The following is a 71,928-nucleotide window of genomic DNA, read 5'->3' on the forward strand; positions in this document are numbered from 1 at the left end:
CAGTTGCTGACACTCGGGATTGTTCCATTGATCACAGATAAAACCCAGGACTGTACCGGAAGCTAACTGGGGAGCTATAGCTAGGGCCAGTAGGAGATGTCCTTGGCCTTGGGCAACCTCAGTCTGATTGGCCCCCTTGTCTAAATTTCGACTCTGGTCATCAGTGAGGCTGATGCAAGAGACAGGGAGAGACCGAGCGAGAACGGAGGTAAGGGTGTATGAACACTACGTAACACAGGAGTCAGGAAACGTGGTCCTGCACCCAGTTTGCCCCCTGTTCTAAATGTTAACTTACCCGTCCCTTTCTGTTTGCTTCTTGGTGGGTTTTTAAATATATGGATCTTGTGTTTTTTAAGTGACAATAAGCCGCATCACTGGAGCATTTTTATTTTGGTCTGTGAGCCTTCCTATTCTGAGACCTCTGGGACGACTTGGCTGGGAGTGTATTAGAGGCCATCATTCTATCGAGGGAATTTCTCATAGTAACCATTCCCAGAGGAGGAGGTGAGAAGGGGTCATAGTTCAGTTTGGAGATCCTTCCTAAAGAAATAAGACACTAGAAAGTAACTGGTTAAAATACTGGGGTCCCAGTGCTGATCTGGGTGGTCACAGGGCCAATCAAGGGTCACAGGGCTGAGCTTAGGGATCTGAGGGTAGTCTCGAGGGTCCTGGGAAACAGGTTGAAGAGCCATCATTACTTATACCATTTTAGAGGTTTTAGGTAAAACAAGATGACAGGACTAGGGCTGGCCTATGGCCACAGCAGAGCTGACTTAGGGGTGGCATCGGGGTTATCCTTGCGGTGCGGGGGGTCTCCCTCTCCCAGGATATACAAATCGGAACAAGAATGTGGGACATGGGAGGCACATTTGTTGAACACTGTGTCCCGAGCATGGGCTCTTCCCATCCCGTGTACCTGAAGTCACCTTGCGGTCCTCGGGGCAGCTCCTCTTCATACAGAAACCCGTGCAGACCACCTCCTGCCTCCTCCACTCAGTCCTCACCAAACGCTCATCACCAATACCGTGAAACCCTGCATCCCTGAAAGCCCAAGACCCAACAGCCCAACTCACAGAGCACCCTTCACTCCCCAGATCCAGCGGTCCGTCCCACAACCACCCGTACTCTTCCTCTTCACACTCGCCAGTGCTCTGCCACACTTTGCCACGTGTCTGACCCTTCTCTACTCCGCCCCACTCACCGCTAGCGTTCTCGCCAAGCTCCACGTCCCAACTTGCACCGCTCTGCCCACACTGCCAACATCCGCCCTCGGCCCATTCACTCTGACTACTCGCTCACTCTCCGAGCCGTTACTCACGTTCCCGTCTACTCCGCTCTTTCTCCAGCACCTTCCCCACTGGCTATTTACCACATTTTTGCCTACTCTTCCCTGCTCGCCCTCTTTCTGCCCTCTCATTCCCCCACGCCCCCACCCCCCCAACTTGGCCCTTCATCACCTTCATCTATGTTCCTGATTCTGGTCCATCCGTCCGTATCCTGCTGTTCCCCTCCCCCTTTCACCCCATGGTCCATGCCTCACTGACTTCCGCTCACACCCAGGGCCCATCAGCCAGCCATCTGTGTCCCAGGAAGCTGGTATCCACGATCAACATGAATCGGCAAGACCTGACCCCTGTCCACACCGCCCTTCAGACCTTGGACAGGCCTGAAACCCCAGGGATATTCCCTAGCAGCGGGAAGAGGAAATGCTTCCTTTCTGGTGCCCCTGGGCATCCTCTCAGCAGACGGCCCCAGAAGTAAGGCTGTCAGCCCCACGTTTCTTCCCCAAGCTTCCTCCTCCCTGGGAAGACACCAAATGGGACACGTCTGACTTACGTAGCTCCAAAAAAGCAAACCCACAGCTCGTTTTCCTGCAGGATACTTTAGGGAAAAAACAAGGCCCGGCAGGAGACAGGCAGGGTCTCAGAGGTCTGACTCACTCACCTGTCTGGTTAAATCAAAACCCTTCCCCTGCCCTGGATTTACACAGCTTGGGTTCCCCCGTCCCACCAGAGATCGAGCCCCAGTTAAAAACCACAGCATCCTGAGGCCACGAACACAGTCACAGAGTGGAACCTCTCTCTCTGGTGCAGACATGCTGCAGCCTGGTCTTTGGCTATGTCCGTTCAGACCACGGCTCTCAATAGGTCACCAGCAGTCGTGTGACCCAGGGCGTAAGCTGCCCAACTTGCCTGGATACTCACACATTTCTCTCTCTCACGATAAAAATACACACGCACAAACACAAAATGAAGCAATGTATATCATTTTGTTAAAATATGTAAGGACAGTGATGGGCTTTAATACAGGGTATTTTCAGAGGTCATGGAGCACACTAAATTAGGAAATGTTTTCCAGTCTCCATGATTTCAGGTTTAGGTGCTGTGGTCCCAGCCGACCTAAGAACCACCGCACTTGGCACACTCAGGAAAAGTGAGGCCCGTGTGCCTTTCAAACCAGCTGGCTATCTGTTGTTCTGACAGATTATTCTGTTTACTATTCACTCAAAACATTAAACTCCATATTGAACATCCATGTCTCAAAGGTTAGGAAATCCTGTATCTAAAATCTAACTTCATTATCACAGCAATGGAACAAAACATTCGTTTTAAAAAGTTTTATTTATTGAAAAGGTAGTACAGCCACAGAGCACAATTTTCAAAAGCTATGAAAGGACACAGAGGTGTCTCCCTCCCAATTCCATTCCCCCACCACCCACTTCCCCTGCCCTTTCCCAGAGGTAATCAGGGTTCGCAGCTTCTCATGTATCTTCCCAGAGAGAGTTGATGCATATATGCTCAATTACGTACTTACAATTTGTTTTTATATGCAAATGGTAGCATATTATATTCATGATCCTGCACCTTGCTTTTTGCACCTAATCGTGTTGGAGATCATCCCACATCACTACACAGATGATGTCCAAGTTCTCTTTATATATATGTATATATATAAATTTTTATATATTTCTACATATATATAATGCACACACACACACGCACACACACAAATTTTTTTTTTTCATTTTGCCTACCTAGGAGGTTTGCTGTATGAACATACCATGATTTCGGGATCTAGACCCCTGTCATCTAGACAGCTTCCAACCTTTTGTTTTCACAGTGCGCCTGTGAAGATCTCTGCATGGTCATCATTTCGTACATACGTAAGTATATACATTCCTAGAAGTGGAACTGTAGGCTCGAAAGCCATTGCCTCTGTGGTTTTCATTACTTTGGAATCATTATTTGAGTAAGAGTTTTGCCTGGACTTGCTGTTCCCCAGAGGTTCATGTGGGGTAAGAAACGGGGACCACATTCTAGGCAGGTTAAGAGTTTTTCTTAAAATTGTCCCCCCCACATTTGGTATTTCTTTTAGGTTTGACTTCTCCAGAGTCTGTAAACCGGGGCAGCTGTAGGGCTCTTCACAAGGAACACCCCCTTCTCCTGCTCCAGCCCCTGTCAAGTGCTCCTCTCATGACTGCAGACTACTTTCTACAAATATGGCTTGTCTGAGTGATCTCTTGTCAAGGCCTCTGCCAGCCTCTCCTCGGACCCCAAATGGGTCTAGGAGACATCCTAACTCCCACCTGTCAATGCCCTCTGTTACGGTGGTGGATGGAGTTGGCCTTGCACTTGGGGGATGTCCTGAACCTCAACTGGTGAGTCCTCACCAGTGCGGCCCCACGTGTGCAGCCTTGAGTGTTTGCTTCGAGATCTCCTGCACTGGCGTGAGGTCCCCTCTGCCTCTGGCTGCGCTGGCAGGGTTTCGGCTATCTCCTCCTTGTGGCAGATACAGAGATTACACTTCCTCTTCTGCTCCTTGTAGTGTCTGGGTGAAGACTGAGATGAAAAGAGCCTTTTAATCCCCATATTTAAACCAGAAATCAGAACGTACTTTTAAAACGTTAATTAGACAAAACTTTCCCTCAGTGAACCTTAACAGGCGCCTTGGATCTACTCGTTAATGTGTGATGAGCTTTGACTTCCGGCTATGGCCCTTCGCGTGGGCTTTCTTTCCCGTGTGTGTTCTCTGATGTACAATCAGGTTTGATTTTTGGGTAAAAGCCTTCCCACATTCTGCACACTTATAGGGTTTCTCTCCCGTATGAGTTCTCTGGTGTACAGTGAATGTGGATTTTTCTCTGAAGGCTTTGCCACACTCAGAACACGCATAGGGTTTCTCTCCTGTGTGTGTTCGCTGATGTATTATGAGCTGGGACTTCTGGCTGAAAGCTTTCCAACATACGGGACATTCATAGGGTTTCTCTCCTGTGTGAATTCTCTGATGTATAATGAGCTTGGACTTTTCTCTGAAGGCTTTGCCACATTCATTACATTTATAGGGTTTTTCTTCCGTATGGGTTCTTTGATGTATAATGAGGTAGGATTTCTGGGAAAATGCCTTTTCACATTCACTGCATTCATAGGGCTTCTCTCCTGTGTGACCCCTCTGGTGGAGCATGAGATAGGATTTCTGCGAGAATGCTTTCTCACATTCATTACATTCAAAAGGCTTCTCTCCTGAATGAGTTCGCTGATGTACACCAAGGTTGGACTTTTGGGTGAAGGTTTTCCCGCACACATCACATTCATAGGGTTTCTCCCCTGTATGAGTTCGCTGATGCACGATGAGGGTTGACTTCTCATTGAAAGACTTCCCGCATTCGGCACATTTATGAGGTTTCTCGCCTGTATGAGTTCTTTGATGTATAACAAGAGTTGACTTATCACTGAAAGTTTTCTTACACTCGTTACATTCATGGGGTTTCTTTCCTGTATGAGTACTGTGATGTATAATTAGATCAAGCTTCTGTATGAACGATTCCCCACATTTAGTGCATTCGTAAGTTTTCTCGCCCGTGTGCGTTTTCTGATGGACAATGAGGTTCGACTTCTGAGTGAAGGCTTTTCCACATTCATTACACTCATAAGGTTTCTCTCCTGTGTGAGTTCTGTAATGTATGATGACGGTTGACTTTTCTCTGAAGGCTTTTCCACATTCTGGGCACTCAAAAGGTCGCTCTCCTGTATGACTTCTCAAGTGTATAATGAGCTGAGATTTTTGGCTAAAGGCTTTTCCACATTCAGTACATCCAAAGGGTTTCTCTCCGGTATGAGTTCTCCAATGTACAATGAGGTGTGACTTCTTGCTGAAGGTTTTCCTACACGCGGTGCATTCGAAGGGTTTCTCTCCATTTTTAATTCTCTCTTGCAGACTGAGCCCTTTCTTCCGCCGGAGGGCCTTCCCACACTCTTTATATCCATGCGGCTTTACTCCAGGAGTTGTTTTCTCATACTCCGTACGGAAGAATAACTTTGCACATCCACTATCATGTTTCTTTCCTACAGAGCTTCTGGTAAATAAGTCTAAACTATCTACCATATTATCTCCAAATGGCTCATATTTATGGGACCTTTGGATTGAAGCAACAAGGTTTGTATCCAGATGAAAGGCGTTTCCAAATTCATTATAGTCATGGCCAGTCTTGGTGATAATTGTTTTCGTGTCAGGGAATCCAACTTGCATCAACAGATACCTATCTTGGTCATCCTGGTGCTGTCTCTCAATCTGTTCACCAATTTGACAGACTGCTTCTAGAAGGAAGTACAATAAACCATTTTTGTAACTTAATATTATATAATGACCCTTCTTTAAAAGTGCCCTACCATATAAAAGCTGATACTATTATCTCATTTTATCTGAGTTCTAGAGAAGATCCTGACCATCAAATCCCGTTCTTTTACTAAACTCCCACCTGCTAGGCTTTTTGTTACCAAGAACAATCTTTCCCTGACATCTCAGTCTGTCTTACTTCTACTTTTACATCATCTCTGATTCCTGTCAACTCTGGGGACCTTATCAACCTTTATCTTCACTTATCATATGAACTCTTAAGTGTCCAGGACTTATACAATTTCTTTTTTTTTTTTAAAGATTTTATTTGACAGACAGAGATCACAAGTAGGCAGAGAGGCAGGCAGAGAGAGAGGAGGAAGCAGGCCTCCTGCTGAGCAGAGAGCCCGATGCGGGGCCCGATCCCAGGACCCTGAGATCATGACCTGAGCTGAAGGCAGAGGCTTAACCCACTGAGCCACCCAGGCGCCCCAAGGACTTATACAATTTCTAAGCAGAAATGTAACAGTGTGGCTAATGGACTCAAATCTTAGACAATCCTGAATCCACATTCTTAGTCAATCAGAGAAAGATGCAGAATAATTAACCTTACAAAAACGAAGAAAAACTCAAAGATCTTCCCCCAATCTGGATTCATCCAAGCTTGCATTCACAGTTCAACCCCATCTTCTCCTGTCCACACTATTTTCACTAAAAACTATGACTCTATCAATGCCAAACCCTTCCTCATTTTCTATCACCCACATAGCCTAGTCTCCCATATTTTGCTATATTCAAAATCTAGATAACTTTCAGGTTGCCTGGGTGGCTCAGTGGGTTAAAGCCTCTGCCTTTGGTTGAGGTCATGATCCCAGGGTCTTGGGATCGAGCCCCGCATCAGGCTCTCTGCTCCACAGGGAGCCTGCTTCCTCCTCTCTCTCTCTGCCTGCCTCTCTGCCTACTTGTGATCTCTGTCAAATAAATAAGTAAAATCTTAAAAAAAAACCACAAAATCTAGATAACTTTCAAGAAGCAATTCTGTCTTTTCAAAGAAGCTTATTCTGATCTTCCTGTATAACTAATTTTTGTTTTTTTCTAAAGTAGCTATCTGTCCCACTCATTTAGAAGTTAAAGTTGCAAAGCTTCGGCTTAAATATACCATATTTCATCACCTGCAAGATGCACATTATTTCACATTTTAACACATTTCTGAACCCAGATGTACTTATTACCAATGGCATGTCACCAATTAAGTGGTGGAAACTTTTCTTAGTGGCTATGTATTAAAATCAACTGGATCTTGAAGTCAATAAAATATAGTAAATACTTTCTGCATCTACCAAATCTTAATCATTTCTGTAGTTGACTTTTCACCTTTTCCTGAAATTTTGTATGAAAAATTGACAGAAAAGATGAAAGAGTATAAAAAACTATTCAGACTACCACTCAGACTTAACAGTGATAACATTTACAATAGTAATACTGAATTTGAAAATGGACCATGTTCCTATGACATCCTTAATATCATTAGCAAAAAACTCATTCTTAGGCATGAATATCAGACTCAAAGAAGTTGTTTTTGCAAAATACATCTGATGGGGCCACCCAAGCTCCACCAAGTGTCACAACCAATGCTGCTACCCCAACAGCGGCTATGCTGACTCAGCGCCACAGCACTACTCTGAAAAGAAATAACTCAACACATTTCACAGGCTCTTGACCATTAAGTGAAAAAAGGTGAAGAAAACTGTATAGTAGGCTGCTGTATTTCTAAGGAAAGAAATCTATAAATACATACTTATATAGACTCAACAGGTAAACAAGGGAAGAACACAGCTGTACACTTTAATAAATGCTTACCTACAGAAGGAAGGGAGAGAATGAAATGCAAGGAAAGAAGCTGAACTTCTTTAAATATACCTTCTTCTCTAGATTTGACTTTGGAACCAAGTCAGTATTTTATACATTCCTAAAGCAAAACTGGATTTTAAAGGATCCCGTAATAATAATATACCCTCATCTGTATTTTCAAACCACTATCGCTGGAAAGTCTTGTTTCTCAATGGCACCAACGTGATTACCTCAGTTGATTCACACCACTATCGACAGCAGTCTCAGAAGAATGCTAACTACATTACCATCAGATGTAAGATTAACAGAAACGTTTAAGCCCAGAATTTGATTTGGAAATACCAACCTTTTTAAATGAAGGAGAAGTATCAGTTTGAATACATGATGTATTTTCTCTTACAAAAACTTTTTTTACCCGGCGCCTAGATGGCTTGGTCAGTTGGGCGTCTGCCTGGGGCTCAGGTCATGGGTAAAGCCCTGCACTGGGCTTCCCTGCTCGGCGGGGAGTCTACTTGCCCCCAGGCCCAGCTCCTGCTCTCTCTCTCACTCACGCTCTCTCTCAAATAAAATCTTTTAAAGAATCGTTTTTACATGGTTCCTAGCTCTGTCAATTTTTATTTTTACTTTTTTTAGAGACTTTATTTAATTGAGATAGATTGAGAGTGAGAGAGCACAGGCAGAGGGAGAAGCAGGCTCCCCACTGAGCAGGGAGCCCAATGTGTGGCTCCATCCCAGGACTCCAGGCCCATGACCTGAGTCGAAGGCAGACACTTAATGACTGAGCTACCGAGCATCCCTGTCAATTTTTAAAAGGCCTAGAAGCAATTCACTAGCATCCAAATTGTGGTCTCAAAACACTATTTACAGGGCGCCTGGGTGGCTCAGTGGGTTAAGCCTCTGCCTTCGGCTCGGGTCATGATCTCAGGGTCCTGGGATCAAGTCCCATATCGGGCTCTCTGCTTGGCAGGGAGCCTGCTTCCTCCTCTCTGTCTCTGCCTGCCTCTCTGCCTATTTGTGATCTCTCCCTGTCAAATCAATAAATAAAATCTTTAAAAAAATATTATTTACCACCAAAAAAATCCAACCAACCAACCAAAAAAAACCCAAAACAAACAAATAAACAAACAAACAAACAAAAAACAGGGTTCCTTGGAGAAATGGCTCATTCCAGGCCAGAGATGAGAACTATATAATAAAATGAGCCTGGAACATCCTGTGATACCAGAAAGTTTCTGCTGGCCAGAGATACGGCAGTCTGATTCATGATGAGGATAAAGCAATGGATTAAAACACAAAATTTTTTTTTTTTTAAAGACCTATTTGGGGGGGGGAGCGCCTGGGTGGCTCAGTGGGTTAAAGCCTCTGCCTTCGGCTCAGGTCATGATTCCAGGGTCCTGGGATCGGGCCCCACATGGGGCTCTCTGCTCAACAGGGAGCCTGCTTCCCTTCCTCTCTCTCTCTGCCTGCCTCTCTGCCTACCTGTGATCTCTGTCAAATAAATAAATAAAATCTTTAAAAATAATAAATAAAAATAAAAAGACCTATTGGGGCACCTGGGTGGCTCAGTGGGTTAAGCCTCTGCCTTCGGCTCAGGTCATGATCTCAGGGTCCTGGGATTGAGCCCCGCATCGGGCTCCCTGCTCAGTGAGGAGCCTGCTTCCCCTGCTCTCACTGCCTAATTGTGATCTCTCTCTCTCTCTGTGTGTGTCAAATAAATAAATCTTTTTTAAAAATCTAAAAAAAAGACCTATTAGTCACCTTTTGAATGATGCTATAAAACCAACTCATTATTTTTAAAACTGGTAAACAAATGGGAAAACGTATATAACTGAAATGGAACTCCTGTAACAGATGAAAGGCAATCAGTGTTCTTTATAGAACTATTCCAGCTAATCAACAAAGAAGGCATGACAGAATATCACCATTTTGCAACATTAATGAACAGATACAAGCAATGACCACCGAGAACTCATAGCTACAACAGACAACCATGCATTACATGCCTCCTGATGAGAGGATGTCATGCCGGCTAGGAAGTGAACTTGCTTAAAGGAAAAAAAAAATAAAACCCTGTATCTGGTCAAACTTCAAAATCCAACCATCAATTTATAAGAAAAAATAAGGGACAGAGGAATATGTTAAGTAGGGTACTTAGCAAAGTCTAGAACGTGGGAAACTAAAAGACAAATTAACCAGTTACTTAAAACGGGGGAGGAGATAGCTGGGAGTCGTTTGTCCATTATGGGAAATGAGAACGCAAGGAGCTGTGAGAACCCTCCGCCCCCGGATCCTCATTTCTCAATACCATCCCCCACTAAAAGGGATCAGAAATCCTTGGAGAAGCTGCTGATTCTAGGTCTGAAACAGGGCAAGTACAGTGTGAACCTGGAACACATTTCTGTGCTAGAAAGTGCTCAGAGAAGGATGGGGTCATGTTAAGAGACAGAGGAGCCAGCCCGAAGGGACTCCTACTGGGCAAACTGAGGACAATTTGAACATCAAAATGAGTAACGACAGAAGACATTAGTGCATTATAACATCCTGAGAAATAAAACTCTGAGTCCATAACGATACTAAAATGCATTCATTAAAGGGACAGGGTAAGAGAAGAGGGCCAACTTATAAATGGAGAAGGAATGATAGAAAATTCCCCCATCTTCCAAACATCTTATAAAATGATTCAGGCAAGAATCCTCTGGGTGATAAAACCACTCAGTAAAAATTTTTGAAAACAGGGACGCCTGGGTGGCTCAGTGGGTTAAGCCGCTGCCTTCAGCTCAGGTCATGATTCCAGGGTCCTGGGATCGAGTCCCACATCCGGCTCTCTGCTCAGCAGGGGGCCTGCTTCCCTTCCTCTCTCTCTGCCTGCCTCTCTGCCTACTTGTGATTTCTCTCTGTCAAATAAATAAATAAAATCTTAAAAAAAATTTTTTTTGAAAACAGGATATTAATCATTTGGCACCTCCACAAAATGTTAATTAAACATGTGGTTTAACAACTCCACTCCTGGGGCACCTGGGTGGCTCAGTTGGTTGAGCGAAGGCCTTCGGCTCAGGTCATGATCCTAGAGTCCTGGGATCGAGTCCCCATATCAGGCTCCCAGCTCCATGAGGAGTCTGTTTCTCCCTCTGACCTCCCCTCTCATGCTCTCTCACTCTGTCTCTCTCTCTCTCTCAAATAAATAAATAAAATCTTAAAAAAAAACCAATCCACTCCTATGTCCATACTCAAAAGGAATGAAAACATTCATTTCCATAAAAATTCTACATGAATGTTCATAGCAGCTTTCTAATGGCCAAAAAGTGGGAACAGCCTAAATATCCATCAGCAGACAAATGAACAGAAGTGTAATCCAGACAACAGAGTATCATCCCACCATAAAACGGAATGAAGTCCTAATACATGCAGCCCCGTGGAGGAACCTGGAAACCATGCTGAGTGAAAGAAACCAGACACGAAAGGTCACATTTTATAATTCCATTTACATGAAATCTCCAGAACAGGAAAAAGCATAGAGGCAGAAAGTGGTTGCCAGGGGATGTGGGAAGGAGGAAACAGACTGACTGATGAGGGGTATGGGCTTCTTTCTGGGGTGATGATAATGTTCTAGAATTAGATAATGGTGATGGTTTCCTACCTTGGCGAATATACTAAAAACTCCTGCATTTGTATCCATCAGAGAGTGAAGTTTGTGGTCTGGGAATTCTCTCTCAATAAAGCTATTTTTAAACAAAGATAATCAAGATGTTTTAGGAGAGCAAACCTGATAGGATTATCTAGACTGGATGGCAACAGATAGCCCAGGCCCGCGTCAGGACAGCAGTGCCGAGGCCTGGGACTCAGGGGGGCCTGGCTTCAGAGAAGGCAGTGAGAAGCGAGTCGGGGAGAGGGCATGGGGAAGGACTGGCACTTACAAGACACTTAGCCACTGGGAGAAAAAGCTGTGCAGAAACTTTGGAGTGAGCACCAACTTAAGGGGAGTGGTCTAGTGGGTGTGGGACAAGTGGTGTCAGTCCTATGTCTGAGGTATTCATGTCCCTGTCCAACAAGAATAAAGGGTCACAGCGCTTCTCCAGACATTCCTGAAAGCTCTTTCAGATGTCCTTGCCCCTGGCTGACAAGCTGGCACCCCCTGTCCCCATCATCTTGAGTCGATTCCACTCACCTGGAAAGCTCCAGAAGGAGATTTTTGTTTCTCCCAGGCATGGTTCTTTAACCTCCAGTTTGAGGATGAGGTCTGGTTTGGTCCCCTGCGGTCCTGCTAATGAGAAATGACAGTCTTCAGAGAGCCTGGGTCCTCAGAGAGCCTCTGAGAAAGAGGGCGGTGGGGTCTGAGCCAGCGTGGGAGACCCACTCACTTGACACAATGGTCCAGTGGTCAAGTCGAACCATTCCACCTGGGTTATGAGTTCACAAACACCCTATGAGGAAACTTCGATCCCCGGAACTCAACATCCAAAGTTTCAAGCAGTTCAGAGACCTTACAAGTTTTCCAGAGTGAGCAAGGAAAGGCCCTCTATCAGACACAGTAGTCACGAGCAGCAAAATGACCTGAGGAGGCCATTCTTACCCACAGAGACCAGGTTGCTGTACGTCTCCAGCATCACTTCTCGATACAGAGTCTTCTGTGGAGGGTTCAAGTACTGCCACTCCTCCGGGGTGAAATCCACAGCCACATCCTCGAATGTCACGAGGCCCTGTAATTGCACATTCCTTGTACTCCAAAATACTGACCACTGGGTGAGGAGGATGAAATGCAGGGAACTGCTAACTGGGTTCCCAGTTCGTGATGATGACTTAATACCGGACTCCTGCTTTGTTGGGAAATCACAAGCCCTAGCAGAAAGACTGATCCATCGAGAATACGGACTGTTTCATAAGTATACAGAATGTATGTTAAATGATGTGGTATTTGCACAAGGAAGGACAGTCCAGTAGGACTAAAAAGAGAATCCAAATGCCCTCTGGACACCTGAGTTATGACAAAGTTGACATGGCAAGGCATTGGGGGGGGGGATGATCTTTTCAAATAAATGTGGACGGATTACTGGGTATCTATGAGGGGAAATCACCTTTAGCCACTAACTCACCATATAAAAGAATCCGCTACAGAGGAACTGTAAATCTAATGTGAACGATAACATAAGGAGGTGCCTAGAAAACAGGACAGGAAAATGTTTTCATGGTCTTGGTGGAGGGAAAGAATTCTGAAACAAGATGTGGAAAGTGCTACTCATGAAGGAAAAGATTTGTAAATGTTACAAGATTAAAAATACAATAGTCAGGGAAATACAAATCAAAACCACAATGAGATAGACACCAGCCCACTCCTGTCAGAATGGGTAAAATTAAGAACACACAAAACAACAGGTGTTGGTGAGGATGTGAAGAAAGGGTAGTGGGGCTGCAAGCTGGGGCAACCACTCTGGAAAACAGTATGGAGGTTCCTCAAAAACTTTAAAATAGAGCTACCCTATAATCCACCAACTCTGCTACTAGCTATTTACCCAGAGGATTCAAAGATACTGACTTGAGGGGCACCTGGGGGTCTCAGTTGGCTAAGCGTTTGCCTTTGGCTCAGGTTGTGATCCCAGGGTCCTGGGATCGAGCCCCGAACTGGGCTCCCTGCGTGGCGGGAAGTCTGCTTCTCCCTCCCCCACTGCCCCTGCTTGTGTTCCCTTTCTTGCTGTGTCTCTCTCTGTCAAATAAATAAAATCTTAAAAAAAAAAAGATACTGACTTGAAGGGATACGTGCACCCTGATGTTTATAGCACCATTATCAACAATAGCCAAATTATGAAAGAAGAGCCCAGTGTCCATCAACTGATGAATGGATAAAGAAGATGTGTTATATATCTACAATGGACTAGTACTCAGCCATAAAAAAGAACAAAATCTTGCCATTTGCAATGTGGATGGAGATAGAGAGTATTATGCTAAGTGGAATAAGTTCGTCAAAGAAAAATAAATACCATATGGCTTCACTCATATGCGGAATTTAAGAAACAGAATGAATGAGGAAAGGGGAAAACCAAAGAGAAAAAGAGTCAAGCCAAGAAACACTCTTGACTATAGAGAACAAACTGATGGTCGCCACAGGGGACGGGGTGGGGGATGGGTGAAACAGGTGAAGGGGATTAAGGAGGGCGCTTGTCATGATGAGCACTGGGTGTTGTATGGAAGTGCTGAGTCGCTATACTGTACGCCTGAAACTAATAATACACTGTACCTTAATTAACTGCAATTTAAATAAAAGCAAAAAAGGTAGAACAGTAAAAAGACAAGCCTGAAATGGGAGATTATCTGCAACATTCAACATTGATAAAGGGATCTTCTCTGGTGCATACAAAACCCCTGCACATCAGGAAGACAGACAACACCAAAAAGCCGAGAAGAGATGTGAATGTGTACTTCACTGAAAACAAGATCCAAATGGCCTATGAACATAAGAAAAGGTACTCCACCCGATTAGCACTCAGGTAAATGAAAATTTAAGCCATGCCGAGACACTCCTGTGCCCCCACTAGAAACGGTATAATGAAGCAGCCTAAAATAGCATAGGACTGTGGTGAAATGAGAACTCCCACAGTTAGCAGGAATGAATCCTGGCAGAGCTGCTTGGGGAAGTTGTTTAACGGTGTTTACTAAAGTTAGTGATTTGCATGCGGTACGCCGCAGCAATTCTTCTAGGTACACAGCTTCAAGAAAATCATGCACACGTGCTCTAGAAAACGAGTGCGGGGATGTTCACAGAAGCCCTACTTCTAAAACTAAATCAGGAGGAAAAAATCAGATGTCCCTCAACAACACAAAGGGAAACTGGCAGTCATTCAACGGGACCTTGTGTGGTGATGAAAATAAATGAACTACAAACTGCGTAACACAGATGAATCTCACCGACGTACTGAAGAGCAGAAGAATCTAGACACGAGAGTACATGCTACACAATTCTATTTATATAGAGAGTAAGAGCACAGGCAAGGCTAATCCATGATGCTGAAAGTCAGGCAAGGGCACCTGGGTGGCTCAGTCGTTAAGTATCTGCCTTCGGCTCAGGTCATGGTCCCAGTGTCCTGGGACTGAGTCCCACATCGGGCTCCTTGCTCGGCGGGAAGCCTGTTTCTCCCTCTCTCACTTTCCCTACTTGTGTTCCCTCTCTCAGTGTCTCCCTCTGTCAAATAAATAAATCTTAAAAAAAATTAAAAGTCAGGCGAGTAATTACCTTTGTGGGTGGTACTGGTTGGGAAAGGGCATGAGTGGGATTCGGAGGTCCTCGTCCTCTTCTAATCTCGACCTGGGGGGGTGACTAGACAGTGTGTTCGCTCTGTGATAACGCACCGAGCTGTACACTTACAAACTGCATTTCATGTATAGTTAAATATACTTTACACCTTTATACTAAAAAATCATTTTTTTAAAGGTTTAATTTATTTATTTGACAGAGATCACAAGTAGGCAGAGAGACAGGCAGAGAGAGGCGGGGAAGCAGGCTCCTCGCTGAGCAGAGAGCCCGATGTGGGGCTCGATCCCAGGACCCTGGGATCATGACCTTAGCTGAAGGCAGAGGCTTTAACCCACTGAGCCACCCCGGTGCCCCCAAAATTATTTTCAGCAGAAGTGCAAAGGCAATTAAATGGAAAATGGGAGTTCCCATTTCAACAAATGGTGCTGGAACAATTGGATATACGTATGCAAAAACAAAATATTCCAATAAATATCTCCAACATATATAAAACTCAAAACACAGAACAGATCACAGACCTAAATGTGAAATCTAAACCTATAAAATTTCTAGAAGATACAGGAGAGGCACCTGTGTGGCTCAGTCAGTTAAGCGTCCAATTCTTGATCTCAGTTCAGGTCTTGATCTCAGGGTCATGCGTCCAAGCCCTGTGTTGGGGCTTTAAAAAAAAAATACACTCACACAGGAGAAAATCTTTTTAACCTTAGGTTAATCAAATATTTCTTAGATGGGAGAGTGAAATTCAAGAGACACTGTTAAAAGAAGAAAAAGCCACAGAATGAAAGAAAATATTTACAAATCACATTCTGGCAAAAAAAAAAAAAACTGTATTGAGAATATATAAAGAGCTCTCATAACTAAAAAAAAAGGCAAAAGAAAGATATTAAACCAAAGAAAACATACAAATCACAAATAAGCACACAGAAAGATATTTAACACATCATTAGTCCTGAAGAAAGTGCAAATTAAAACCACAATGGGAGTTCCAGACAGCTCTGTGGGAAGACCATGAAATCACCTCCTTCCACTGGACACGACAAACTTACAGCTCTATATAGAGTAATTTTCCTCTAAAAAAGACCTGAGAACTACATGAACAGCAGCACCTCCACAACAAAAGACAAAGAGACACAATGAGAAGGCCAAGAGAGGCAGTGACAGAACCTGACGTGGGACCCTACACCAGGAGTGGCGACCCCACAATCGGAAGAGATCACAAAAATATGGTACTCTACTCAAAGAGTAAAGGGACTGTGGCCCACATCAGCACCCCTGACCCTGCGGCCCGCACCAGAAAGCCCCCAAAATGTTTGGTTTTGAAAGTCAATGGGGATTAAGGCCAGGAGAATCAGAAAATGTTGGGAACAGAGAGATCCCTTGAAGAGATTCTTCAAGGGCTCTCGTGCAAAACCCACCCACCCTGATATCCAGCACAGAAGCAACAGACTGAAAAGCGCCTAGCCCATAAAGAAGAGAGACAGACTGACTAATTTTCAAGCAGCTGCCACAGAGACAGAACTTACAAGGATTTTGTCTGGGAAAGGACGTGCTGACTAACAACATTTTTGCAACCTCATCCTAATTTGCTGGTGATGAAGCCGACAGGCACCATTCTGGGCGCCTACCAGCACCAGAGGGCATGTTCTGCCCATTCCACACTGTAATGGGGCTGGGTTAGCCCCCCACACGCCCTGCAAGGCATCCAAGCCACAACAGAGCTGGGTGAGCGACCCAAGCACCATGCGACCCTCACAGAGACCAAGCCATGGGGAGGACAGGTGAGCAGCCCAAGCCCCATTGTCCTTGCTCAGTGGCCAAGACGCCAGCAGACCCGGTCAGTGCCCTGAGCCGCACCTTCCCACACAGTGGCTAAGCTGCACATGGACAGGGTGAATGCCCTAAGCCCTGCCCTCCCCAGGCAGAGACCAGGCCACCAGGAAAGGGAAAGCAGCTTGCATCCCACTGTCCCCATGCAGCCGCCCAACCACAACAGAGCTGGGCAAGGGCCCTGAGCCCTGAGCCCTGCCCTCCCCACACAGCATCTGTGGCCCCATCACCGCCGGCATGCACGTGCAGCCCACACAAGGGACACCCACAGAGTGCCAGGCTCTGGTGGCCAAGGAAGACTTTGGGGCCACACGGAACATTTCCTACACAAGACTGCTCCTTCAAGACCGAGGGAGGTAGCTGTTTTACCTAATACATATAGACAAACACAGAGAAACAGGCAAAATGAGGAGACAGAGGAATATTCTCCAAACCAAAGGCGGCGGCGGCAAACCCTCAGAAAAAGACCTTAATGAAACAGAGATAGGGAGACTCCCTGATACAGAATCCAAAGTAATGGTCATAAAGATGCTCACTGATCTCAGGAGAATAAAGGACAAACACAATAAGAACTTCAACAAAGAGGGATGCCTGGGTGGCTCAGTCAGTTAAGCATCTTCCTTCAGCTCAGGTCACAATCTCAGGGTCCCTGGATGGAGCGTCAGGCTCCCTGCTAAGTGGGGAGTCTGCTTCTCTCTCTCCCTCTGCCTTCTCCCTCTCCTCGTGTTCTTTGTCACAAATAAATAAAATCTTTTTTTTAAAAAAAGAGCTTCAACAAAAAGAAAAAAGATATGTGGGTACCTAGGTGGAATAGTAGGTTAAGCATCTATGTTCAGCCCAAGACATGATCTCAGGGTCCTGGGATTGAGCCCTGTGTCGGGGTCCCTGCTGGGCAGGGAATCTGCTTCTCTCTCTCCCTTGGCCTCTTCCCCCGACTCATGCACACACACACTCTCTCTCTCTAATAAATGTCTTTTGGGAAAAAAAGAAAAATATGTAAGTACCAAACAGAAGTTATAACTAAACTGAAAACGCACCAGAAGGGTTCAAAAGCAAAAGAGATTATATAGAAGCACAAATCAGAGAAGCAATGGAAAACATACAGAAAGAGCATCAAAGAGAAAAAAAAGAACTAAAAGGATACCTTAAGAGACCACTGGCACAATATTAAACAGAATAATAGCATTATAGGAGTTCCAGAAGATAGGAGAGAAAGGATCAGGAAATTATTTGATGAAATAGCTGAAAACCTCCCTAACCTGGGAAAGGATACAGACATCTGTTTCAGAAATTCAAAATCAGAGTTCAAAATCAGATGAATACAAAGGGAAAACACTCCAAGACACATTATTATTACAATGGTTAAAGTTGGGGCACCTGGGTGGCTCAGTGGGTTAAGCCTCTGCCTTCGGGCTCAGGTCATGATCTCAGGGTCCTGGGATGGAGCCCTGCATCGGGCTCTCTGCTCGGCGGGGAGCCTGCTTCCCCCCTCCTCTCTGCCTGCCTCTCTGCCTGCTTGTGATCTCTGTCTGTCAAATAAATAAAATCTTTCTAAAAAATGGTTAAAGATAAGAATACAGAGAAAATCTTAAAAGCAGAAAGAAAAGCCAAGTATTACAAAGGAAACCCCAGAAGTCTGTCAGATTTTTCAGCAGAAACATTTAGACCAGAAGGGAATGGGATGACATATTCAAAGTGTGGAAAGGGAAAAACTGCCAGCCAGGAATTCTCTACCCAGCAAGGTTATCATTCAGAATTGAAGGACAAATTAAGAGTTTTTCAGATAAGCAAAATCTTAAAAACAGAGCTCATCACCACTAAACTGGTCTTACAAGAAATGTTACAGGGATTTCTCTAAGCTATGAAGAAAAGGCACTAATTAATATTCAAAGGAGGGGCGCCTGGGTGGCTCAGTTGGTTAGGCATCCAACTCTTGATTTCAGCTCAGGTCGTGATCTTGGGGTCCTGGGATCAAGCCCCATGTCTGGCTCTACTCTGAGCAGGGAGTCTGTGTGATGGCTCTCTTTCTCTGCCCCTCCTCTCTCTTTCTCTCCCCCCACCAATAAATAAATCTTTAAAAATAATAATAATAAAATAAACATACAAAAGTAAAACTCTCATTTGAAAAGTTAAGTAAAAATCAAAGACAGTGGATCACCCACTTATAAAGCAAGTATGAAGGGTAAAAGACAGAAATAGTAAAATTAACTGACAGTAAAATAATTAGGGGGACCTGTTTGGCTCAGTCAGTAGAGTATTTGATTCTTCATCTTGGGGTTGTGAATTCAAGCCCCACAGTGTGTGTAGAGATTACTTAAAAATAAAATTAAAAAAATAATTAAGGGATACATGAAATAAAAAGATACAAAATATATCATCAAAAATCTAAAATTTGGAGGAAAGAGTAAAAATATAAAGCTTTGCTTTTGAATGTGTTCAAAATTAAACTACTGTCTACTAAAAAATGACTGTTACATACATGTTACATGTGAACCTAACAGTACCCATGAAGAAAAAAATTTCAGTAAATACATAGAAAGGAATCTAAACATAACACTGAAGAAAATAAACCACAAATGAAGAAAGAGAAGAAGAAACAAAGAGGAACTACAAAACAGCCAGAAAACAATTAACAAAATGGCAGTAAGTACATACCTATCAATAATAAAATGTAAACGGACTAAATGTTCTAATCAAAAGACATAGGGTAGGTGAATGGGGAAAAAAACCATTTTATATGCTGCCTACAAAAGACTCACTTCAAACCTAAAGACATGCACAGACTGAAAGTAAAGGGATGAAAAAGGGTATTTCATTTAATGGAAATGAAAAGAGACCTGGGGTAGCAATACTTGTATCAGACAAATTAGAATTTAAAATAAAGACCATAACAAAAGACACAATGATAAAGGGGTCGACCCAACAAGAGGATATGGAATTTGTAAATGTCTATGCATTGAACATAGGAATATCTAAATACATGTAACAAATATTAACAAAAATAAACAGAAAGAGACAGCAATACGGTAATAGTGAAGGACTACAACACCTCACTTACATCAATGGATAGACTATCCACACAGAAAATCAGTGGGAAAACACTGGCCTTACACAATACATTAGACTAGATGAATCTAATAGATACATACAGAACATCCCATCCAAAAACAGGAGAATACACATTCTTGAATGTATAGAGAACATTCTCCAGGATGGACCACATGTTAGATCACAAAACCAGTCGGACAATATGCTATTAAACAACCAATCAAGAAATTGAAAAGAAATCAAAAGGTAACATGGGAGTGCCTGGGTGGCTCATTCGGTTAAGTGTCCAACTCTTGGTTTCAGCTCAGGTCATGATTTCAGGGTCTCGTGACTAGGCCACGAGAATCTGGGGAATCTGCTTGGGATTCTCTCCCTCTCTCCCTGCCCCTCCCCCCACTTGCTCATGCGCTCACACGCACTCTCTCTCTCTAAAACAAGTAAATAAAAATCTTTAAAAAAAGAGAAAACATGGGCGCCTGGGTGGCTCAGTGGGTTAAGCCGCTGCCTTCAGCTCAGGTCATGATCTCAGAGTCCTGGGATCGAGTCCCGCATCGGGCTCTCTGCTCAGCAGAGAGCCTGCTTCCCTCTCTCTCTCTGCCTGCCTCTCCATCTACTTGTGATTTCTCTCTGTCAAATAAATTAATAAAATCTTTAAAAATAAATAAATAAATAAATAAATAAATAAATAAAAAATTAAAAAAGAGAAAACATGACACAAATGAAATGGAAACACAATGTTCCAAAACCTTTGGGACACAGCAAAAGCAATTCTGAGAGAGAAGTTCATAGCAATAAAGGCTTACCTCAGGAAACAAGAAAAACATCAAATAAACAATCTGTCTTAACACTCAAGGAAATAAAGAAAGAAGAACAAAGCCCAAAGTTAGTAGAAAAAGGGAAAGAATAAATATCAGAATGGAAATAAATGAAATAGAGACTAAAAGCACAATAGAAAACATCAATGAGTAAGAGCTGGTTCTTCGAAAAGATAAACAAAATCAACAAACTTTTAGCCAGACTCTAGAAAAAAAAAGAGCCCAAATAAATAAAATCAGAAACAAATGAGGAGAAATTACAACCAATACCATAGAAATACAAAGGATTGAGGGCACCTGGGTGGCTCAGCAGTTAAAGGCTCTGCCTTCAGCTTGGGTCATGATCCCAGGGTCCTGGGATAGAGCTCTGCATTGGGCTCCTTGTTCGGCAGGGAGCCTGCTTTCCCCCCTCTCTCTCTGCCTGCCTCTCTGCCTACTTATGATCTTTGTCTGTCAAATAAATAAATAAAATCTTTTTAAAAAAAGAAATACAAAGATTGTAAGAGAATACTATCAACAACTATACATCAACAAATTAGACAACCTAGAAAAAAATGGATAAACTCCTAGAAACATACAATCTTCCAAGACTGAATCATGAACAACCAGAAAATCTGAAGACCAATTACTAAGAATGAAACTGAATCAGTAATCAAAAAACTCCCAAAGAGGGGCACCTGGGTGGCTCAGTGGGTTAAAGCCTCTGCCTTTGGCTCAGGTCATGATCCCAGGAGCCTGGGATGGAGCCCCCGCATTGGGCTCTCTGCTCAGCAGGGAGCCTGCTTCCTCCTCTCTCTCTGCCTGCCTCTCTGCCTACTTCTGATCTCTGCCTGTCAAATAAATAAATAAACAAAATCTTAAAAAAAAAAAAAACTCCCGAAGAACAAAAGTACAGGTCAAGTTGGCTTCCTCAAATTATTCCAATTCTTAAAGAAGAAGGAACACTTCCAAACTCATTATACAAAGCCAGCATTACCCTGATCCCAAAACCAAAGACACTACAAAGAAAATTACAGGCCAGTATCCCTGATAAACCTAGATGCAAAAGTCCTCAACTAAATATTAGCAAACCAAATTCAATAAAACATTAAAAGGATCACACCCCATGACCAAGTAATTAATTCCACTTGGAATTAATGGTTTAACATCCACAAACAAATCAATGAGATACACCAAAAGCACTGACAAAATTTAACATTCATTTATGATAAAAACTCTCAACAAAGTGGGTATACAGAGAAGGTATGTCAACACAATAAAGGCCATATATAACAAACTCACACCTAGTATCATACACAACAGTGAAAAGGTGAAAGAAAGCCTTTCCTCTAAGATCAGAAACAACATAAGGATGTCCATTCACCACTTTTATGCAACAGAGTACTTGAAGTCCTAGACACAGTAACTATGCAGAAACAAAAGGAGAGAAAAGGCATCTAAGTGGGAAGAAGGAAAACTGTCACTATTTGCAGATGACATTATATTGAAAAAAACCCTTAAAGACTCCACCAAAAAACTATTGGAATAAATTCAGTAAAGTTGCAGGACACAAAATTAATACACAGAAATCTGTTGTGTATCTATACACTAACACCAAAACTATCAGAAAGAGATTTAAAAAAAAAATCAGATTTACAAGTACATCAAAAAACCCTAAAGTACCCAGGAATAAATTTAACCAAGGACATGAAAGACATTTATTCTGAAAACCATAAACCACTGATGAAAGAAACCAAAGATGGCACAAATGGAAAGATACCATGCTCCCACACTGAAAGAAATAATATTGTGTAAATGCTGTGGCTAAAGCAATCTACAGATTTAACACAATCCCTATCAAAATACCACAGGAATTTTTCACAGAACTGTAACAAGTAATACCAAAGTTTATATGGAACCACAAAACATCTCCAATAGACAAAGCAATCTTGAGAAAGAACAAAGGTAGATATCATGCTCCTTGATGTTCAACTATACTACAAAGCTACAGTAATCAAAACAGTATGGTACTCGGACAAAAACAAACACATAGATCAATGGAACAAAATAGAGAACCCAGAAATAAACCCATGCTTATATGGTCAATTTATCTAGAACAAAGGAGGCAACAATATAACAATGGAGAAAAGACAGTGTCTTAAATAAATGGGTGCTAGGAAAAGTGGGCAGCTGCATGCGAAAGGATGAAACTGGACCACTTTCATACACATATATAAAAACAAGCTCAGGGCCCAGGGAACATAGTAGGGAGATTATTCACTCTTCTTGGAGCGCATGCCTGAGAGACAGCCCTCATGGAGACACCTCCCCAGGAACAAAGAAGTTGGCCAGAGCCATTTCAATTCCCCAGCCCTCCTCATACATGGAGCCATCTGTGGCAAGCAGCATAGCATACACTGACACTGGCTACCTAACTTGTTTACACAAAGCTTCACGCCCCTGCACACAGGTGGAACAGCCCTGCTCAGTCCCAGCACGGCAGGCCCCTCCCCCAGAGACCAGCAGAAACCCCTGTCCACATCACATCGCCTGACCAGGGAGTCCTCTCTGCAGGGCCTTAGTTCCAGTAAGGTCGGTGACGGGTCTCATTTAACAAGCAGACCACAGCACATCTAGTTCAAACTCGCCACATTCAGGCCAGGGACCAAGCACTGCCCACAGCAGGCAAGACGAGCCTCTGCAGATGATTTTATTTTTTAAGAGTGGCCAGCACACCTCAGCTGAGCACACATAGCACACATGGGAGACACTCTGTGATGTGCCAGGCCCTGGGCATTACAAGGCCCCTTCATTACTTTCAGAAGCAGGAGACATAAACGGCTTCTCTAACACATAGAAAAACACAGAGACTTAGATAAAATGTGAAAACAGAGGAAACTATCCTAAACGAAAGAACAAGGCCACAGTCAGAGATCTAACCGAAACAGATGTAAGTAACATGCCTCATAGAGAATTTAAAGCAATCATCATAAGGATACACACTGGGCTTGATAAAAAAATAGAAGACATCAGCGAGACGCTTGCCAAAGAGAAAAAATATTAAAATAGAATCAATCAGGGCTGCCTGGGTGGCTCCGAAGGTTAAGTGTCTGCCTTTGGTTTGACTCTTAGCTCATGTCTTGATCTCAGAATCATTAATTCAAGCCCCACATTGGGGCATCAACTTAAAAAAAAAAAGAATTGATCAAAGATGAAAAGGACAATAAACAAGATTGGAAACATGTCTGATGTAACAAACAGCAGGCTAGAAGAAGCAAAGGAATGAATTAGTGACCTAAAACACAAAGTAATAGTAAGTACATAACGAAGATGAAGAAAAGAGAGAGAGAAATTATGCAACACGAGAATAAACTTAGGAAACTCAATGACTCTATCAAACATTACAATTGTATTATAGGAGTCCCAGAAGAAGGAGAGAAAAGGGGGAGCAGAAAATTTATTTGGAGAAATAATAGCTAAAAACTTCCCTAATCTGGGGATGGAAACAGACATCTAGATCCACAAAGCACAGAGAACTCCCATCAAAATCAACAAAAGCAGGCCAACACAAAGACATATTGTAATTAAGTCTGTGAAATATACTGATAAAGAAAAAAATCTAAAAAGCAGTAAAATAACAGAAGTCCTTAATGGTACCCAACTGGCTCATTCAGTAGAGCATGTGACTCCTTATCTCGGGATTGTGGGTTTGAGCCCCATGCTGGGTATAGAGATTACTTAAAAAATAAAATCTTAAAAAAAATTAGTCCTTGGAGCACTTGGGTGGCTCAGTCATTAAATGTCTACCTTTGGCTCAGGTCCTGATCCCAGGGTCCTGGGATCGAGCCCCATGTCAGGCTCCCTGCTTTGTGGAAAGCCTGCTTCTCCCTCTCCCACTCCCCCTGCTTGTGTTCCCTCTCCCACTGTCTCTCTCGGTCAAATTAGTAAAATAAAATCTTTAAAAAAATTAGTACTTAACGTACAAGGTTAAGGTCCATAAGGCTAGCTGCAGATTTATCAAAAAAAAAACTTGGCAAGTCAGCAGGGAGTGGCATGATCTGTTCCAAGTGCTGACTGTAAAATTCTGCAGCCAAAAGTACTCTTCAAAGCAAGGCTAGCATTCAGAATAGAAGGAGAGATAACAAGTGTTCCAGATAAACAAAATCTCAGGGAGTCCATGACCACCAAACCAGCCCTGCAATAAGTATTAAAGGGGACTCTGGAAAGGAAAGACCAAAAGTGACAAAGGCAAGAAAGGCACAGAGAAAATCTCCAGAAATAACAAGAAATAAATTGGCAATAAATGCATATCTATCTATAACTGCTCTGACTATAAATGGACTAAATGCGCCAATCCAAAGTCAGAATGGATTTAAAAAAAAAAACAAACAAGACCCTTCTATATGTTGCCTATAAGAGATTCATTTTATTTTACTTTTTATTTTTTTAAGTAATCTCTACACCCAGCGTGGGGCTCAAACTCACAACCCTGACATCCAAAGTCACATGGCCACTGTCTGAGCTAACCAGGCACTCCACCCAAGAGAATCATTTTACACTTCAAGACATCCACAGATTGAAAGTGAAGGGATAGAGAAAAATTTGTCATGCAAATGGATGTCAAAAGAAAGCCAGAGTAACTACAAATATTGGACAAATCAGACTTTCAAACAGACTGCAACAAGAGACAAAGAAGTGCACTATATCATAACAAAAGGGACAATCCAACAAGAAGATATAAAAATTGAAAGTATTTATGCACCCAACCTGGGAACACCCAAATATATAAAACAATTAATAACAAACATAAAAAAACTAACTGATAACAATACAAAATGGTAGAGGATAGTAACACGCCACCACTTACATCAAGGGACAGAAAATAAACAAGGAAACAACAGCTTTGAATGACACAGTGGACCAGATGGACGTACAGATACATTCAGAACATTCTATCCTAAAACAGCAAAATACATTCTTTTCAAGTACACACAGGACATTCTCCAGAATAAATCACAGATTAGGTCACAAAAACAGGTCTTAACAAATACAAAAAGACTAAAGTTACACCATGCACCTTCTCTGACCACAGCGTTATGAAACTTGAAGTCAACTACAAGAAAAAATCTGGAAGGACCGCAAACATGTGGAGGTTAAACAATATGCTACCAAACAGTGAATGGGTCAACCAGGAAATCAAAGAAGAAATTAAAAAATACACGGAAACAAGTGAAAATTAAAACACAACGGTCCAGGGTGCCTGGGTGGCTCAGTGGGTTAAGCCGCTGCCTTCGGCTCAGGTCATGATCCCAGGGTCCTGGGATCGAGTCCCGTATCGGGCTCTCTGCTCAGTGGGGAGCCTGCTTCCTCCTCTCTCTCTCTCTGCCTGCCTCTCTGCCTACTTGTGATCTCTCTCTGTCAAATAAATAAATAAAATCTTAAGAAAAAAATGCTTAAAAAATTGTTTTAAAATAAAAATAAAAATAAAACACAACGGTCCAAAACCTTTGGAACACAGCAAAAGCAGACCTAAGAAGGAAATATATACCAATACAGGCCTACCTCAAGAAGCAAGAAAAAAATCTCAGCTAACAAGCTAACATTACAACTAAAGGAACTAGGTAAAAAACAACAAATGAAGCCCAAAACCAGCAGAAAGAAGGAAATAATAAAGATTAGAGGAGAAATAAATGATACTGAAATTTTAAAAAACAACAGAACAAATCAATGAAACCATGAGCTGGTTTTTCAAAAAAATTAAAATTTAGGGATGGGCGCCTGGTGTGGTCTTAGTGGGATAAGCGTCTGCCTTCTGCTTCTCCCTTTCTGACTGCCCCTCCCCCTGCTCATGCTTGCGTGCTCTCTCTCTCTTAAATAAAATCTTTTTAAAAATTAATAAAATTGGGACGCCTGGGTGGCTCAGTTGGTTAAGCAGCTGCCTTCAACTCAGGTCATGATCCCAGCGTCCTGGGATCGAGTCCCGCATCGGGCTCCTTGCTCCGCGGGGAACCTGCTTCTCCCTCTGACTCTGCCTTCCACTCTATCTGCCTGTGCTCACTCTCGCTCGCTCTCTCTCTCTGACAAATAAATAAATAAATAAATCTTTGGGAAAAAAAAAATTAATAAAATTGATAAACCTCTAGCCAGACTTATCAAAAATAAAAGAGGACCCAAATAGATAAAATCACAAATCAAAGAGGAGAGATCACAACCAACACCACAGAAATATAATTATAAGAGAATATTATGAAAAACTATCTGCCAACAAATTGGGACAACTTAGAAGAAATGGATAAATTCCTACAAATATATAAAACTACCAAAACTGAAACACAAAGAAATAGAAAACCTGAACAGACCCATAACCAGCAGGGAAATTGAACCAGTAATCCAAAAACTCCCAACGAACAAAAGTCCAGAGTGCTCACTTTGGCAGCACATATACTAGGAAGTCCAGGGCAAGATGGCTTCACAGGCAAATTCTACCAAATATTTAAAGAGTTAATACCTATTCTTCTCAAACTATTGCAAAAAATAGAAAAGGAAGGAAAACCTCCACATTCATTCTATGAAGGCAGCATTACCCTGATAGCAAAACCAGATAAAAAAAAAAAAACTACTGAAAAAGAGAACCACAGGCCAATATCCCTGATGAACATGGATGCAAAAATTCTCAATAAAATATCAGCAAACCAAATCCAACAATACATTAAGAAAATCATTCACTACGATCAAGTGGGATTTATTCCTGGGATGCAAGGGTGGTTTGAAATCCACAAATCAATCAATGTGATATATCACATTAATAAAAGAAAGGATAGGAACCATATGATCATTGCAATAGATGCAGAAAAAGCATCTGACAAAGTACAACATCCACTCATGATAAAAACTCTCAACAAGGTAGATTTAGAGGAAACATACTTCAACATAATAAAGGCCATATATGAAAAAGCCACAGCTAGCATCATACTCAATGAAGAAAAACTGAGAGCTCCTCTTCTACAGTCAGGAACAAGACAGGGATATCCAGTCTCACCACTTTTATTTACCTGAGTACTGGAAGTCCTAGTCATTTTAATCAGAGAACAAAAATTATCCAAATAGACAAGGAAAAACTAAAAATCTCACTACTTGCAGATGACATGGTACTATACATAGAAAACCCAAAGGACTCCACCAAAAAACTGCTAGAACTGATACACAAATTCAGTAAAGTCACAGGATACAAAAGCAATGTACAGAAATCTGCTGCATTTCTATTTACCAATAATGAAGCAGCAGACCTGTACTCTGAAAACTAAAACACTGATAAAAGAAATTGACGATGACACAAAGAAATGGAAAGATGGGTACCTGGGTGGCTCAGTCAGCTAGGCACTGGACTCTTGATTTCAGCCCAGGTCATGATATCCATGGTGGTAAGATCAAGCCCCCATTCAGCCTTCACGCTCAGCATGGAGTCTGCTTGAGATTCTCTCTCTCCCTCTCCCCCCTATTCTCTCCCCACCTCTCTCTGTCTCTCAAAATAATTTAAATAAAATCTTAAAAAAAAAGAAATGCAAAGACATTCTGTGCTCATGGATTGGAAAAGAAAATATTGTTAAAATGTCTATACTACTCAAAGCTCAATCTGGACATTTAAAGCAATCCCTATCAAAATACCACCAGCATGTTTCACAGAGCTAGAACAAACAATCCAAAAATGTCTGTGGAGCCACAAAAGACCCCAAATAGCCAAAGCAACCCTGAAAAAGAAAAGCAAAACTGGAGGCATCACAATTCCAGATTGCAAGTTATATTACAAGGCTGTACTAATTAAAACAGCACGATACTGGCACAAAAATAGACACATAGGTCAACAGAACAGACAAGAAACCCCCAAAATGTATCCACAACTACCGGTCAATTAATCCTGGACAAAGCAGGAAGAATACCCAGTGGGAAAAAGAGTGTCTCTTCAACAAATGGTGTTGGGAAAACCGGACAGTTTTGAATGGTGAATGGAAATGGTGAATGGAAAACCGGACATTTTTTGAATGAAAACATTCAAGAAAAAAAAAAAGAAAGAAACTGGATCACTTACTTACACCACACAGAAAAATAAATTAAAAATGGATGAAAGAACTAAATGTGAGATATGAAACCATAAAAACTGTGGAAGAGAACACCAGCAGTAACTTCTTGCCATAGGTAGAAGCATCTTCTTTCTAGATCTGTCTTCTGAGGCAAGGAAGACAAAAGGAGAAGTAAACTATCGGGACTAAATCAAAACAAAAGTCTTCTACACAGTGAAGGAAACAACCAACAAAACTAAAAAAGCAACCTACAGAACAGGAGAAGATATTTGCAAATGACATATCTCAAAAAGGGTTAGTATCCAAAACATCTAAGGAACTTATAAAACTCAACACCCCCAAAACAAATAATGCAATTAAAAAAATGGATGGAAGGAATGCCTGAATGGCACAGTTTGTCAACAGTCTGACTCTTGGTTTTGGCTCCGTTTGTGATTCCAGGGTCGTGAGATCAAGCCCCACGTTGGACTCCAAGCTCAGCACAGAGACTGAGTGGGATTCTCTCCCTCTCCCCCTCTGCACTGTGCATGCTCTCTCTCTCTCTCTCAAATAAAAAAACAGAAGACATGAACAGATATTTTATACACACACACACACACACATATATATATAGTGGAATATTACTCAGCCACCAAAAAGAATAAAATCTTGCCACTTGCAAAGACGTGGATGGAACGTATTATTCTAAGCAAAATAAGTCAGTTAGAGAAAGACAGATACCATATGACTTCATCATATTTGGAATTTAAGAAACGAAACAGATGAACATAAGGGAAGGGAAGGAAAAATAAAACAAGATGAAAATTGAGGGGGAGGCAAACCATAAGGGGCGCTAAACTCTAGGAAACAAACTTGAGGGCTGCTGGAGGGGAGGCGGGTAGGGGATGGGGCAACTGGGAGATGGGCATGAAGGAAGGCACTTGATGGAATGAGCACTGGGTTTTGTACGCAACCCATGAATCACTAAATTCTTCCGCAGAAACTAATAAAAAATAATTTGATTTATTATAAACTACAATAAAATACAAACAGAAACTTTCCAGATTTTTTCCCCAGAATACCAGTGACTAACTGAAGTAAGTAATTTAAGAAAAGATTCCTGAAGGGACCTGAGTGTCCCAGTGCAGTATGATCTAATTTTTAAACAATGTGCAGGGGTCACTACAAACCCCGTGCCGCCAGCAAAACCTATCAACAATTTGAGTGTTTTACTTAAAATGGAAAAGCAGCTTGCAGTGACATCAGCTTTAGGAAATACAACACCTGTAAAGCATGAAAATAAATAAATCTTTTTAAAAAGTTAAAAATGGGCAGAAGACATGAATAGACATTTCTCCAAAGAAGACATCCAGATGGCCAACAGACACATGAGAAGATGCTCAACATCACTCACCATCAGCAAAATGCAAATCCAAACTACGATGAGTTATCACATCACACCTGTCTCAACAACATAAGAAACAACAGATGTTGTGGAAGATGTGGAGAAAGGGGAACCCTCTTGTACTGTTGGTGGGGATGCAAACTGGTGCAGTCATCCTGGAAACAGTATGGAGGTTCCTCAAAAAGTTAAAAATAGAGCTACCCTACAACCCAGCAATCACACTGCTAGGTACTTAGCCAAAGAATACAAAAGTACTAATTCAAAGGCATACAGACCCCAGTGTTTATAGCAGCATTATCTATGATAGCCAAATTATGGAAACAGCTGTATGCTAACTAACTGGAATTTAAATAAAAGTGTAAAAAAAAAAGTGTGGGACTGGCAGAAGATTAGATACATAGATCAACAGAACAGAGTAGAGTCCAGAAATAGATCCACAAATATGGCCGACTGATTTATGACGAACCTGCAAAAGCAATTCAAAAGAGAAAAATGATCCTTTGGACAAATGGGGTTGGAACAAATGGAATTCCATATGCAAAATAATAACCCTCAACCTACTTCTCACCCCTTATATAAAAATTAATGCAAAAGAGATCACAGGTCTAAATGTAAAAGCTAAAACTATGAAACTTACAGAATCAAAAAAAATCTTCACGACCTGAGGATCCAGCAAAGAGTTCTTAACCATGACACCAAAATCACCATCCATAAAGGAAATAATTCATACACAGGACATTTTCAAAATTAAAAATTCTTGCTCTGTGAACACTCTGTTTAGAGAATAAAAAGGCAAACCACACAAACTATGTATCCAGCAAAGGACTTGCACACAGAATACATAAAGAACTCTCAAAGCTCAGTAGTGAGAAAACAATCTAATTTTAAATGGGCAGAAGAGCAGACTGAACACTTCATCAAAGAGGATACACAAAAAGTAAATAAGCGTATCTAAAGACCTTGAACATAATTGGCTATTAGTGAAACCCAAATTAAAGCCATGATGAGATACCAACTATAATTTTAGCCAGAATGACTAAAATTAAAAATACTGACAATACCAAGCGCTGACAAAAACGTAGCAACTGGAATTCTTATACATTGCTGGGGGAAATGAAAAATGATTCAACCATTCTGGAAAACAATCTGGCAGTGTCTTAAAAAGTTAAACATTCACTTATCATGTGACCCAGCAATCCAATATTTTATTCTAGAGAAATGAAAACCGATGTTCAGACAAAAACCCGTGTACGAAGGTTTAAAGTAGTGTTACTTGTAACTGTCAAAAACTGGAAATAATTCCAATGTCTTTCAACAGAAGAAGGGACAGACAAGCAGTGGTGCATCAATATCATGGAATACCACCCAGCAATAAAAAGACCTAACACAGCTTGTCTGAATCTCCAGGGAATTATGCTGAGTAAAAATATCCTCAATGTCAAAAGGTCACATACTGTAGGATTTTATTTTCTTAAAGATTTTATTTATTTATTTGACAGACAGAGATCACAAGTAGGCAGAGAGGCAGGCACTGAGAGAGGAAGCAGGCTCCCTGCTGAGCAGAGAGCCAAACATGGGGCTTGATCCCAGGACCCTGGGATCGAAGGCAGAGGCTTTAACCCACTGAGCCACCCAGGATTTGATTTTTATCTCATCCTTGAAACAACAAAATTCGAGAAATGGAGAGTGGTAATTCCTAGAAGGCTAAGAATGGGAGGATTAGAGAAAACGGATGGATTTGGCTATAAAAGGGCAACATAAGAGGTCCCTGCGGTGCCGGGGCTTGTCTTAACCACAGCAAAGTCAACATCCTGGTCATGACATTCTACTATAGCTTTGTAAGAGGTACTATTGGGGGAAACAGGTAAAGGATACATGGGATGTCTCTATATTTTTATAACTGCACATCAATTGATTATCTCCAATGAACATTTAATTTTTCTAAAAAAAGGTTACATACATATGATTCCTTTTATATGACATCCTGGAAAAGATAAAAACTGTAGTGATGCAGAACAGATCTGTGGTTGTCTGAGGTTACAAGTGGGGAAGGAAAGAACCATAAAGGAGTAGCATAAAGCATTTTTTGCCTGATGAAACTATTCTCTATCCCATAGATTAGTTACACCCATCTGTATTCATGAAATACCTTCACCTCAGCACTGACATTAACAATGCCAAATGGGTTCATATTTATTGTACTGGACAGTGACAACAAATTCAATATTCCTACGCACTAATTTAAATTTTTTTTTTTTTTTTTTTTTTTTTACTGAAAGAAAAAAGATGGTTGGCTATAAGCACATCTGCAAGACTCTGTCTCTTGGCCAAATGAGAATCCAAAGTCTGACTGATAAACTTACTTCAGGAAAATGATTTCAAGAAAAGCCATTTCCCTAAGACATTTCGTTCCCAAATTACACCTTGACGTTATGTCGCCAGCTCACTGAGGAATGCTGTAAGAAATATCAGCAGGAAACCAGGGACTGCATTTATCACCAGGCTGTGCTTAAAGACAATTCCGCCATCCACAGGAAGACTCTGAAAAGAAATGCCATGGAAGGCAATTACAGGAAACCTCCACTTCCCTGAGGACTTGGTGTGCTCTCTCCTGATGAGCAAGGTGAGCCAGCTTCCTAATTAAGTTTCCCTCTGGCAGCCAGAGGCTCAAAGAGACATCTGTAAGTCAATGTTAGTACCAGTCACACCCTAAGTCCTCCACATGTCTACACTCTAACTTGGCCTTGCCTCTGTTTCTCGTTTTTCCTGATCCCAATGCTTATTTACAAATAATTTCCTATTTTATGTCAGGAATTCCTCCAAGCTCATCACATCCATGGTAAAAAAAAAAAAAAAAAAGAAATAAAAAGGAACAGACCACATACTTACCTGGGGTTTGGCCATTTTCTGTTCTTCTTGGGAAAAGGCAGAGATGTGCGAAGGCTGAGCTGCAAGAATGGAGAAGTATACAGAGTATGAGAGAATCCATCGGGACTATCTGCCTAGAATTATCTGCCCAAGAATTCCCTCCCATAAGCTGGGCATGAGGCCACTCTGTGGAAATGTGCGCAACAGTGTGATTTTTAACAACCACCTGTGTATTCTTGATTCTTTTCCAAACATGAGCATCTAACACAAAAGGGTTTTTTCTGTATACACTTGTGTACTGACCCAGAAATAGTATTTCCAGGCATTTTCCTTAATGAAATAATGTACTCTAATGCATCACAATTCCTCTGTAAGTACCTTCATCTCAGCGTCGACTTTATGAATGCCAAAGTTAATCCTGTATGACTCAAAATAAGAAGATTAATAAGGAGATACAAGGGGTGAAATGCTACATAGCTATTCAAAAGACTGTTTATGCTTTAGCATCTGTGTACTTTTCTGTACACATACCTAAATGAAAGTTTTTAACACATCACAGAATAAATTAAGCTGAATCACAGTCAACTTCTAAATGAAAAAAAAAAAAAAGGTAGGTTATAAAACCGCAGGAACCCACCTCAAACTATATGTGAAATGTTTAAAAACCCAAAGCCCTAAAACACTAAAACTGTCTAAGAATGGACGTATAGACGTAGGGGGATAAAATGAATTCCTTTTGATTTTCTTTCCCACTATTTTTAATTAATCTGTAATTCAAATGTGCTAGTATTTGTTAAACGCCAAGAAAACTGAACTTTTGGAAAACTATCGGCCTCCTGACGTTTTAAGCCTGATGATCCCCTCCCAGACCCCGCAGCACCAGGCCTCGCCCACCCCCCTCCCAAGCCCCAAGCTCTCAGCTCGGGAGATGAGTCCTCTCAGGTGCCTCTTCCTTCTCCTCACCTCACTGGGGCCGGCTTGCCCAGGAGCCAGAAGGAAGCCTTCGGGTGCAGATTCACTTCGGCTGAAGCATTCACATCAGGCCCCTACCCTGGGGCGCGGGCAAGGGGAGAGGGGCACGGGGAGAGGCGGGGGGCGCCTAAGGAGGGGCCTGAGGAGTGCGTATGAACCCTTAGCGCAGGTCACTGTGCTGGAAAATGTGTAAAAGTCAACGTTTAACAAGCCCCACTCAACCCTGACTAGTCCCATAACTTTGTCCACCATCGTGCCCAGAGAGCGTCATTCGGTCTCCCATCACTCACCCCACAAGTCCCACCATCAATGACCTCCCCCAAATCCCCCTTCTTTCGTTCCCCCCGGAACTCCCCATCACTCCGCCCATCACCTCTAGCACTCGCCCTCTCAACCCCTCTCTTTCTCTCTCTCTCTCTCACCCTCTCGACAATAGATTTTCTGCTCACTGCAGAGACCAGTGCAAGAACTGGCCCCAAGAAGCACTTCCGCTTCAGGACCAACTCAGGCTCCGCAACCTACAGGGTTGCAGCGGTTGGATGTGCGCACGCTCAGTGGGGGCTTTGAGCCCGCGTCCGCCAATAGTCAACACCGGGCCCCCTCCCGCCCCCCCCCCCCCGCCGGCCCCACGCGAACGCGGCGGGGCCGCGGCGCCTGCGCGGAGGGAAGATGGCCGCGCCCGCGCGGTCCCTGCTTTGAGATGGCCGCGCCCACCGGGGCTCTACACCTCGAGGGCTGTGGTGTAGAGCAGGTGTCTACTTGGTTCTACAGAGACCGTCATGCCTGAGGCTTCGAAAACCATTTTCCTTATGATGGGGAAGGGAACTGCCCAACTGAGGAAAATTCTGGCAGGCGGGAATTTGGTGTCTTGAACCCGAAGGGCAGCGTCGGGTTTACAGGTGTAATTGAACAGGAAGACGGGACGCGTGGCAGAATCGCCCAGCGTGCACAAAGGCCGGGAGGTTGGGAAAGGTCACACTGGCTCCATCCAGTGGCTAAAGCCGGGAGTTTTGAAGGACAGCATACAAACAAGCTGAAGGATACATAAGCGGCGACCTAGGACACACACATCCCTTGGTGAAGCCAATGTGTTAAGCAGCAGCTGACGGGTTCTTTTCTCTGGATGGGCAGGAACAAAATCCTTTCGTCGGAGGTGACAATTTTGCTGACCAAAAGGAGCCGGTCACACAAAGAGCCGAAGAAAAGAGCCTCCTGGCCGGGAAGTGGGACCAATTTGGCGTGTTGGGAGGAATGGAAACTGGCAGTGTGTTGGGAGCGTAGGAGGTGGGAGGGAGGGAGTGGGGGCAGATGCCGTAGGGCCTCCTCTGCCAGGAACAGAGCTCATGCTTCATTCTAGACAGAATGCTGAGCCGTGAGAGGGGTAAGATTTTTTTAAAGACCCATCAGAAGCAATCTCGAATTCTTGTTTATTGCGAGTCGTGCACCACTAGAACATGAGCTTCTCCTGTATGACAGACAGTATTCCAGACATTGGGAACACAGCAAGGAAGAAGACAGAACCAAACAAACATGATGGAGACAGCCTGGTTTCAAAGCCCCATTCACCAGCTTTGTAACTAGGGCAGAACTCTTCTCTGTGCTGTTTCCTCATCTGTAAAATGGGGACGATGACAAACGAACTGATAATTGTAAAGATTTAGAACAATGCTTGGCACACAGCAAGTGCTACATGTTTTAGTATTATTATTTAAATAAAACTAGGCATCTATATGTATTGAGCTTTTGTTAATCAAAAGGAAAAAATTCAAAGATAACCTGCAGGCTGCTTTGAAGAACAGACAACAGAGGGCAAGGGCGAAAGCAGGAAAAACTGTGGCTTCTGCCAACAGGCCCAGCAAGTGATAATGGGGGCTCAGACCTAGCTCAGTATCTCTTGTGTGCCACACACTGTGGGAATCACATGGCATGACCTGCCTCACTCAGTCCCCACTGTGAACAGTCCCATGGCCTCTACTTGTCAGAGGAGGAAACTGAGTCCCAGAGAGACTAAGTAACATGCGCATGGTCACACACTTTTCCAAGGCTGGATCCTTAACTTCTACCCAATAATATTCTTTTGTTTATTCGCTATCCCATAGAACTTCTGGAAAGAATCTGCAGGTCCTTATGCCAGAACCATTAAAACTAGACAAGGAATTTTTTTTTTTTAACCAGATATCTAGTTGGAGCTTCTTGGCAGCCAAAGCAAAGAGAGAAAACAGAAGACTAGTTCCTATCTCTTGCTCCCCGAAGGATCAGTACTTCTTGGGTACAAAATATGTCAGTGGGAAATAGGAAGGGCCAGACTATAGGGCCCATCCCAGCCTGGCCTCTTCCATCTTACAAACATTATCCCCCCACCACCTTGTACACACACACCTGTGTATAGAAAGAATCCTTTAGGATTGGTGGGTATTGGGGTACAGAGATTGCCAGCTCCAGAAATGTCCCTGAGCCAGTGATACACCCCTCAAGAACTGTCCCAGGGTTCACAAGGCACATTGACAACCTATGTGAGGCCAGGTTTTCTGTGCTGAGGAGCTGGACTCTCACTCTGTGCTGGGCATCCTCTGCCAACAGTCCCTGCAGGAGCAACCTCCTCACACAGCGGTCTAAGCAGCAAGTAGCTAGCTGAAGGAGTATGGGAAGCTGACAGCAGCTGGTCCCACCACAGAGTTTGTACAGTGTGACACTCCCAGCGACAGTTCCCCCACCTCACCAGTGAGTCTTCACCACGATTGCTCTTAAGATACTTTTCATCAAGGGGTATGTGGCTGGCCCAGTTGGTAGAGCATGTGACTCTTGATCTTAGGGTCATGAGTTCAAGCCCCACATTGGGTATAGAGCTTACTTTACAACACAAGATACATTTCACCAAAACTATAGAAGCTTGGCCAATTACAAGCAGTGACTTGGGCCCATAAGGTAGTGGGTGAGTTTGTCAGAGCAACAGCTCACGAGCCAGTTCTCTGGTGACCTTGAAGCTGGCATGCTAGCCCTGAACTACCTGCTTCCAAGGGAGGAACCCCCTTCCATTCTTTTGAAGCCACTGGTATTTGTGGTACATGCCATCACTGGTACATGAATCCTGTCAGACTGTTCTGTCTTGGCCAATGTGAGTATCACTCAATGGGAGACATATGGGACTGGCTGGGGGCAGGGGTGAATAATGGGGAATGAAGGGCAGATTGGGAGTGAATGGTGGCAAGGAGAGTCAGAGGGGGATGGGAGGGCAGTACAAGAGTAGAGTGGAATGAAAGGGGGTAGTGTGGAGCCACATGAGGGAATGCCTGCGCATTTGATTTTGAATGAATCGAGATTATGAGTGAGACTGAGTAAGTGATAGGAAATTGAGGCATGGGCTAAAGTGACCAAAAGTGAAAGTAGGAGCAGCCCGAGTAAATGGAGCAATTCACACGGTGAATGTGTATGAGTTGATAAAGCAGGAGAGTGCAAATTGCTTTGAGCACGGAGGACCAGAGTGTGAATAAATGATGGTTTATGGGGCATGTTAAGGGTGAGAGAGGTGAATTTCGGTGGAACGTGGGAGGGAATGGAGGGAATATGGGGCATAGAGGATAGAATGGGGAGCACAAGGGACAGAAGAAGAGGGACTGAAGCCATATACATGGTAGAACGAGCATGTGTGAATCAGGTTAAGTTCGAGTGGTGACACTCTGAGGGAGAAGGGGAGTGGCTAGAGTGAATGAGGGGCAGACTGGGACCCGACAGGGGTGATGCGGGGCTCCAGGAATGTCCAGAGATCCCAGCATCCATCAGCCAGGTGAAGGAGATGCCGCATGTGCATGAATGGAGCTAATGCTGGGCAGAGAGAGAGGGAATAGAAGCAAAGAGAAGAAGGCAAGTGACTGTGGGGACTGTGAGCCAAAGGGAAAGACAAAGGTCACAGGTCACATGGCCCCAAGTGAATAAACTGGGGAAACATGGGGACCAGTGTTAGCAAAAAGTGGTGAATTCAGGGCGGAGTGTGATTGGATGAAGGTACTATGGGGCAGAATGAAAACAACTAGACATGAGATCAGGTGCAGAGTGGGAGTGGTTCCAGGAGGAACAGGGGTTACACTGGAAATTTCTATGAGTGAGATCGTTTTGAAGAACAAGAGGCAGATTTAATGGAGTCAACAAAGAGAAAGTGAGGAATGGGGCTGAGCAAGCGTAGAAGGAGAATCTGCAGGTAACCTGAGCTAGTGGCATGGAATGGGGATAAATGTGATGTTGGAGAGAACAATGGTGAAGAAGGGGCAGCAAGAGAGTGAATGAGGGAGAGAATGAGGCCCGGAGTCCGGGAACCAAGCCGAAGGCTGGGCTACATGAGCGTGAACGGGAGTCGCTTCGTGTGGTGTCAAGGAGCAGAGGGGAACCTGGAAAATGAGAGTCTGAGAGTGAGCAGAGGTGAAGGAATACGACGTGAGAGAACTGGGGCCATGAGAGGAGAGGGTTAAGGAACCGTGGCCATAGGAGGCCCAGCACGCAGGAAGGGTAGTGGACAAGAGGCAGTGTAAGTGAATGGGGCAGGGTGGAGGGGGTTGGAATAAAAGCTCGAACAAGAATGGAGGCAGAACAGCTGTAGAGGGCACATCTCCATCACGTGTCGTGATCATACACGTGATTATACACGTGTCGTGTATAATATGTAGTGGAGGGCACAATGTGATTGAATGGGGCAAACGTGGCCAGATCCCAGGAAATTAGGGTGTAGTAAGTGAAGTGAACGAGGTGCCAAGAATGGGTAAATGGCGGTAACAAGGGGCGGAAGGCGAGGGAATGATGGCCATATTGTGCAGAGCTTGAGAAATCGAGGTGGTAGGAGGCAGTGTGGTGAACCGAGCTGACTGCTGAGCAGAGTGAGGGGAATGGAGGCGATGAGGGGCAGAGTGAGGGGAAATGGAGGGAACCAAGTGGTAGCGCAAGATTCAAAACAGTGGAGTGGCACCATGTTAAGGAAAGTGCAGGAATGTGGGCTGAGTGTGAGGCCCAGGACCTGAGTCCTATCTCTGTGTCTCCAGCTCCTTTCTTCCTGCATTTCTTTCTGACATCTCAGGGTTTCTCCCTGGTTTTGCCCCCTCCCATCTTTATGTACAGGTCAGTATCATTTTTTCCCTTGTGTGTCCGTCTCTAACAGAGATGGCACTGGGAAAGACAGTGAGGGTGTCCAGCCCTCTGGCTTCTGGGTTCCAGAATCTACTACATGGTGTTTGCTCACAGGGCTCAGAGTTCCAGAATGCTCCTAGTTCTGAACAGGGCAGCGTCTGAGTCTGGAGCAAAGAGTTGGATAGGAGGGCCTACAGGCGTTATCATGCAGACCTGGGTCACTGTGGTGGTGACTCTGGCCACACTGATGGTCGCCACCGTGGATGCGAAGATCTATGAACGCTGTGAACTGGCAGTGAAGCTGGAGAAGGCAGGCCTCAATGGCTTCAGGGGCTACAGCGTTGGAGACTGTAAGACTCCAGTGCCCCAAGTCCCACCACCCCCCGAGCTACCCACCACACTCAGACCCAGGCCCCTCCTTCTCATTTATCACCTCCCTAGGCCAGGGTATGATCCTCTCGGCCACCCCCTGACTTGCTCTAATGTCCTTACCATCATTGCCTTCACAACCGTCACCCTCACCTCTGCCATCAACACTGTCACTACCCTGAGTCATCACGGGGCAACACCCCTTGCCATCCCTCGTCTCTCACCAGAATCAACAACATCTACACCACCAGCAAACCAAGATCACCCCCCCCCACAATCGAGATGACGACCATCCCCATACCCTCCCCCTCTCCTACCACCAGCCAGTCCTAGGACTCATGCTTACCTCCTATCTACGCCCTCCCTGCCCCAGGGCTGTGCATGGCACACTATGAGAGTGGCTTTGACACCTCCTTCGTGGACCACAATCCTGACGGCAGCAGCGAGTACGGCATTTTCCAGCTGAATTCTGCCTGGTGGTGCAACAACGGCCTTACACGCACCCAGAACCTCTGTCACATAGAGTGTCGAGGTGAGGCAGCGCTGCGGACACCCTGAAGCCTGGCCCGGCTCCACTGCCCAACACATAGAGGGCAAGGTTGCCTGAGCCATACTCTCTAGTAACAAAAGCAAAAAAATTATAAGGAAAGGAGTACAGTTGCCTGGGCTGTCAGAGACACCACCTCCTGTATACTTACCGACTATGTGGAGATTTTGTCCAGGTCAAGAGCGCTCAGAAGTCCTATACCTCCCCGAGAATGGAGGCCGAAGGTTTCGGGGACTCAGAAAACAGGAAACTTAGCTCCATGTGGAATGGAAGGGGGAGGTTGTCCTGATTTGGGGTTGAGGTGGTTCAGGCCCTGAGGGAAGAAATGCACATCTGGCTGTAGGAACAGAAATAAGGAATATCTGTGCAGAAGAAGAGAGCTTTCCAGACAAGAGTGTGGTGGTTTTGAGGACAAAATGTAATAGTGGTTGTTGTTCGGGGCTGGCCAAAATGGTACTTGGGTTGTCCAAGACAGACCAAAATGGGGACTGAGGCCATTGGGGGCCAGGCCAAATGGAGGTTGAGGCTGTCCAAGCCCTGCTACAGAAACAGAAGAGGTTACCCAGGATTGGCCAGGTTGAAGGTTGAGGTTGTCCAGAACTAGCCACCACAGAGGTTGAAGCTGTCGGGGACAGAGTAACATGAATAGTAAGGTTTCTCAAGATTAACTAAAATAAAGGCTAAGGTTGTTCACTTTGAGCTAACATAGAAGCTGAGGTAGTCCAGGACCAGCTATAATGGAAGTTGCAGTCCTGGAATGGTCAACATGGAGGGTGAAGTTATTTATAACGAGTCAAAATGTCAACTGAGATGGTCCAGGACTGGTCAGCACAGTAGTGGAGATCATTAACCAGTCAGAATGGCAGTGAAGGTCATCCTTGTTGAGCAGTTGGGATCACCTAGAACCAAGCACCATGATGACTGAGGTTGAATGGAACTAGCCAGCATGGAGACTGAGGCCATTTGTAACCAAAGTGGCAGCTGAGGTTATCCAAGACCTGATAACATAGTGTTTGAAGTCACCAAGACTGACCAGCCTTGCAGCTGAGTAGCTTCCCAACCAGCCAGCACGGGGGTTAAGATGATGTCAGACCAGCTGCCTATGCAGTTGAGATCATCCAAAATCACACAAAATTACAGTTGAGGTCATCCAGAACTGGCCAACAGAGTTTGAGTTTGTTAGGACCAGGCAGTATGATGGCTGAGGATATTCATAACCAGGTAGGATGACAGTCCAGATCATCTAGGATCTCTCAGTATGAGTTAAGGTTCTATAGAACCAGCCAACATGGCAGTTGAGGTCACTCATAACCAGCTGACAAGTGAATCAAGGTCATCTAGAATCAGTAGACGTAGTGGTTGAAGTTATTCAGGCTCCAAGGAATCCAGAACCCCTGAGCCCACCATACACCGTCACCCTGTCCCCAGTGCACCAGATCACTATGTCCCTCTCTCCCCTCCCCACCTAGACCTGCTCAACCGCCATATTCTAGATGATATCTTGTGTGCCAGGCAGGTGGTGTCCTCACAGAATGGTATGGCTGCTTGGTAAGTTCATAGGGGTGGCTTGGATCCTGGGCAGCTGGGATAATGCCACTGCCACCCTATCAGCCTGTCCGCTTCACCCTCCTCCTCTCCCTTCATTTCCCAGGGACTCATGGACCCGGCACTGTTCTGGCCATGATTTATCTGAATGGCTCAAGGGATGCAATATGCATGTAAAACCTGCATAGATTAATAATTAATAATTCGTGACTCGGTTTCCCAGAAGAAGAGATTTTTCTTTTCCTTTCTTTTCTTTCTTCTGTGGTTTTAATAAAGAATGGTATCTATAAACTAGACAAGCATCCTCTGATGACTAACTCTCTTCATTTTCCCAATGCTTGGAGGTAACCCCCATTTAATCACTGCCCACATACATTCAAAGCTCTCAACAGGGACACCATATTGCTTGGGGTGAAGGTAAGAGCATAGCTTCTCCTGGGTTCAAATACCATCTCTACCACTCAGGAGCTATGTTGCATCGGGCAAGGCATTTAACTTCTCTGTGCCTCTGCTTCCTCATTGGCAAAATGAGGGTGATAATGGTAGTACCTACTTCATGGGATTGTTGGGAGAATTAAGTGAATGAATGTTTGGAAAGCACCTAGAGTGTCACAAGGCAGTTATCGATCTGGAGATGGAAGGGTAGAGCTATGAAAATTCTCTTTCCTTAAAAAGCAGTTACTACAGGGGCGCCTGGGTGGCTCAGTGGGTTAAGCCGCTGCCTTCGGCTCAGGTCATGATCTCAGAGTCCTGGGATCGAGTCCCGCATCAGGCTCTCTGCTCAGCAGGGAGCCTGCTTCCTCCTCTCTCTCTCTGCCTGCCTCTCTGCCTACTTGTGATCTTTCTCTGTCAAATAAATAAATAAAATCTTAAAAAAAAAGCAGTCACTACAGAGTCTTTAATTAAGGTAGGTACAGTCTCTCCACAGAAAATAAGATTGGTTTCAGCTTACACAGGAAACTCAGTGTTCACATTCTCCCACACCCTCCCATATCTCCCTATTCTAAGAGTTGGCCCCGCACTCCCTCTTTCATAAGTAATGGTAAATTTCGAATGAGAGGGAATCTAGGCCGGGAATTCAATGGATGCACAGGGTAGTAATTTCTTTTTTTTACAGAATGACTGGATTTGGATCTGTGTCTTGGGCAGAGAATTTAGGAATTTAAACTTGCCACTCTCTGTACTGGCCCCATCAGAAGAAACCACACCTGTGAGGAAGCAGTCCCTCATGCCTTTTGTACTTTTTGATTATGGGTGGCTATTCACCTACCCAGAGTCTTGTTTTCAGTGTTTACTTTACCCAGGGTAAGCATAGATGATCATTAAAGCAGATATCCACCAGTGGGAGAATGACCGAGTCCCCCTCCTTAATGCCAATTTGATTTCTCCTGCCTTCAGCCCCAGCCAGCCTGGAGGGCCCAATCTCACATTTCCCTGGAGATCCATAAAGGGTGCCATCACTCTGGGTACTGATTTCTGTCAGCAAAAGCAGCAAAAATGAACTCTGCTGAATTTAAGTAAAAAGTAGATCTCCTAAAATCTTATCAGGTAGCCTAAAAGCCTTAAAAAAATCCTTGAAAAAAGATGATTTATTTATTTGACAGAGAGAGAAAGCACAAGCAGGGGGAGTGGCAGGCAAAGGGAGAAGCAGGCTGGCGCTCTGCTGAGCAAGGAACCTGATGTAGGACTCGATCCCAAGATCCTGGGATCATGACCCAAACCCTAGGCAGACACTTAACTGACTGAGCCACCCAGATGTCCCTAAATAAAAAAATCTTTAAAAAAAAACTTATGCCGGGGCGCCTGGGTGGTTCAGTGGGTTAAGCCGCTGCCTTCGGCTCAGGTCATGATCCCGGGGTCCTGGGATCGAGTCCCACATGGGGCTCTCTGCTCAGCGGGGGCCCTGCTTCCCTCTCTCTCTCTCTCTCTCTCTGCCTGCCTCTCTGTCTACTTGTGATCTGTCAAATAAACAAATAAAATCTTTAAAAAAAAAAAAAAACTTATGCCATAGGAGTCCTGTATATAGGGTATGTGTAATGCAGAAACCACCCATGTGCTTTGAGGAAGTGGATTTACAAATCTATTCTTTCACAACCTTACTCCTTAGTCACATCTTTCTCTCTAATGGACGTAGTTTGCCTCCGGTGTCTATTTTGGTTTTTCTGGTGCCTCTCCAGCTGGTCAACTTGCCAGACTTCTAGAAAGAAGAAGAAAGCATTCCCTGTGAATCTACCTTTTGTTAGAAGCATACTTCTGAAAGGTTGACTTATTTTCTTTTAGGTCTAGATACCAGTCAGAAAGAAATTCAAATTATATGTCTCATATTCTGAGCTTGAGGGAAAGAAAGCACAAATTGCTCTAACAGAAACTGGAACAAGAAAGTAATGATAAGGGGCGCTTGGGTGGCTCAGTGGGTTAAGCCGCTGCCTTCGGCTCAGGTCATGATCTCAGGGTCCTGGGATCGAGTCCCGCATCGGGCTCTCTGCTCAGCAGGGAGCCTGCTTCCCTCTCTCTCTCTCTGCCTGCCTCTCCGTCTACTTGTGATTTCTCTCTGTCAAATAAATAAATAAAATCTTAAAAAAAAAAAGAAACTAATGATAAATACAAGTGACTTTGGGGCACCTGGGTGGCTCAGTGGGTTAAAGCCTCTGCCTTTGGCTTGGGTCATGGTCCCAGGGTCCTGGGATTGAGCACTGTATCGGGCTCTCTGCTCAGTGGGGAGCCTGCTTCCTCCTCTCCCTCTGCCTACTTGTGATCTCTGTCTGTCAAATAAACAAATAAAATCTTTTAAAAAAATACAAGTGACTTTGATTAAGAAAAATACCTTAAAATGGAAGAGAGAAGGTGAAAATATGTTTAGAGAGCCATGAGTAGGGAAAAGGGATTGCTGAAAGGTAGTAGATCCAGGATTCGGAGGAAGAGGACTCAAACAGAAGAGCCTTTCAGGAAGGCTGAAAATGGGACACCTAGGTGGCTCAGTCGGTTGGGCGATGGACTCTTGGTTTCAACTCAGGTCATGATCTCAGGTTCATGAGATCGAGCCCCATGCCCGGCTCCACACTGAGCATGGAGCCTACCTGGGATTCCATCCCTCTCCCTCTGCTCTGACCTGCTCATGTGCACACCTGTGCATGTGCGCTTGCTCTCTCTCTCTCGCTCTTAAAATAAAAAGGAAGGCTAAAAACAACTGACATGACCAAGAGAATAAGCAGAAGGACAAGGTAGATCACAGTCTAGTTCCTCACCACTCCATTCCAAGATTACCATGAGACAGCAACTCACAAGAGTAACAATTTGGAGTTAGCGAAAAAAGAAAAAAGAAAGGTATATCCTTGAGGAAGACATTTCTCAGTTTCTAAGGACATCCAGCCCTCACTCACCCACTGGGGTCTTACTCATCATCTCCATCTGTCTGTTTCTTATTTATCTGTATAACTCAAACTTGGAATTTCTCTATGATCTGAAGTCCTCCCTTCTCCAAACAGGTGATCACATCTGGTTTGGTAACAGGATACCCTGTAATGGAAATGATAGATGACTTAGGCACATCTGTGTGGGTTTCATGGCCTCAAGGCAATTAGGAAGGTACATCTTAATAAGTATAAATTTCACACAAGAGATGAAAATACAAACACCTAAAAGGTATTTGTACCCCTAAAAGGGATCAGGAATCTTGAATCCCTAGAACTTGAGGTCAAAGTATTGAAACACTTCAGAGGTCGAAAGTTATCCTATTTGATACACTGTGAATTACTCAGGGAAGCCATGCTCACCCACAGAGACCAAATGGCTATAGCTCTCTAGCATCACAGCTCTGTAAAGTGTCCTCTGAGAAGATTCCAGATGATTCCACTCCTCCTGGGTGAGGTCCACAGCTACATCCTCAAATGACACTGATCCCTGTCATCACATCCTTCTACTCGATCAGTTCAATGATGATATATTTTAAGATAAATGGTGATATATTTTATATATTTTAAGATAAATGAAATATTCTTCAGAGAGAGGCTAGTGTTTAATAATTTCCAAAAAGGGGGCGCCTGGTTGGCTCAGTGGGTTGAAGCCTCTGCCTTCAGCTCAGATCATGATCTTGGTGTCCTGGGATCCAGCCCCGCACCGGGCTCTCTGCTTGGCGGGGAGCCTGCTTCCTCCTCTCTCTTTCTCTCTGTGACTACTTGTGACCTCTGTCTGTCAAATAAATAAATAAAATCTTTAAAAAATAATAATAATAATTTCCAAAAAGTTTTCTCTGAGATATTTGCAATAGATATCTCTAGTGAAGGACTTTTAGACTATGGAAACCATAAAGAACTCCTACAAATCATGACAGATATAGGCAATCTCATAGAAAAACTAGAAAAAGATGATGTGAATAGATACTTCACAAAAGATGATATCCAACTGACTAGTTAACCTATGAAAGGGTGCTCAAGGGGCGCCTGGGCAGCTCAGTCAGTTAAGTGTCTGCCTTTGGTTCAGGTCATGATCTCAGGGTCCTGGGGGATCAAGCCCCACATTGGGCTCCTTGCTCAGCAGGGCGCCTGCCTCTCCCTCTCCCTGCCATTCTCCCTGCTTGTGTTCTCTCTCTCTTATAAATAAATAAATAATTTTATTTAAAAAGGGTGCTCGATATCTTTATTCACCAGGGAAATAGAAATTTAAACCATAATGAGATATAACTACCAACAGAGGGGCTAAAATTAAGACCAAAGACCCCAAAATTGGCAAGGGTATGGAGCAACTGGAACTCTCACGTATTGTTGGTGAGAGTAAACCATAAGAGTACAGCCACCTTGGAAAACATTTCAGCTGAATCTATTAATGCTGACTGTGCACCTAACCAAGGACCCAGCGATCCCACTCCTACGTACATATCCAATGGAAATGCACACACATCAAAACATGTACAAGAATATCCATGGAAGCATTATTTGAAATAGCCAAAATGGGGACATCCACCAGCCTTAGAATGGATAAACAACTGTGATGTATTTATACAATAGAACAGTACACAGTAACGGGAGAAAACAATGATACACAAAACAACAAGGATGAATCTCAAAAACATTATAGCTGAAAGAAGCCAGACATAAGGGTGCCTGGGTGGCTCAGTGGGTTAAAGCCTCTGCCTTCGGTTCAGGTCATGATCCCAGGGTCCTGGGATCAAGTCCTGAATTGGGCTGTTTGCTCAGCGGGGAGCCTGCTTCTCCCTCTCTCTTGATTCAGGTACTGGTTACCCTGGTGTTTCCAATTTGTAGTTCATGAAAGTGCACAAATTATAAACTTTTCTCTGTATGCTATGCTTCAACAAAATGTCAACCCCCAAATTCTTATCTAAATAATATTCCCATAATATCTCCATAAAAAGGTGTGCCTGGGTGGCTCAGTTGTTAAGCATCTGCCTTCGGCTCAGATCATGATCCCAGGGTCCTGGGATCAAGTCCCACATCAGGCTCCTTGCTCAGCGGGAAGCCTGCTTCTCCCTCTGCCTCTCCCCCCTGCTTGTGTTCCCTCTCTTACTGTCTCTCCCTCTCCCTCTCTCTCTCTCTCTCTCTCTCTCTCTCTCTGCATCATATAAATAAATAAATAAATAAAGTATTTCCATAAAAAAATAAGACAAAGATAATAAGAACAACAACAAAAGATTTAAGAACCTGTAGGAAAGGGACACCTGGCTGGCTCAGTCGGTAGAGCATGACGGTTGATCTCAGGGTTGTGAGTTCAAGTCCCACCTTCGGTGTAGAGATTACTTAAAAATACTCTTAAAAAAAAAAAAAAGAACCCACATGAAAAAGAACAATTCACCAACAAAGGAAAGAATATGAAAAGACACTCAACCTCATTGCCAACTAAATAAACACAAACAAAAGAAATATTTTAACTACCAAATGGCAAGGACTAAAAACATGACAAAAGGATTCGAAAGGGTATTTTCATTCATAGAGCTGGAGTATTGGGCTAAATGAAGTAAGGCAGTCAGAGAAAAACAAATACTCCGTGATCTCATTCATAGGTGGAATTTAAGAAACAAAACAAACAAACAAAGGAAAAAAAGAGGGAGAGCCAAACCAAGAAACAGAGTCTTAAGAATAGAGAACAAACTAAACTAATGGTCACCAGAGGGGAGAGAAGTGGGACAATGGGGGAAGTAGGGTATGGGGATTATGGAGTATGCTTCTTATGATGAAAAAAATAAAAACAATGGTGCCTGGGTGACTCAGTCAGGTAAGCGTCTGCCTTCGACTCAGGTCAGATCTCAGGGTCCTGGGATCAAGACCCTGTGCTGGGCTCCCTGCTCAGCAGGAAGCCTGCTTCTCCCTCTCCCTCTGCCCCTTCACCTGCTTGTGTGCCCATGCGCTCGCGCTTGTGCGTGCGTGCTCTCTCTCTCTCTCTCTCTCTCTCTAAATAAATAAATAAAATCTTTTAAAAAAATAAAATAAAATAAAATACTTTGTAGAGTGCCCGGTACAGTGCAGGCTCTTTCCATGTTAGCTCCTGTTTCTGCCACTAATACCATCCTCCTCCTCCTTAGCCTCGGTATTATCATTATCATTACTCCTAGTACCTTCATCAATATTACCATGTAAAGAGAAAACACGGAGTTGCAAAACAGTTTGTATATTATGAGCAAATTTTAGCAAAGGAAGGTCAACAGGAACAATCTGCTTTTATGTGTATGTAAATATAAAGAAGAAAGGACAGAGAGGGGTGTCGATGGAAATTAAATTTACCATAGAATTGCTTATCTGGAATGAGTGATGATAAGACATCTAGAGATATTTTCTCTTTTTAGACTGTACATTCCTAAGAGTCTGAGTTTTTTGGTGCCACTTCTTTTGTAGTGAGAGGGGGAAAAATGACACAACGAAATAGACATTTTTATAAAGGGCAAAAGAGAGGGGTGCCTTGGTGGCTCAGTCGGTTAAGCACCTGCCTTTGGCTCGGGTCGTGATCCCTGGGCTCCGGACCAAGCTCCGCATCAGGATCCCTGCTCAGTGGGAATGGGCTTCTCCCTCTCCCTCTGCCCTTCCCCCTACTTGTGCACTCCCGCTCTCTCAAGTGAATTAAATAAATAATACATACATACATACATACATACATACATGCAAAGGGCAAAAGGGAAAGAACTGAATACAGTCAGGGACATCATTAATTCCCAGCCTGAAAAGGAAAAAGGCAGATCTTTGGATTGCTCCAGCTTTGCCAAAAATCCCAGATGAGAAAAAAAACAAAGTATTGGGGGGAGGTGGGTGGGAGGATGGGTGAAATAGAGAAAGGAGATTGAGATGTACAAAGAGCTTGTTATAAATAAGTCCAGGAGAGGAAAGTACAACATAGGGAATATCGTCCATAATACTGTGATAATGTCGTCAGGGGACAAATGGTGACTACACTTATTTCCGGTGAGCGCTCCGTAAGGTAGAGAATTGTCAAATCAATATGTTGTACGCCTGAAACTAATACAACATTGTATGTTAAATTATACTTCAATTTAAATAAATACTGGAAAATAATTTGGAGGATATGGGGTTTACTGCTTCTTTCTTTTTTTAAGATTTTATTTATTTATTTGGCAAGGAAAGAGAGAGACAGTGAGAGAGGGAACACAAGCAGGGGGAGTGGGAGAGGGAGAAGCAGACTCCTCACTGAGCAGGGATCCTGATGCAGGGCTCAATCCCGGGACCCTGGGATCACAACCCGAGCTGAAGGCAGATGCTTAACCGACTGAGCCACTTGGATGCCCCCATTTACTGGTTATTTCTTGACCCTTAAGGTTTTATCCTTGTATTGACCCTGAACATGACAGCTGCTTGTACTGACATGGCTCTGGTTTCCTGAAGTGTCACATCCCTTTAGTTCTGACCCAGCAGGACACCTTTGGCTGGAATGAAGACATATTTTAAGTCACACACAAAGCAATCATCTCCCTGTGATTATCACAAGATTGGTGATGAGGCTATGGCTAACCCACTACAGAATTATTTTGAAACCTCAACATCAGGAATTCTTTGCTTCTGAGGGAGTGGCTTACTTTCTCTCTATAGGTAAGATAAATAAAACAAATGAGTGCTTCTCACACTATATGTCACAGCTTCCAAGAAGCTCAGAAAAAGAACTGTAGCTCAATGTAATTATGTAAGATCCTATGATCTACATGTATACATATCAACCTTGCTTTGGTATTACTCTATTTCCCTAATCCTAACTTTTCATGTGTTTATACATGCTCATTTTATGGCATAAATAACAATGCCAACCCCATATATAAACCTTATTATGTGTGTGCCAGGCATTGTTCTAAACACTTAATTTTTAATTTTCCATTTTATTTTATTTTATTTCTTTTCAGTGTTCCAGCATTCTTTGTTAATGCCCCACACCCAGTGCTCCATGCAATACGTGCCCTCCCTAATACCCACCACCAGGCTTACCCAACCCCCCACCCAACACTTAACTTTTTAAAAAGATTTTATTTATTTAATTGAGAGAGAGAGCACAGAGGGAGAGAAGAGACAGAAGCAGACTCCCCACTGAGCAGGAAGCTCAAGGCAGGGCTGGATCCTAGGATCTTGAGATTATGACCTGAGCTGAAGGCAGACACTTAACCAACTGAGGCACCCACGCGCCCCCTAAACACTTAATATTAACTCAATTGATCTTCACTAGCAATCATAAAGGCTTAGGTATCATCATCATCATTTTACAAATAGGGAAACTAAGCTACAGAGAAGTTAGAGACCTGCTTAAGTTCACAAAGCTATTATGAACATTTTGGCCCCAGAGTCTGGGCTCTCAACCACTACACATGACTGCTTCTTTGCTTCTAAGTGTTTTAACATGAGTCAGGGAGGGGAGAGCAAATAAGAACTTACCTGGAAATTAGTCATGTCTGCCTTATGGAGAGTGGCAGTGGCCTAGAAAAGCAAAGCTTTTGAGAGCGGAGAGAAGAAAAAAGTTGTAACAGCATGGAAAACTGGAAAGTTCACCAAATCATCAGGCTAGCAATCCATAAACGCCAGCTCGTTAAATGACCCTGCTGTAGGCAAGACAAAACAGAAAAGAATATCTGTTTGCCCCACAGAGCCCCATCGTTCCACAACACCGCTCTGTCACGGAATCCACAGACTTCCCAGTACTCACCCTCACCTATCACTGACTCTAAGCAAACCCCATCACCCCCAAATACCCTCATTATTCACCCCACGGACCCCAGGACACACCCCACAGATCCCCCATCCCTGACGCCAGAGACCTCCCATCACACATCCCACCCCCTTGATACCCCATCCCTCACTCCACACCCCCACTCCACAGGCCCCATCACTCACCTTAGAGGCCCCCCCCCATCGCATACCCCCAACGACTCTCACGACCCATCTCAGAGGCCCCCTCCAAGTACTCACCTGGAGACTTCGCGTCTCTACAGAGCCCGCACTCGCACGTGCCGCTCCGCCCGCAGATCCGCGCTGTCTCCCCGCCGCTCTGAGCCAACCGTCCGCCCTCCATCCCCTACTCTTCCTGTTTCCCCCTGGATTCTGGCGAGCTCCGCCTGGAGTTTCCCCAAATCAGTCACCAGTTCCTCCGACAACCACTCTCTCGGTCCTTTACCCAGCCCTCGGCAGGGTCCAGCTCTGTCCCTCGCATGCGCAGTGGCCCTCGCTGAAGCCGTCGGGGCCAGGAGCCAGTGGCCGCGCCCGGCGTGCCTGTTTCTGCGGTGGCCAGGCGTGAAGGCGGGGCGGGGCGGGGGGGGGCGGGGTGTGTGTAAAGAAATGGCCGCGCCAATAAACCGGTTTGTCAGGGAGCAGACATCTTTCGAAGGTGCCAATTCCGTACAGCGGAGATAGGTGTCTCTGAAAGTTCAGAAGAGATGAGATTTCGGGAGGACTTTGAAAACTTGCCATGACTGAAGCCCTAGACGCAAAGGCTAGTGATGGGAGAGTTTTGCGCATGGTTGCGGGTGTGATGGGAACTGATCTGTACCAACGTAGGGCTGAGGACGAGACCACCGCCTCCGTGGGAAGATACCACGGCGCGGTGGGGGTGAGGAGACCGGGAGTATTACAGATATACCCGGGAACTATTAGTGGGAAGAAGGGAAGCAAACTGGGAATGATCCCTTCCTCTACCACTGGGGCAATAGAAAGTGTCGGGGTGCAAGAACATAACACCGGGGAGATGGGGGCGTGGAGAACCGGGGAGTACAGTCCTTCTGATAGATACGATTCAGCTAGCCGTCCTCTTTGGGAGATACCACTAGTGCAGATGGGGGAAATTCTGTCCTCGCAGAAAGAGACAGGTGAAGAAAGTGACAAGCGTAAACAGAATTACAAGGAGAGCCAAAGACAGAAGCCTGGGAGGATTGGGACAACCGGGAGGTCTTAGTTATGATGAGGGAGCAGGAGGCTGGCTGAGGACAAAGCAAAAGCTAGCACCTTGCACCCTCTTTCCACCCGCTCCCCTCCCTCCATAATATGTGTGACATTCCTCAGGCACCCCTGGCTGCCCTAAAAGAAAAACAAATAGTTAACTTGCAGAGAACACAATCCTGCAAGACAGGAGTCTCCCTTGGTTTACAAATGCTCTAGAAATTTACAACAAGGAAGTTATCTTATCAATATCCCAATTTCCAGAGACACATAACTCAGTTCCTCAAGCCCTAACATCAGACTCCCCTCCATAAACAAAACTGAAGGAGGCTGAGGTAGAAGGAAATGTAAATAAAGTTAAATTTCTTCTAAACCTAAATCTCACTAATAGGAGGAATGTGACATTCCACCAGGAAACTCCCAATTGTCTTCATGTTAGTGCCCCATTAGAGGGGAAAATGGCCTTGGCTTGATAATAACCAGGCCTTCAATATCCTGACTATCTTCTTTACCCTGATAGCCCTTCTGAACACCCCTTTGTCCTCACCTACCCAGCTCCTGTGTTTATAATCAGCCACTCCTCAGGATAGCGGGGCAGCAGCTCTTTCTGCCCACGGGTCCTGCCCCCGTACTTTAATAAACCACCATTTTGCACCAAAGATGTCTCAAGAATTCTTTCTTAGTCATCGGCTCCGGACCTCACCCCACCGAACCTCACCTAGGTTCTAGAACTTCATCAGTTAGAGACTAAATAAGAATCTGAACCTGACAGTGATCTGCCAAGCCCACATTCCATCCCACTTCTAGGCATCTGCCCCCAGAAAGTTGCGGGAGGGTCGAGATGCCAGGGTCCGAGTCCTGTAGTCCCAGGTCCCTGGCCTCTGGGCCTTAGTAACCTATGGAGGAACAACCAGGACAGTGTGCTCAGATTCTGGACCTTAAAAACTCTACCCTATTAATCACACTCTACCACTTAGTCATGTGAAAGTCAAAATGTACATGATAATTAAGGAGATGATTTTTTTTTCAGGCTATTGCAATGGGGAAAACCCATTAACGAGGAACATCTCAAAGGCAAGAAAAGGGACCTGGGGTTTTATAGAGTGTTAAGTAACAAAACTTAACCAAGTAAATTTGAAAATCTAATTGGTTTTGTTAAATGGTTCATGAATCGGCAAGAAGCCACCCCCTCCCCCACCAAGTAGAGAGGTGCACTAAGGAGTTGTAAAAAAATGGCACATTTGTATGGGGCGCCTGGGTGGCTCAGTGGGTTAAGTCGCTGCCTTTGGCTCAGGTCATGATCTCAGGATCCTGGGATTGAGTCCCACATCAGGCTCTCTGCTCGGCAGGGAGCCTGCTTCTCTCTCTCTCTCTCTCTCTCTCTCTCTCTCTGCCTGCCTCTCTACCTACCTGTGATCTCTCTCTGTCAAATAAATAAATAAAATCTTAAAAAAAAATGGCACATTTGTACAAAAGGATGAGGGCAAGAAAGTTATTAACAAAAGAAAAGGATCGTTTCAGGCCAGGCCTCAGGCCTCACTCTAGGGGGAAGAGCAAGGTACCTTTTTTTTTAAAAAAAACAAACATATAATATATTATTTATTTCAGGGGTACAGTTCTGTGATTCATCAGTCTTACACAATTCACAGCACTCACCATAGCACATACCCTCCCCAATGTCCATCACCCAGCCACCTCTCCCTCCCTCCCCTCTCCCCTTCAGCAACCCTCAGTTTGTTTCCTGAGATTTAGAGTCTCTTATGGTTTGCCTCCTTCTCTAGTTTCTTCTTGTTTCATTTTTCCCTCCCTTCCCCTATGATCCTCTGTCCTGTTTCTCAAATTCCTCATATCGGTGAGATCATATGATAATTGCCTTTCTCTGATTGATTTGTTTCGCTTAGTCTAATATCCTCTAGTTCCATCCACGTCGTTGCAAATGGCGCGATTTTGGTTTTTGATGGCTGCATAATATTCCATATACCACATCTTCTTTATCTATTCATCTGTTGATGGACATCTAGGTTCTTTCCACAGTTTGGCTATTGTGGACATTGTTGCTATAAACATTCAGGTGCACGTGCCCCTTCGGGTCACTACATTCTTATCTTTAGGGTAAATACCCAGTAGTGCAATAAAAGCAAGATGTCTTATCCTACAGATTACCTCATCTTTTTTGGGAGTGGTAAGGAAAGGGCTCAAGTGGCAGATTCACTGATGTGGATTGAAAAATTCCTGGCTGTCTGGTTAAGACTATACTTCTTCAGGAGGTTGGAACTGCAATTAGATTATGTCTTCAGGGGATGCAAAAATGCAGATTGAAAGGGATAAATGCACCCCAATGTTTATAGCAACATTATCAACAAAAGCCAAACTATGGGAAGAGACCAAACGTCCATCAACTGATGAATGGTAAAGAAGATGTGGTATATGTATGTGTGTATAATATATATATGTGTGTGTGTGAGATATACATATCACACACACACATAGATATAGATAGATGTATCTATATGGTGGAGTATTACTCAATCCTCAAAAAGAATGAAATCTTGCCATTTGCAACAGCATGGATGGAGCTAGAGTATATTATGCTAAGTGAAACAAGTCAGTCAGAAAAAGACAAATACCATACGATCTTCATCACATGTGGAATTTAAGAAAGAAAACAGATAAACAAAGGGGAAGGAGGAAAAAAAATAAGGAGGGAGGGAAACTGCTGTGACTCCTAATGATAGAGAACAAACTGAGGGTTGACTGAGGGAGATGGGTGGGGGATGGGCTAGCTGGGTGATGCGGATTAAAGAGGGCACTTGTGAGAAGCCCTGGGTGTTGTAAGTGATGAATCACTGAATTCTACTCCAGAAGCCAATATCGCACTGTATGTTAACAAAATGTAAATAATTTTAAAAAGATTATGTCTTTGGGAATATATTTGGGAATTCAGTCTAAGTGACACCATTTTGAACTTATTTTTTTTTTTTAACATGAGGCATATTTAAAAAAAAAAAAAGTCATCCTTGAATCAGGAAGGACAGAGACAGATCTTACCTTGGAATATGCAAAGGCATTGGGAATTGCTATGAACTGAATTGTGTCCCCTTCAAAACACATACATTGAAAACCTGGCCCCCAAAATGATGATATTTGGAGATGAGACCTTTGGGAGGTTAAAGTTAGATGAGATCATACAGGGGGGCCCAGATTGGATGGGATTAATGTCCTTAGAAGAGACACCTCTGCCACACAACAAAGAGGTCATGTGGGGACACACTGAGAAGGTGGTTCTCAGAAAGCCTGAAAGAGAGTTCTCTCCAGGAATCAAATCAGCTGGTGCCTATGTCTTGGACTTCCCAGCTTCCAGAACTGTAAGAAACTAAATTCTATTTTTAAGTTCCTCAGTCTGTGCTATTTTGTTATGGCAGCTTGAGCTAATACTGGGAACTTTGTGGTTCTCCATTTCCTGGAACATGAATGAGTGGGGGTATTTCTTCTCCATCAGTGCTTTCCAGAAGAACAGGACTCATTCAGCTATAAAGTCTGAAACTGCCAGGCCCCTCCATTCCAGCTCACCTTTGTCCCTCCTGGCTCCCATTCCTTCCTACTCTATCAATCATTCAAATCTATTCCCTCCCACTGTGTCCCAGATTTCCCCATCGGGTCCCACTGTTTACTCACTTCACATTCACTCTGCTTTGTGGCCACCAGTCACCCATACTGTACCCCATATTAACACCTTTAAAAAACGTCCCACAAACAACATTCTAGTGCAGAAGCACAGAAACAAACAGAAAAATCATTTTCCCAATTAAACATGCCTAGCTGTCCAGGTAGTGGTGATGTTTTCAGCTTGATATGGTTTAAGATGCTAGTGACTTTGATACAGTATAAATACATGTGTGATCTCATGTGCAATTCCTTACACACCTAGCTTCGTTCTTCCCTATTGTCTCCTCTTGGAGTTATACCTGATTTTATTACCAGTTTTTATTCAAACCCATCGAGGGACAAGATAATTCTGATTATGTTTCTTGGCCAGGAATCACTTGATCCTAAAGGTCTTGTGAGAAGACATGACGAAGAACAAAATCAATTGCACATGCCACAATAGCAGGGAAAGGGAGAGAGAATGAACCCCTTTTTTATCACAATAAAATACATAGAACATGGAATTTATTATTTTTACCATTTTAAAGTGTACAATTCAGTGTCATTTAGTACATTCCCAATGGTCTGCAACCATGACCACTATCTAGCTACCGACTAACCTTATCACTCTGAAATGAAACTCTACCCATAAAGCAGTCATTCCCCATTCTCCCCTGTGCCTTCAGTTCATGCTTCCCACTAATCTGTTTTCTGTCTCTATGGATTTGCCAGTTTGGGATTTTCATATAAATAGAATCATATACTATGTGGTATTTTGCATCTGGCTTCCTTCACTGAGCATAATGGCCTCAAGATATATCCATGTGGTGTCATGTATCAGTAATCATTCTCCTTTATGGCTAAATACTCTATTGTAGGGATAGACCACATTTGGTTTGTCCATTCATCAGTTGGTAGACATTTGGGTTGTGTCTACCTTCTGGCTATCGCAAATACTGCTACTATGAACATTTGTGTAAAAATTTTTGTTTGGACACCTGTTTTCAATTTTATTGTGTATATATCTAGGAGTAGGCTTGCTGGACCATATGGTATTTCTATGTTTAACTACTTAAGGAACTACCAAACTGTTTTTCACTATGGCTACACTATTTTACATTCCTACCAGCAATGTAGGAGGGTTCCAATTTCTCCACATCCTGCCCAACACTTTCATTTTCTATTTGTTTTTATTACAGCCATACCAGGAAGTATGAAGTGCTATCTCATTGTGGTTTTGATCTGCATTTCCCTGGTGACTAATGATGGTAAGAATATTTTCATGTGTTTATGGGCCATTTGGGGAAATGTCCTTTCAAATCCTTTGCCCAGTTTTTAAATCTTTTTTTTTTTTTTTTTTTAAGTAGGCTCCGTGCCCAACATGGGGCTTGAACCCATGACCCTGAAATCAAGAGTCACATGCTCCACTGATTAAACCAGCCAGGCACTTTTGCCCATTTTTGCAAAATGGATTTTTGTCTTTTTATTGTTCACTTGTAAGAGTTCTTTATATATTTTGGATACTAAACCATTATCAGATATCTGATTAGTAATACTTTCTTCCATTCTCTAAGTTGTCTTTTTACTCTCCTGATAATGTCCTTTGATATACAGAAGTTTTCAATCTTGATGAATTCCAACTTACCTACCATTTCTTCATTGCTGATACTTTTGGTGTCATATCTCAGAAGCTACTGCCAAATCCAAGGTCATGAAGATTGACCACTATATTTTTGTTAAAGAATTTTATACTTTTAGTTCTTCTAGTTAGGTCTTTGATACACTTTGAGCTAATTTTTATATGTGATGTTTGGTCAGGATCCAACTGCCTTCTTGTGTATGTGGACATCCAGTTGTCCTCGCACATTGTTGAAGAAACTGCTCTTTCCCCCACCTAACTGTCTTGTCACACTTGTTGAAATCAATTGACTGACTGTATGTGGGTGGGTTTGTTTCTGGACTTTCAGTTTTATTCCACTGATTATTATATATATATATATATATATATATATATATATATATATATATATATCTCCTTATGCCAGTACCACACTGTTTCAATTACTGTATCTTTGTGATAAGATTTGAAATAAGGAAGTGGGAGTTCTCCAATTTTGTTCTTTTTCAAAAATGTCTTGGCTAGTTGGGACTCCTTGCAATTCCATATAAATTTTAGGATCTGCTTCTCCATTTCTGCAAAAAAAAAAAAAAAAGGCCATTGGAATTTTGATAAGGATTACATTAAATGTGTACATTGCTTTGAGAAGTATTGCCATCTTCACAATGTTAAATTTTCCAAACCATGAACGCTGGATGTCTTTCCATTATTTAAGTCTCTTTCATTTCTTTTACTGATGTTTTAAACTTTTCAGTGCACAAGTCTTGCACCTGCTTAGTTAAATTTATTTCTAAGTATTTTATTCTTTTGGGTCCTATTAGAAATAGAATTGATTTCTTGATTTCCTTTTCAGATTGTTCATTACCAGTGTATAGAAATACAAGTGCTTTCGTGTGTTGATCTTCTATTCTGCCACTTTGCTGAATTCAGTTATGAACTGTAATAGTTTTTTGTGGATTCTCTAGGATTTTATATATATAAGATGATATTATCTGGGAACAGAAATCGTTTTATTTCCGTTCCAATTTGAGTGCCTTTGATTTCTTTTTCTTTTTTTTTTTAAAGATTTTATTTATTTATTTGACAGAGAGAGATCACAAGTAGGAAGAGAGGCAGGCAGAGAGGGAGGAGGAAGCAGGCTCCTTGTTGAGCAGAGAGCCCGATGTGGGGCTCGATCCCAGGACCCTGGGATCATGACCTGAGCTGAAGGCAGAGGCTTTAACCCACTGAGCCACCCAGGCGCCCCTGATTTCTTTTTCTTGACTGAAAATTGTTCTGGCTAGGACTCTGAGTACAATGTTTAATAGAAGTGGCAAAAGTCTACGGACTCTGAAAAACAATCTGAGGGTTTTGAAGGGGTGGGGGGTGGGAGGTTGGGGGAACCAGGTGGTGGGTATTAGAGAGGGCACGTATTGCATGGAGCACTGGGTGTGGTGCAAAAACAATGAATACTGTTACGCTGAAAAAAAAATAAATAAATTACAAAAAAAAAAAAAAAGCGGCAAAAGTGGGCCTCCTTGTCTTGTTCCTGATCTTAAGGAAATGCTTTTGTTCTTTCAGTATTGAGTATGATGTTAGCTATGGGTTTCCCATAAATGCCTTTTATCAGATTGAGGAAGTTCCCTTCTATTCCTAATTTGTTGAATGTTTTTTCATGAAAGGATGTTGGATTTTTGTCAAGTCTCTTTTCTTGCATCAATGAGATGACATATTCTCATTAACATGTGGTCCAAGACACTTTCTAATTTCTACTGTGATTTCTTCCTGATCCATGAGTTATTTACAAGTGTGTGACTTATCTTCACATATTTGAGGGTTTTCTAGTTATCTGTTATAGATATATAATTTAATTCCATTGTATCTGTATGGTTAAACTTCACCCCTTGAAATTTGTTGAGACTTTCTTTGTATACCAGCATGAGATCTATTTGGGTAAATATTCTTTGTGTATCAGAAAAGAATGTGAATTCTTCAGTTGCAGGGCATGGTGTTGTCCATGTACCAATTAGATGAAATTCTTTAATTGTGTTACTCTGATTATGTCAGAATATTATTTATATCATTTTTATATATAAATTATTTTATATACTTCATTTCTGAAATTTTTATATCATTTTATATCATTTCTGATTTCTTTCTGCTAGTTCCATCACTGAGAGAGATGGGTTAAAGTCCCTAACTTTGTTGGGGATTTGTCTATTTCTCCTTTTAATTCTATCAACTTTCACTTTATATATTTTGAACCTATATGATTAGGTGGTATAATAGGCAGAATAATGGAGACCCAAAGATACCCTGCCCTCATTCCCAGCAACTGAGTGATGAGTTGCCATATACATGAATATGTTGTCACATGACAAAATGGATTTTACAGATATAATTAAGATTTTAATCAGTTTATCTTAATGTAGAGAGATTATCCTGGATTACCCAAATGGGCCTGGTATCATTACATGAGCCTTTAAAAGCAGATGTTGGGGCGCCTGGGTGGCTCAGTGGGTTAAGCTGCTGCCTTCGGCTCAGGTCATGATCTCAGGGTCCTGGGATCGAGGCCCGCATCGGTCTCTGCTCAGCAGGGAGCCTGCTTCCCTCTCTCTCTCTCTCTGCCTGCCTCTCCATCTACTTGTGATTTCTCTCTGTCAAATAAATAAATAAAATCTTAAATAAATAAATAAATAAAAGCAGATGTTGGGAGACGGAGGCAGGAAGATGGCAGCAGAGTAGAAGGACCCTAGGCTTGCCTCATCCCAAAGACAAAACTAGATGACTACCAAATCATCCTAAACACCTCAGAAGTCAACCTAAAGACTGACAGAATGAACTCCACAATTAAGAGGAGAGAAGAGGCCACCTTGAAGAATGTGTTTTGGGGACACAGGGATCATGGATGCTGCAGAGGGAATGGAACGATGGTCACAGAGAAAGCCAAGAGAGAGAAGAACACAAAAGGAGGTTTCCCCAAAGCCATTGGCTTGGGAAACAAGAGGGACTATATTTCATGAGTTCTTGCAACCAGTTATCAAAACAGAAATGGGAGAAAATAGAAAATTTGAACAGAGCAATAACCAGCAAAGAAATTGAATGAGTAATCAAAAAACTCCCCACAAATAAAATCCAGGACCAGATGGCTTCACAGGCAAATTCTACCAAATATTTTTAAAAGGATTAATACCTATTCTTCTCAAACTATTCCAAAAAATAGAAAAGGAAGGAAAACTTCCAAATGTCATTCTATATTACCCTGATACCAAAACCAGATAAAAACCCCACTAAAAAAGAGAATAGACCAATATCCCTGATGAACATAATTGCAAAAATTCTCAGTAAAGTACTAGCAAACCAAGTCCAGCAATACATTAAAAAAAAATCATTCATCCCGATCAAGTGGAATTTATTCCTGAGTTGCAAGAGTGGTTCCAAATTCATATATCAAGCAATGTGATATATCGCATTAATAAAAGATAAGAACCATATGATCATTTTAATAGATGCAGAAAAAACTTTTGACAATGTACAACATCAATTCATGATAGAAACCCTCAACAAAGCAGGTTTAGAGGGAATATATACCTCAAAGTAATAAAGGCCATATATGAAAAACCCACAGTTAACATCATACTCAATGAGGAAAAACTGAGAGCTTCTTCTCTACAGTCAGGAGCAAGGCAGGGATATCCACTCTCAGCACTTTTAGTCATTGCAATCAGACAACAAAAAGTCCTAGTCCTAGTCATTGCAATCACACAACAAAAAGAAAAGTCATCCAAATTTGGCAAGGAAGAAGTAAAATTTTTACTATTTACAGATGATTGGATATTATATATAGAAAGCCCAAAGACTTCATCAAAAAACTGCTAGAACTGATGCACAAATTCAGTAAAGTCACAGGATACAATATCGGTGTACAGAAATCTGTTACATTTTGATATACCAATAATGAAGCAACAGAAAGAGAAAATTAAGGAATCAGTCCTACTTATAACTGAACCAAAAACAATAGGATACCTAGGCATAAATCTAGCCAAAGAGGTGAAAGACCTGTACTCTGAAAACTATAAAACACTGATAAAAGAAATTGAAGATGGGGCACCTGGGTGGCTCTGTCAGTTGAGCATCTGAGTCTTACTTTCAGCTCAGGTCATGATCTCAAGGTGGTGAGTTCAAGCCCTGTGTCAGGCTCTGCCCTCAGCGGGGAGTCTGTTTGAGATTCTCTGCCACTGCCTCTCCCTCTGCCCCTCCTCTGACTTGCTTGTTCTTTCTCTCTCTCTCTCAAATAAATAAATAAATAAATAAATAAATAAATCTTTTTTCAAAAAGGAAATTAGAGATGACACAAGACATGGAAAGACATTCTGTGCTCATGGATTAGAAAAACAAATATTGTTAAAATGTCTATACTACTCAAAGCTCAGTCTACACGTTTAATGCAATCCCTACCAATATGCCAAATACCAAGAGCATTTCTCACAGAGCTAGAATAAACACTCCTAAAATTTGTATGGAACCACAAAAGACTCCAAATAGTCAAAGCAACACTGAAAAAGAAAAGCAAAGCTGGAGGCATCACAATTCTGGACTTCAAGTTATAATTCAAAGCTGTGGTGATCAAAAACAGTATGGCACTGGTACAAATAAAGACACATAGATCCATGGAACAGAATAGAAAACCCAGAAATTAATCTACAACTATATGGTCAATTAATCTTTGACAAAGCAGGAAAGAATTTCCAATGGGGGAAAAATGTCTCTGCAACAAATGATGCTGGGAAAAGTGGACAGCAGCAAACAAAAGAATGAAATTGCACCACTTACTTACACCATACACAAAAATAAATTCAACATGGATTAAAGACTTAAATGTGAGACCTGAAACCACAAAAATCCTAGAAGATAACACAGGCAGTAACTTCTTTGACATCAGCCATAGCAACTTCTTTCTAGCTTGTTTCCTGAGGCAAGGGAAACAAAAAGAAACTAATGAGACTATATCAATATAAAAAGCTTCTGCACAACAAAGAAAACCATCAACAAAACTAAAAGACAACTTACAGAATAGGAGAAGATATTTGCAAATAACATGTCTGATAAAAGGTTAGTATCCAAAATATATAAAGAACATATAAGACTCAACACCCGACAAATTAATAATCCAATTAAAAAATAGGCAGAAAGCGGTGCCTGGGTGGCTCAGTGGGTTAAAGCCTCTGCCTTCGGCTCAGGTCATGATCTCAGGGTCCTGGGATCAAGCCCCGCATCAGGCTCTCTGTGCTTCCCCCTCTCTCTCTGCCTGCCTCTCTGCATACTTATGATCTCTCTCTGTCAGATAAATAAAATCTTTGAAAAAATAGGTAGAAGATAGGAATGACATTTTTCAAAAGAAGACATCCAGATGGCCAACAGACACATGAAAAAGTGCTCACCACTTATCATGAGAGAAATGCAAGTCAAAACTACAATGAGTTGTCAACTCACTCCTGTCAGAATGGCTGAAATCAATAATACAAGAAACTACGGATGTTAGCAAGGAAGTGAAGAAGGGGGAACACTCTTGCACTGTTGGTGGGAATGCAAACTGATGTAGCCACCATGGAAAACAATATGGAGGTTCCTCCAAAAGTTAAAAATAGAACTACCCTATGATCCAGCAATCACACTACTATGTATTTACCCAAAGATTACAAGAACACTAATTCAAAGGGATACCCCCAATGTTTAGAGCAGCATTACCTACAATGACCAAATTATGGAAGCAGCCCAAGGGTCCATCAATCGATGAGTAGATAAAGAAGAAGAGGTATGTGCACATGTGTGTGTGTGCGTGTGTGCGCGCGCACGCGCACACACACACACACACACACTAGAATATTACTCAGCCAAAAAAGGGAAGAAATCTTGCCATTGGTAACAACATGGATGGGGCTAGAGAGTATAATGCTAACTGAAAGAAGTCAGTCACAGAAAGACAAATACAACATGATTTTACTCTTATATGGAATTTAAGAAACAAAACAAATGAGCAAAGGGAAAAAAGAAAGAGCAAACCAAGAAGCAAACTCTTAACTCTAGAGAACACACTGATGGTTGCTAGAGGGCAGGTGGTGGGGGATGTGTGAAATAGGTGATGGGCATGAAGGCATGCACTTGTGATGAGCCCTGGGTATTGGATGGAAGTGTTGAATCACTGTATTATACACTCAAAATTAATACAACATTGTATGTTAACTAATGGGAATTTAAACGAAAACTTTATTTAAAAGCAGATGTTGGGTAGTGGAAAAGTAAGGCAGTAAGGAAAGTCAAAGATTTAGAGCTCATAACGAAGTTGACCTGGCTGTTGTCGGCCTAAGGATGGAGGGGGGCAGGGGAAAAAGAACTGAATTCAGACAACAAACTGACTTCGAAAGTAGATTCTGTCCCAGGGCCTCCAGAAAGGAACACAGCCTTGACAGCACCATAATTTCAACCTTAAGAGCCCCAAAGAAGAGAACCCAACTGAGGTGCATGTTGCTTGGAATTGTGCCCTGTAGAAACTGGGAAGTGATAAATGGTTATTGTTTAAAAAAATGAATAACACAGGTAGATTAAAAAGTTAGGATTGTTATATTTTCCCTTGAATTGACCCTTTTATTATTATGAAATTTCCCTCTCTATCTCTACCAATATTTCTTCTACTTGACAGCCTACTTTGGTATTGGTGTAGCTCCAACAGCTTTCTATCAGTGTTTTCATGGCATATCTTTGCCCTCCCTTTTATGTTCAAGCTTTCTCCACTTCTTCATTCCTTTCTATAATTCTCGATTCCATTTGGGATCAGATTCAGTAATTCCCTTTAGTATTTCTAGCAGTACAAGTCTACTGCTGATCAATTCTCATAGCTTTGTATGTAGAGGGCTTTATTTCACCTGATTTTTTTTTTTTTTGACTACTGGTATAGATTGGATGTAGAATTTTTGGTTGACAGATTTATTTGTTTTCAGCAGGGCAACAAGTGTTCCATATGAAGAGCTAACATTTTTACACCTTCCAATATAAAAATACCTACCACTCTGGTCTCTGAACACTCTGTTCTTCCCCTTAGGGCCTTTCTAAGCAGGAGTAGAAAGTGATACGGTCCCTACTGAGATGTTTGTTTACACTGTGCTATAGAGACTTAATTCATAAGGCCTGGGCTTCCCAAACCTGACACCTTCCAAATGTCTTCAGGATTGGCACTTAAGCAACTCCTGGGAGATAACCTCCGAGTCCTTGGAATATCTTGCCTGATAAGACTGTCTTTGTATGCCTAAGACTTTGGGCCATACCAGTTAGTTTATGCTAACAATCTAACTTATGGAGAATGTACATTTTTTAATGTCCAGGTCTTTAGATCACACTGTATTTGTTTGGTCTCTAGAGGGTTTGGAGACTAAAGAGCTAAAGCACACAGGTGACCCATGCCAGAGACTGGCCCCCAGTAAAAACCCTGGACTCCAGGCTCCAGTGAGCTTCCCTGATTGGCAATACTTTATCTATATTGTCACATATTATTGTTGGGAAAATTAAGTGCTGTCACTGTAACTCCATTGGGAGAAGAAGTTGGAAGCTAAGCACCTTGTTTCTCCTGCCCTCTGCCCTAGGCACCTTTTTCATTTGCTGATTTTAATCTGTGTTCTTCTGCTGTAATAAATCACAATCATGCATACAATCACTTCTTTGAGTTCTTTGAGTCTTTCCAGTGAGTCATGAAACCTACAAGTGATCCTGGAGACCGTACATTGTCATCAGGAGTGACGTTCTCTAGAATGACCCTGGTTCACCAAAACATGGCAAAGGTATTTTTGGAGAAAAGGAAAATGAGGCAGTGGAAGTTAATGAACCTTTGACACCTGGATAGATACCAAATCACCCATGGTATAAATAGTAGCTACGCTGTGATCAGTTACTAGAGGTGAAAGTTCCAGTGGAATTCAGAAATGACAGACCTAACTCCTGAGCAATTGGGTCTCTGGATATATTACTCAGGGTCCTCCAGAGAAACAGAACCAATTATATATTTTTAAATTTTTATTTATTACTGGTTCTGTTCTATATTACTTTATATATTTCCAAACAGGAATAGAACTTGTATAAAAAGATACAACCTCCATAATATAATGAGATTTCTTATAGAGAACTGGTTCATACAATTATGGAGGCTGAGAAGTCCCACAAGATATTGTCTATAAGCTAGAGATCCAGGAAAGGTGGTTGTAGAAGTTCCCATCCAAGTCTAAGGGCCTGAAAACCAGGAACGTCAATGGTGTAAGTCCCAGTCCAAGGCCAGGAGAGAGCCAATGTCTCAGCTCAAAAGGTCAGGCAAAGCCCTTCCTCTGCCTTTTTGTTCCATCTGGGCCCTTGATGGATTGGGTGATGCCCACCCACACTGGGAAGGGCAATCTGCTTTACTCAATCTATTTAAATTCTAATCTTCCTTGGAAACACCCTCACAGATGCAACCAGAAATAATGTTTAGCCAAGTATCTGGGCACCCAGTGCCTACAGAAGCCTTATACTGACACTTGGTCACCTCTTACAAGAGCATGTGGTGTCCACAGCCCAGAGAATCACAAGTAAATGTAAGTTCCTGGTATGATTTCCTCAATGGCCTTTGTGATAAACAGGACTTCCCCCATCCCAGGACCTTCCCCTTGCATGCTCCTTGTCTAAGACCCCGTGGAGCTTACCAAAACCTCACTCTTTATGGTTTCAATTGACCAATCTGGCCTTAGACCAGAAACCCCAAAGCAGTGTACTCACGGACGCTAATCAAGACTTGTCCCCCAGGCCCTACCTCTCTCTCTGCCTGCACCATGCCTTGACCTCCCCGTGTGGCCCATCAAGGTGTGTCTCTTCAGGACCTAAGAATGATAAGCCTCCCTATGTTCAATTTCTCTGTTGAACCTGGGCTCACCATCTGGCTCCCCAAGGTTCTATTTAACAGATGCTAATTTAATAAAATCAGAACAAGGAATTATCTCGTTTTTTGGATCAGTAACATCAACTTTTTCTGGATCTTACAGATGTTCTACTGACACCAACATTTTTTGAGTTTCCAGACCTAACTCCAAAGTAGGGGAAGGGAGCTCCCCCCTAAACACACACACACACACCAAGCAATTCTAGGACACCAGCAGGATGTCTGAGAATTTGACCCAATTGTGAGAATTCGACCTATCTACCCAGAGGTAGAATCAGATTCCACAGGCTAAAGGCTCAGTCCTACAAGACTATCCCCTCACCCACCCCTACCCCCAACTTTAGACACCAGTGACAAGCCCCAAGCTATTACCTATGTTTCTGACTGACCAGCTACAGACTGGAGGTTCCAGCAACCTCTTCCTTGGACTTCAAATGCCAGTCACAATTCCAGATTATTATTTTTACTTCTGTCCAATTAGCTATAAATTAGAAGTTCCCAGAACTTTCTTGTGAACTTCTTTGAATTTGCTAGAGCAGCTCACAGAACTCAGGGAAACACATTTGCCACTTTATTAAAGAATACAAAGCAACAGCCAGATGAAGAGATACATAGGGCAAGGTATGGGGAAAGAGCACCACTGTCCTCATGTTTTCATGTGTCCACCAACCCAGAATCTCTCTGAATCCAGTCCTTTTGGGTTTCTATGGAGGCTTCATTATATAGCCATGATTGACTAAGTCATTGGCAATTGGCTGATTCAACCTCCAGTCCCTCTCCTCTCCCCAGAGGTCAAGGGGTGGGGGGTGGGGCTGAAAGTTCCAACCTTCTAATCACATGGTTGGTCCTCCTGGCAACAGGCCTCCCCAAGGGTGGGATCCAGAAGTCACCTTCATTAGTATCAACACACCCATGTCACCTTTAGGTTTCTGAAGCCTTCTTAGGAACTGTGGATGAAATCCAAGTACATCTGAGAAATATATCGTGGTCATCTGAATGACTAAATATATATGTCTTATCAATTATGATATCATAGGTGCTAAGAAAAATTAGAGTGATGCACAAAAGAATGGGGAATACAAAAGGGAGAGTCAAGGGACTTGTCCAAGCAGGGTGAAAATCTTTAAACAGTTATTGAGAGATAGGATTAATAAAGCAGATATTGATAGAGCCAGAACCAAGGCATTCATGCAGCTCTATTGGAGGTTCGGTGGACTGATGGGCCCTCTGCTGGTCCACCAACAGTGGCGTGCCCTAAACGAATCCACTCTATTCTCCCTAGTCTGGAGGAATTCTTAAAGCCAGAAGGCAGGATACCTGGGTGGTTCAGTTGGTTAAGCATTTGGCTTCAGCTCAGGTCACGATCCCAGGGTCCTGGAATCGAGTCCTACTCTCTCTGCCTTCCCCCCCCCCAATAAATAAAATCTTGTTTTTTTAAAGGGCCAGAAGGCAAAGATAATGATGATGGGAAAACTGACCTTGAGTTACCAGGGGTCATGGTTTGGCAAATTAATCAGGATAAAGATTGATAAAGGAGCCAGAAATCCCATGGACGGATCCCTGGCGTGAGGATCTAAGGCTATATGAACATGAGTGAGTAAAAAGGTCAGGGTAGGGAAAAACTTTCTGGGACTCCTTGACATGAGATCCCCGTGCAGTTTTCCAAAACCTGTTGGTGAGGTCTTAGCAGAGAATACAGCTAGATTCAGAGAACATTGGGATGTAATAGTTGATGAGATTAAGATGAAAAGTTGGATGAAAATTGAAATGCGTGAATGGACTTTATGTGAAGTGTTTGCATCTCCCTTATCTGTTGTATTATTGGGATGAGTCCGACTACGGACCTCCTCTCCTACCTAGTATTGGAGAACAGAAGGCATGGAAGTTTACCCTTCGGCCAGTATTAATTGAACATGCTAATGGGAACCTACAGAATTGTCAGACCCCACACAGTTTCCTAATTTGAAGCTGTATAGAAGGGGTGCCTGGGTGGCTCAGTCGCTTAAGCATCTGGCTTCAGCTCAGGTCATGATCCCAAGATCCTGGGATAGAGCCCTGCATCGGGCTCCCTGCTCCCTGGGAAGCCTGCTTCTCCCTCTCCCTCTTGCCCCTGCTTGTGCTATCTCATTCTGCCAAATAAATAAATAAATAAAATCTTCAAAAATAAAAAAGAAACAGCATAGAAGACCTATGGGCAGTAGATGGGAACCTATGGCAAAAGTCCATGAGCGCCACCCAGTGGCGATCACTAAGAGTCTGGACCAGAAAATTTCCAGATAGCAAATATAATAGACACTGGTTGAGAAACAATTGTTACCTTGCTATTAGGCGGTCCTTGAAACCGTCCCCATGACTGAAGATCATACAATGACCTTGAAATATGAGATACCCTTCATGTCTTGGATAATGTCAGAGAAACATTCCGAGAAGAAAGGCAATAGCCGGAAGTGTTACATAATTAAATGGAAATGGTTTACATAGGAACATGCTGCCAGAAGAATGCTAGAAATCTTATTCCCAAGTGGGTACCTTTCCTGAGGGCCAGCTTTGGAATCACCCAAGGAGCTGCCAGATCCTATTGCTACACGGAGTGGTGTTCTATGAACAGGAATACACAGAACAACAAAAAGCGGCTGAGTCCACAGATGGTAACTCCAACGTGGACAGACGACATCCTGTTTGGAAGGCCACCACACGACAGCTGACTGCTGTGAAAACTCTAGTTAAAGAAAGTGAGAACAAATCAGCTCGGTGGGCTGAATTGCATGCTGTTTTCCTTGCACTGATGGATAAATAGAGCAAGGATAAGAACCACTATGTTTGAGTTTTCACTGACTAATGGGTAGTAGTCGCTGGGCTGGCCATATGGTCAGGCAGATGGGGAATAGAAAACTGGACTGTTAAAGGGGTCCCCATGGGGGTCACCTGTCCTGTGAAAATCACTGGGGAGTTTAAATGGCACAATAAGTAGAGCATGTCAATGCCCATCAGAAGAGCCCGTTTCCAGGATGCAAAGGAACTGGCAAGTGGATATCCTGGTGTGCTGGCTTGAGGCAGCCCTGCCAGTCTGTGAAATGAGTGGACATGGGAGAGATGCAGCAGTGTAGACATTTTCCTCCAGCACCCACTGAGACACAAAATGTCAACAAGAGCTGTCCTGTCGAGGGACGCCTGAGTGACTCAGTCGATCAGCTGTCTGCCTTTGGCTCCAGTCATGATCCTGGGGATCCTACAATCGAGCCCCGCATCAAGCTCCTTGCTCAGTGGGGAGTCTGCTTCTCCCTGTGCCTGCTGCTCCCCAAGCTTGTACTCTCTCTCTCTCTCTCTGACAAATAAATAAATAAAATATTTAAAAAGAAAAAAAAAGAACTGTCCTGTTGAGGGACACCTGGGTGGCTCAGTCAGTTAAGTGTCTGCCTTTGCTCAGGTCATGATCACAGGGGTTCTGGGATGGAGCCCGGAATCCGGCTCCTTGCTCAGCAGGGAGCCTGCTTCCCCTGCTTGTGATCTCTCTCTCTAACAAATAAATAAATAAAATCTTGATCTCTGTCCTGTCGAATGACAAGAAAGAGACCTCTGGATGACTATGGGCAGACTCTTTTGGAGAGTCTGGCAAGTCAGTTATGTCAGACCACTGCTGGTAATTTTGGGAAGTTTTAAAAGAGTCTTTGGGTTTGGGGGGTGTTTTTTTAAAAGATGTTATTTATTTATTTGAGAGAGAGAGCATGAGCTGGGTGAGAGGTAGAGGGAGGAGTGGACTCTCTACTGAGCAGGGAGCCCCCTGCCCCATGTGGGGCTCGATCCCAGGACTCTGAGATCATGACCTGAGCTGAAGGCAGATGCTTAACCGGCTGAGCCACCCACATGCCCCCCTTGTTTTTTCATTGAGTTATAACTGACATGTAACATTACTTAAGTTTCAAGTGTGCAGTGGTGTTGATTTGGTACAGTTCCATATTCCAATATGGTTACCACCATAGCATTCATTAGCTAACACCTCTTTCATACCACATAATTATTATTTCTTTTCTAAATGGGTCTTGACCGGAATAGATACTCTACTGGGCTTTGCATACTTGGTGGTAGCTGCAAATATTCAGAATGCTAGATTTTTTTTAAAGGTCTTATTTATTCATTTGAGACAGAGAGATAAAGAGAAAGAGCCAGGGCAGGGGGCGGGGCAGAGGGAGAGGAAGAAGCGGACACCCCGCTGTGCCTGGAGCCCGAGGTGGGGCTCGATCCGAGGACCCCAGAAGGCAGGTGCTTAACGGTCTGAGCCGCCCAGACGCCCCCGTATAGACTCTCCTCGCCAAGCACTCACCCTGCGGGCGAACCCTAATGTCGCCCGATGAAGCTTGTGTGTGCTACTGCCGCCTTGTGGTCATATATTTTTCCATGCTCAGTACGCCCCATACCTCCAACTCCTGCACACAGCGGCAACGAGCAAGAGCAGATTTCTGGAGATAATTAGGAAATGGACGGGCGGGGGGGACCCAGTCGGGGGGACGACCAATTGGCAAAAATCTGAGACAGCCTCAAATGGCTGGGATTCAGAATCTGGAATGCCACTGCCTCATTTGGGTATGGCATTGCTCTGGGCTATCATGGTCTCCCTGTGCCTCGTGACCTCAGCAGGGCAGTTACACCAGTCTTTGAATGAATCCAAGCCACTAAAACTGACTCTTGAGGTCAGAGGCACTGAGCTCGCCTTCCTAGGCTCACCATTAAATGGCGATGACGAACCTCTGTTCGTGCCTCCCCGCCCCCTGCCAGCCCCTGCACTGAGGGTGAGCTACCCTTACCCCATCCTAGCTATGGTGGGAGGAACTCCCTGTCATGGGCCAGTCCCTCAGCCGTCCTCTTAGAGGAGAGGCCATCTTCATCTCGGGACCACTAAGGCAGCTGAACAAGCTTATGTGGCAGAGACATCAGGCCAAGGTTGGTCTCCTGAGTGCACCTGGGGGAGGCACCTTTGCACACAGCTGGCCTAACTCTGAAACTGTGGCCCCCAGATCGGCTGTTGCAGATGCCATTCTAGTCCCAACCCCGGAGGGGGCTGAACAGAGGCTCCACACCAGGAGAGACACACTAGGCCTTCCCCTTGATGGTTCCTCACCAGGACCGGGAGACAAGATGGAGAGGAGGCTGGGGGGGGGGGTGGCGTGGGGAAGAGAACTGGTGCCTTTTAGAGGAACAAGCAGCGCGATACCACCATGGTTGTGGAAAAGGGAACCTACCCTTTCCCCAAGACCTCCTGCAAGGTAATATAGATCCAAAAGACAAGAGGGGAGGGCCAAGAAGGAGGGGCTGGTTTTCATTGGAAGGTGGGGACTCCCCTTCCTCCTCCTCCTCTTCCTCCTTCTCTCTCTCTCTCTCCCTACCCACACCCCAACCCCTACCCCCAACCCAACGTGCCCATTCAGAGTTCCACCTAATAGGGGCTAAAACACAACCAGCTGGCCGCCATAGTACAGGATGGGAGGTGGAGGGCCTACTTCAGGGCCCTGATCAATTGGTCAGGAAGGTGGGAATGACCCCCAGAGGATGCTGCGGACCCCATTCCACACATACCTTGTTGATATGGATTTTTACGGCTTCAAGGACCACCCACCCTACATTAGGCTTTATATCCACCTGAGCAGACTGTCAACAGAAAATGCTAGCTGAGCCCAAAGATCTCCTCCATCAGCTGGGAGTGCTGGAGTGGGCTTATCAGGTAACAGATGGTGTGCCTCATGACTTGGCAAGTTAGAGGAGGCGGAATTGAATCCTGAGTCCACACAGTTGTTTCTCTGGGGGGGGGGGGCGGGGAGGCTCCTGACAAATATAAGTCATCTTTCCTGACAATGATGGCTAATGTTAAAACAATACAAGAAACCATAGCTGCCCTGAATTAAATAGAGATTCATGAAAAACAAACTCAGGGCCAAGTGTTTGGGCCATCTGACCCAAATCAAACTCAGGATCAAGAGGGAAGCTGTCCCCCCCCTTCCCTCCCAACCCTCCCCCCAACCAAACAAACCACCTACAGCCAGGCCTCTGCTTAAGCGTGAACCTTAAGAAAACAAGATAGGTTATACATTAGTCAGGTTTCTCCAGAGAAACAGAACTA

The 71,928-nt window shown here is 43.4% G+C and overlaps 2 protein-coding genes across 19 annotated transcripts; one reads left to right on the forward strand and one right to left on the reverse strand.

Moving 5' to 3' along the window:
* Window positions 1-2,602: 2,602 nt before the first annotated feature.
* On the reverse strand, window positions 2,603-50,973 carry ZNF182 (zinc finger protein 182). 18 transcript variants are annotated; one of them, XM_059157100.1, is made up of 10 exons: window positions 50,656-50,973; window positions 50,125-50,288; window positions 46,906-47,012; window positions 44,632-44,767; window positions 39,858-40,019; window positions 33,670-33,856; window positions 32,728-32,786; window positions 12,035-12,161; window positions 11,630-11,725; window positions 2,603-5,594 (listed from the first exon to the last, which is right to left on the reverse strand). In XM_059157100.1, the coding sequence occupies exons 7-10, from the start codon at window positions 32,740-32,742 to the stop codon at window positions 3,961-3,963; spliced, it is 1,872 nt and encodes a 623-aa protein (XP_059013083.1). In that variant the 5' UTR covers window positions 32,743-32,786; window positions 33,670-33,856; window positions 39,858-40,019; window positions 44,632-44,767; window positions 46,906-47,012; window positions 50,125-50,288; window positions 50,656-50,973; the 3' UTR covers window positions 2,603-3,960. The 18 variants fall into 18 exon arrangements, 16 of the variants coding, with proteins under 16 accessions (XP_059013083.1, XP_059013094.1, XP_059013093.1 ...); XM_059157111.1 differs by lacking the exons at window positions 39,858-40,019; window positions 44,632-44,767; window positions 46,906-47,012; window positions 50,125-50,288; window positions 50,656-50,973 and adding exons at window positions 14,687-14,770; window positions 15,278-15,365; window positions 32,202-32,379; window positions 33,085-33,124; window positions 34,101-34,284; XM_059157110.1 differs by lacking the exons at window positions 39,858-40,019; window positions 44,632-44,767; window positions 46,906-47,012; window positions 50,125-50,288; window positions 50,656-50,973 and adding exons at window positions 14,687-14,770; window positions 15,278-15,365; window positions 32,202-32,379; window positions 33,010-33,124; window positions 34,101-34,284.
* Window positions 38,854-41,547, forward strand: LOC131821208 (sperm acrosome-associated protein 5-like). Its single transcript, XM_059157115.1, has 4 exons — window positions 38,854-39,140; window positions 39,533-39,691; window positions 41,176-41,254; window positions 41,358-41,547. The coding sequence occupies exons 1-4, from the start codon at window positions 38,888-38,890 to the stop codon at window positions 41,437-41,439; spliced, it is 573 nt and encodes a 190-aa protein (XP_059013098.1). The 5' UTR covers window positions 38,854-38,887; the 3' UTR covers window positions 41,440-41,547.
* Window positions 50,974-71,928: the final 20,955 nt, after the last annotated feature.

This window comes from Mustela lutreola, chromosome X (assembly GCF_030435805.1).
Source record: "Mustela lutreola isolate mMusLut2 chromosome X, mMusLut2.pri, whole genome shotgun sequence".
NCBI lineage: Eukaryota > Metazoa > Chordata > Mammalia > Carnivora > Mustelidae > Mustela > Mustela lutreola.

What these genes read in the sequence shown, in the direction of transcription:
- ZNF182 (XM_059157101.1), bottom strand. An exon ending in CAGCAACCTGGTCTCTGTGG is followed by an intron (nt 11,726 to 12,034) that starts GTAAGAATGGCC and finishes ATTTCTCATTAG; the next exon opens with CAGGACCGCAGGGGACCAAA. An exon ending in CTCCTTCTGGAGCTTTCCAG is followed by an intron (nt 5,595 to 11,629) that starts GTGAGTGGAATC and finishes ACTTCCTTCTAG; the next exon opens with AAGCAGTCTGTCAAATTGGT.
- LOC131821208 (XM_059157115.1), top strand. Translation starts at nt 38,888, where the DNA reads ATGGTGTTTGCTCACAGGGCTCAGAGTTCCAGAATGCTCCTAGTTCTG. An exon ending in CTGTCACATAGAGTGTCGAG is followed by an intron (nt 39,692 to 41,175) that starts GTGAGGCAGCGC and finishes CTCCCCACCTAG; the next exon opens with ACCTGCTCAACCGCCATATT. An exon ending in CAGAATGGTATGGCTGCTTG is followed by an intron (nt 41,255 to 41,357) that starts GTAAGTTCATAG and finishes TTCATTTCCCAG; the next exon opens with GGACTCATGGACCCGGCACT.